Source organism: Equus quagga, chromosome 6 (genome assembly GCF_021613505.1).
Source record: "Equus quagga isolate Etosha38 chromosome 6, UCLA_HA_Equagga_1.0, whole genome shotgun sequence".
Taxonomy (NCBI): domain Eukaryota; kingdom Metazoa; phylum Chordata; class Mammalia; order Perissodactyla; family Equidae; genus Equus; species Equus quagga.
Window position 1 is genome coordinate 99868975 of NC_060272.1, and position 72089 is coordinate 99941063.

Genomic DNA, 72089 nt, shown 5'->3' on the forward strand with positions numbered 1-72089 from the left:
ACAACATGACTAATAATGATGTACAACTGTAATTTCACAAGGATGTTAACTTTCATAACCTTAATTAAAAAAAAAATCAAGACCAAACACCTTATATAATGAACAAATAGTATATCCATATGGCCAAGTATATGTGAACTAATTAATCCGTAGCATGGTGAACACAGCAATCTTTAGCTAAATTTACAGTGAATCAGTTTAACTGTTGACTTAGTCTTATTATGTTAATTTCCTGAGAAAGGCGACTAAGGTCCATGTAGATCAGAGGGTTCAGGTGAAAAGTTCCCCTGTTTACTTGGGCAAGTTTTACTGTTTAAACCGTTTGGAATCTAGTGGATCAGAGACTGGCCTTGTTTGTTTCAGTTATAACGGACTTCCTTACATCAGAAACTTTACCTGTTGTTACCCCTTAAAGAAGCTCAGATCTAGAAAACTCCCACAATACCTTCAGGAAGAAGGCAGGTAGGCCATCAATAACTGAAATGTTATATTTTAGCCAATTGGACAATTTCTTTCTCTTTATTTAATAAGTATTAACTATTGTTAACGATCATATAATGCTTTTCTTTAAAACTATGATTTATAAATATAAATATGATCATCACAAATATGATCATTTGCAATGAAGGCATTTGTTTATGAAGAGGCATAAGTAAATATTTTCCTTTCAGCTAATAGTTAAAACTATTTTTAACAGAATTATTATTCTAGAAACATCATCTGTCTCACTTCACATTTTTGCATTAAACAATTACAGTTAGGGAAAAGGAAGGCAGGAGTTGGCATTTGGTAATAGGAAGACACCTAAACTGAAAATATTCTGGAATTTGGAGAAGTTTTATGGTAAATTTTTGGTAAAGACAAGTACTTTATTTTTCCTCCTTCATAAAATAAACATTTATATTTTCTTAATGAGATAAATGAAATATAACCAGTCATTTCCCTTCTTATAGCAACTAACATAAGTGTGTAACTTTATTACTTTCCCAGGCAAGATTTAACGGTGGGACGTGTCTTTCCTTCCATCTTCTTTCTTGGCTAGAAATCTGAGAATGAGAGGTATTGCCTTCGGTGGTGTTTTTATCTTATTCTGGCTCTTACGTGGTAAGTTTAAGAAAGGATAAATCAAAAAGAGGAAAATTACTTAAGAAAATGAAGAATTACAATATAAGTAGAGGGTGGTTGTAAATAAGGTTATGTAATTAAAGTGCTCCTAACTAGGCCTGAGTAAGCATTTAAATAATAACAGCTAACATTTATGGAGCACTTACTGTATACCAAGTAGTGGTGTAAACATTTCATTTGTATTAATTCATTGCATCCTCTTGACAACCCTATGAGTCAAGTGCTGTTATTTCCCATTTAACAGATGAGAAAACTGAGCTGGTAGATGGTGGCCCACATGTTGCCATGAGTGTTGCTAATTTGCAACTAACCAAATTAGGCTGGAAGCCCTTATAAATATGGCAAAGAAAGTGAATTAATTGGAACAAAAGAAGCATAGATACGGGGCTCCTAGCACTTTTCCTGTTATATGTGCTCTTTTCCACCAACTCCAACCTTCTTTCATTTATAAAAGAACTACATAAAGGAGAAAACAGGAAGTTCCCAAGTCCTTTTACAAGATTCTTAAAGCCCCTCGGACTAGGTAGATGTTCGTGAAGGTATGATCTCCGACAGGCGTGTTCAAGCACCATGAAGGGAACCCTCCCTCTCAATGAAATGGTAAGAAGGTGATGCAGACAGCTGCTCTACACTGAACGCAGGCGCAAAGAGCGCAGGGTCGCTTAGAGTCAGAAGATTTAATGAACATATGAGTCACCTGGGGATCTTGTTCAGCTGCAGCGTCTGATTCAGCAGGTGTGGGGTGGGGCCTCAGAGTCTGCATTTCCAATAAGCTTCCTAGTCATGCTGATGCTGTTGTTCTGGAGACCACGCTTCGGTACGAAGAATCTAGGAGGCATCCAAGAAATAAATAAAATTCTATTATTGAGACTTTGACAAAGACTGGGGTCACCAACCTAAATGCCTAAAGCGTTTGAGCAGATAATATAAATGGGGGAAGCCAGCCAGCAGTAAATCAAGGGGGGCAGCTGATCCCCAGCTACAGATGTTTGCTGCCACGGAGACGGGAGAGCCCAACATTGCCAAATCTTCTGCTTCTGCAAGAGAAGCCAGAAATTCAGGTTTGTAGGAAAATTTTCCCAATTTTTAAATGTTGACAACTAACAGAAACTTTGAAGGCTCTCTGCAAGTTAAACATACCAGGACTGGCCCCAGGGCCACCAGTTTGTGGCCTCTGCTGCCCACACTACCCTCATCACTAAATACAGTGCACATAGAGTTCTGATTACCCCTTGCAGAGAGGGCAGCGAGAAAGGCAAACTGCATAGCTTGGGTCTTTGCTGCATTTTAAATCCTTATACTTCTCTGATGCTCCCTGGCGGTCTAGTGCTGAGGATTAAATCCTTATACTTCTCTCCTGTAAAGAATGTGGAGGGGAGCATATGAGTAGGTAAAAAAATCACAGGTGCATATCTACAGTGTCTAGGATATCATGAAAAAATCATTCAGGGAGGGCACAGCATTCATTTTGTTGTATGCGCAGGAAAGACGTGAAGGTAAAAGAAGAAAGTTCAGCATATAGAGAAATTTGGAAGTAAGATGTGCCCGTGAAATAAGGGGTGTCTATTTAAAAAAGATCACCATCATCATGATTTCGTATTTGTTTAAATAACTGTATATAGGATGTATAATAAACAGTTAAGTAATTATATATATATATAATCTGTTGAAGGTTCCCCACTAATAAATAAATTCATAAAATAGAAGAGCATCCTTCAGAATGAATCATGTAAGGAAACTATTCATTTTACATATAACCTGGAGCTCTAAATTTAGTTGTCAAATCGGAATATATCATGTTTTAGTTATGTTAATAAAACCAACAACAAATTTTCAGACAAAAAGAGACTGGAAGAAAGGAAATGGGATCCATGAACATATTTATAAGTGTTCTGGCAGTTGAACGACTACAGTCAGCAAAAAGGCCTAAAAGTTAAGGCATCATCTTCCCTCATAGTAAAGAATGTCAGAGGCAAGATTTTAGGAAGAAGGCTATGGATATCGGGTGTGGAATGAGAAGGAGGAGGGACCATCTGAGAGGGAGAAAAAGAAGCTAGAGCAGATCCTACTCAGGAAAAGAGTCCAGGGGCCTTAGGCAAGGCACAGAAAGATCTGGCATCATGTAAGCTCTCCACCTAGGCAGGGTGACTGGCACCAAAGGTCTGAGCCCAAGTGGATCTCAAAGGGCAAGTTGAAAAATTGAGAAATAAGTCCAGGAGGAAAACTCACTCAGGTGTGACTTGAAGAAACAAGCAGCCCTAGAATTCTGGGCAGGCAACTGACCCTGAACCTCCAAAAAGTCAAAATCTCCAGCAAGAAGAGGGCAACATCAGAAGGTTTGGGATACGCAAAAGGTAGGCGGCTTGAGTGACACGGTATGCGTGCTAAGAACAGGGGCTTAGGATAGCCACAGACCTTCCTAAGCTCCTGTCTTTGGCACTTGAGCAAGCTACTTAAAATCTTGAGGCCTCAGTTTTCTTTATGTGAAATGTGGGCAACTATAATAACTGCCTGAAAGGTTTTATTGTAGGAAATGATTGGGCTAATGCACGTAAATTGCCTAGTAGAGTCCTCGGCATAAGCTTAATTCTTAAAAAAATATTTGTTGATTGATCATTGCTTATGGATTGAAAGTCTGTCATGCTCAGTAAGAGAACCAAGGTGAAATTTCCAAAGTGTCTTTAGTTGAGGTGGAATCTGGGGAGAACAGTCAATAGTCAATAGCCTCATCAGCCTGACTATTTTCTATTAAAAGAGATCTAATCCCTAATACGGCAGAGGGAGATTTAAAATACATTGCACAAAATGTCTAGTAAACTCTTTCTTGGTAGAATCTCTGGGCTATTTTTACATAACCAAAATGAATAACATTTCGAGCCACTGAATTTGAGTATTGACGATAACCAGCATGTAAGTATTGATCAAGCAAAAATTATTCACCGAGAACCCACTATATATAATGTGCTGCTTTAGACATTGAAATGAAGGCGTAACAGAGAATATATGGCTGAAATTAAATTTTCTGGCTAAATAACTTTGTTTTGATTTAATTAAGAGCAGAGGAACTGAATAAATTTTACCCAACTAAGTTGTTTAAACCACCTGGTCTCATTTCTAATTAGTATCAGTTCTGGGTGCTTCCAATTCATGAATGTAGCATATGCTTTAAATTTCAACCATTCTCAAAATAAAAATAATTTTAATTTATGTGAGCTTTTAGAATTAATTTAAAAAATACTACATACTTTTTAAAGTTGAAAATCACTGCTTTATTTTTGGATGTCTCTTCCCCGTTTTTTCTTGCTCTGGCCTCCATCTCTATTTTCCCCTTATTTTTTCTCTCCTATATTTGGAGATGCTGGATGTTTGATTTGTAGATACTGCAACCTCTCCGTCCCATTCCATGGATGTCTTTTAGACTTTGGAACCTGCATAGCAAAACCTGGTCAGCATTGTATAAAAGAGGTTCACATTAAAGGTAAGTCTTGACACTTTAAAAAAAAAACCTATTTAGGATGAGCACAGGAAAAATCCTTATACAACAGCAACATTCATGGAACATTTACTACATGCCAGATGCTATCCTAAGGACTTTACCTGGATTGCATTACACCAACAAAACAATAATGGGCGCTGGATCTTGTCACTGTCTCTATTTTAAGGATGAGGATTCTGAGGCATAGAAAGTTTAAGAAATTTGCACAATATTACACAGCTAATGAGTGTTGGAGCCAAGATTCAAATGCAAGTACTTTGACTCCAGAGCGCATATTCCTAATGAATCTATATACTGCTTCATTCATACCCCTCACATCCTCACAAAAAATTAATACCAAATTTGCTGGGCCCTTCTAAGCGCAGAGCGCTGTGTTACTGCACAGGTTGCGTGCCCAGGCAGCCGGCCTTGTCTGCATGGATTAAAGAGCTAAACATAAAAATCCAAATCATGAAAATATTGGAGAACATATTTTAAGCTTGGGAAAGAGGAGGCCTCTTTAATACCCAAAAGGCAAAAGTCGTAAAAAAATGGATAGATAAATTTGAATATAGTGATATTTTGAAAATTGTAAAATGAATGATAACCCCCAAACTTAAGAAATACAGAACAACCTGGGTGAAAATAGTTGGAATATAAATAACAGAAAAAACTATTAATATCTAACCAGAATAAGTAAAGAGATTTAATCCTTTGTTGCTCAGTCCTATCTCAAGTATTGTAGGATGTTTAGCACATCCCTGGCCTCTCCTGACTACATGCCAGCAACATCTTCTAGGTTGTAGCAACAACGTCTCCAGGCATCATCTAATGTCCTGGAAGCAAAATTGCCCCCAATTGAGAGACTACTGTTTTCTCAGGTTTCCTAAATTGTGCTGCCTTTGGGGAGTTCTGTAATCAGGCAGAAAATCAAGAGAGGTGGAGGACATCCGTTGCTGAGAATCACTTACACATCTAAAGGATCCTTCTGTGGATTCGGCCCTTTGAATAACTCATAACCTGTGTAAAACTGGGGAATGATATCAGGAAGTTTCCAAACAGCTAACGCTTCAGAAAGTTCTACATAGTCGATGGCAATTGCATGGCTTTTCTCATCTGAATTGGACAGCTATTTTGTTTTACAATTCCCCAGTTTTTGTATTGCAATGTACCCAACTAGAATACCTTTAGGAGGGAGTTCTTAAACATAAGATGACTGTGTCTCCATAACTCCAGAGTTTTTATTTTGTCTCTGTTTTGTTCACCTGTTGGTTATCTAAAGCGTCTGAGGCCAGGTAGGTGCACCTCCCAAGGGACTCCTCAACCTCTGTCTCTTCTGTTGCCTTCAGGTGGAATTCAGTGGTATTCAGTTAAAGGCTGCACAGAGAACACAACTGTGTGCTTCAAGAGAGTTATGAAATCTTCTGAAATTCACACTACTCACTGCTGCCATCGTCCTCTGTGCAATTTCTGAGCCAATGGCCCATCTCTGAACTGCTTGACTGATCAGTCAGTTTCAAAGCCTGACCTGGTCATCCCAAGACAGCAGCTACCGTCCATCGGCCCAGTGCGAAAACCTCAGACCTGTGCAGGTGGTAGGAGTTACTGATTTGGGCTTTCAAGGTGCCCAACTCTCCCCATCACCTCTGACATTTCAGAAACATTCCTTTCAACACCATCTCTCTCCTCTCTTTCTGCTGAATTCCGCTTCTGTTGATTTCAAGGCTACAAAGAAGTGAAAATGTGAGTGATTCCCTGAGTCAAATTACGCACATCATCTCTAGTTGACTAATTTTCCTAAATATTTCCGTACTCCAAAATACAGTTACAAATGAATGTATCACAAGATACCAAGAGACCTGAAAGCGTTCATTGGTTTCCAAAGCAAACTGCCTTGCTCTTTTGGGGTAATTTATGATAAGTGAGAAAGTGATTTAGCAAATACTAGGAAAAATAAGCCAGGAGTCTGTGTGTGAGAATTATAAACCCAAATGGCAAAGGGCTCACGCAGGTGCGAAGGTTGGCACTCATTTCTCCCATCTGCATTAGGATTTGCCCAAATTCTAGATATCCATTCTTAACCACGCCTGAGTGCTTTGGCTCATCTGATTTTGGCAGATTAAGCAATTCCACTCGAGCAGAGGAATAGGTTCCCATCCACAAGGAATTTAAAAGGGTTATGAATATGCTTTGAACTGCATGTCATTTTTTCATGTGCTACATATTCAATTATTCTCATTTGATGCCCTACTTCCACAATTTGAGATTGCTGTGTTTTAAAATTTAAAGTTGTTTTTCTCTGTAATTCCAGGAGTTTGGGAAATCCAAATGATAAATGATAAACCCCAATAAAACCTTCTTTTATTGTCTTTTTCTCAGAACCTAAGACAACATCTCACACACAGTGGGCCCTCAACAAATGCTTTTCTATAAACTTTGAAAAAAACCAAACATTAAAAAGCCCAAGGAAACTAGGCATTTCCCTCTACAATTATTTCAGCCATATTTCTTAGACTGTATTTCTTAGGAAAAAACTTTCTTCATCCTAAGATTTAAATCTATTTGCCATTATTCTCGCACTTTATGCATCAGCCACATTGGTAAACGGTGGTTACCCCAGATCAGTGAACTTCGTGTTTTTATTTTACTTTACTTTTTCTTACTTCTTTCTTGGGTTTTGAATATAACGTTATCTACCCAATATCATGGGGAAAAAATGATGAGATGAGATAATCAGCAACTAACTCAACAGGGCTTCCTAAAATTACTTCGCAGCCCCAGTGATGTAATGAGACGAGAACTAGGCAGTGGGTGCTAGGTTTTTTGTGTCACTAATTAGCTGTTGACCTTGGCAAGTCACTTTGGTCTCTCTGTACCTCATTCTCTGCGCATATAAGATGAAGAAGATCAGATCACATGATCTCTCAGATCCTTTCAAGTCCTAACGTTTTATGACTCAACATTGACTAACACCTCTTTGCTGTTGTTAGATTACAATAAGACTTGGCGCTGAAAACAGCCCACGAGATAGGCCCTGGTTATATGATCAATGCTCCCCTAGCTCTGTATGATCCAGGAAAATGAGAGGAGAGATGCAAGCCACAACAGCGGTGACCCATCCCTGAAGCAGTTTACCTGCCTGCCAATTTGACCCAAAAGTCACTAAGGCAACAAAAGTAACCTTGGCTTCCTTGGTACGGTAGGCTGAACAATGGCCCCCAAAGATGTGCACATTCTAGTCCCTGGAAACTATGAATATGCTACTTTACAGGGCAAAAAGGATTTAGCAGATATGCTTTAATTAAGGATTTTGAGATTAGGAGATTATCCCGGATATCCCGGGTGGGCCCGAGGTAATGACAAGGGCCTTTATAAGAGAGAAGCAGGAGGGTCAGAGAGCGACGTGAAGATGCTGCTGGCTTTGAAAGTAGAGAAAAGGGGTCACAAGCCAAGGAGTGTAGGCAACCTCCAGAAGCTAGAAAAGTCAAGGAAACAGATTCTCTCCTAGAACCCAGAAAAAAAAGCAGCCCTGTGGACACATTAGACTTGTGAACTCCAGATAATAAATTTGCTTTCTTTTAAAATGATTTGTTATAGCAGCCGTGGGAAACAAACATACTTGATCATGCAAGGGGCAGTGTGGCAATTTCACTCTCCCTAAGGCTGACCCATCCAGTCCTTGGTTTATGTGGGATCTGATTTCAAAAGAGGCATCTCAGTATCATACTGTCTTCCTTTCGTGCTAATGATTTCTCAATCACAATTTCCCTCGAAACACACAGATGGCCCACAGACATGCAATCGCATCTTTTCAGCTTACACCTCCCACTCCAGTCCCCATCCATTCAAGATTTCTTTGGCTGACAAGTTTATTTTTTCCCTGTCCCTCACACCTAAAGACAAAGTGACACCAGATTAACCTGATTTTCATCTATTTTTAAGACATCAAACCGAGTGCTGAGGATCTGAGGACCTCCCTGGACCCTCTGAATTCCAGGTGGGCTTCCGTGTTGATTATGTTTTGTCTGCAACTGAAATAGAAACCTCAGTGGTAATGCCCCTTAATTCATTTAAAAGAAAAGGCTTTGCAATCGATAAATTGAGAGCATCCAGAGGACGTGGCAGGGAAGAGAGTGAAATGATTCTATTAGCAAAGGAGGGATGTAACATTTTGCCTGCTGGTACTTGGTTACAAGGTTTTCAGAAGGTCCAGAGAGCATATATTTTATAACTGAGATGGCCATTGCTGTTTTCCCCACTGGACTGTTGAGTCTGAGTCTCAGTAGCCTATAGTGGCACAGTGGGAACTTCTGGTGACGTGCCATGTCACTGGGTGACTCTTCCACAGATGCCAGCTTTTGGGGGAACACATGGGTGGACAAGAAGCTGCACCTGTGGGATGGTGCAACTCTGACTCCTTAGCATTTGCTTCAAGTCTGTGAGAAATGAGACTCTGGGCTCTTTTCAGGAAGCACAGGAACAAAGAAATAGAAGGAAATGGGATGGTTGATGACTGACCCCTGAGCTTCATAAGCAATTCTGAGTCTGACCAAGGACATTGGACAGAAAGAAATATTCAGATAACGATGGAGAAAAGTCTGGAGCCTTGAGTGTTCCAAGCTACATAAATGGGAAGCCATATTTTAGTTTTTGATTTTCTGCAGTGAAGATCGTCAGGTGCTAGTACCTTTGTGGCTAAAACTGCAGGCTGATGTGCGATGCTGGAGACATGGTAAAACACCCACATCTTTGGGGAGATCTGGGACCATCTCAGCACTCTCCGTCCAGAGTAGTTCACACTCTCTTGCCCAGTGGCTGGGCCACATGGCTGTGAATCCTACAGTGAAGGCACAAGAGGTGGCCATACCTGCTGAGGGACACATTTCTCCCATCGAGCATATTTCTCTGATCTTTGCGGATCACCAGCAGTAAGTAACACTGTAACCCTTTTGGCCAAACCTCAAATCCTAATGCTCCAACTAGCAAGACAAATACAGAAAGGCAGATCAATAATCTACCCTTCCCATAACTTCCTGGTGTGAGTACATTTTCTGGCTTCTCATCCCCACACATACTGAATAAAGTTATAGATCTGCCATCAGAAATTCTTATGTAGAACGGAACTTCAAGGCAGAGCTGTAACTAGGAATTTTCATGCCAGGGCAAGCATAAAACATGCCCTCAAATTAACGTTGTGATTCTTCTCTTGGCTCACGTATGGGTGAAAAACGCCAGTGTGCAAGGAGAGAGAATAAAGTAGATAAGAGAGAAACATCAATGAGAGACGGGAGGAGGGAGAGAGAGAGAACTCTTGCACCTTTGAATCTCTTACTCCCTTTGTTCCTGAAGTCCAGCTGCATCCCAGCTCATCCCACATTTTAGTTAGTCAACCCTTCCTCAGATTCTTGTGCCCCCAAATTTCGTGTTTGCCTGAGCAAGCTGGGTTTCTGTTGCTTGAGATCCAGGGTGCAGACTAACACAGAACCTCCCCAAAAGGTCTAAGAAGGGCAGTGGATGAACACCTTTGCATTTTAAGAGGATCACAGTGGCTTCAATTTGGAAAATAATTGCATCTGGAGGCAAGGAGAGCACAGCAAGCCACGGGAGAGAGAATGGTGGCATATATTAGGAAAGTGGCAGTGGGCATCTAAGACTAAGAAATATTTCTTGCACTTACTTTGTGCAAGAACCCTTCTAAGTATCAGGAAGACAGCAGTGAACAAGTTCTTGTTCTTAGAGATCTTGGTTATACTGGAACAAACAATAAATAACCTCATTTCTGCTAAGCAAATACCATGGGAATACACTCAGGCGGGTTAAGGTGATGGTGCGTGCTCTATTTTAGAAAAGATGGGTAGAGCAAGCCATCCCCAAGCAGAGATCTGAAAGACGGAGGAATAAGTCATCCACCATGTGGAAGGTGAGCATTGCGGGCTGCAGGGACCTCAGAGTTCTCTTCTGGATATAGTAAGTTCGGACATTGATTAGACACCCATATGGAGTCTGAAGTTCAAGGAAGAGGTCTGGTGGAGAGAGAAATGTGGGATTCATCAGCAGATATATGCTATTAAATGCCTTTGAACTGAATGAGACCGCCTGAGGAATGAGAATAAGACTGAGCCCTGGGGCCTGTAAAATTCAGAGGCAGACTAGGAGCGTTCTGGCTTCTGCACTGGGGAGGTCCACCAAATAGAGGCTGGAAGAGATGTTAAAAGAGCCCTTCGGCAGGATCTGCCCAATGACTGCAGCAATTTGCAGGAAAAGATGATTGGAAGGAAAATCAAGGAACAGAGCTTCTTGAATTTTAGGACCTATGGAAATGGTCCTAGGCATTGGAGCTTATGGTTTGGAAACCCATATCTGGACTGGAAATAGATCCTGGCATCCATCATCCAGTTGCAAAAAATGAGGTCAGGATGAAGAGTGAGAAGAGAGGAGAGACCAGGGCAAAACTTTTAGAAAGACATGTATTGAATGGGGGTGGGCAGAAAGTGAGAAAGAAATCTGTGGAGACTCCAGAGAAAGTTCATGTTATTGTAAAAAACGAACAGATATTAGGACTTAGCACATGGGAAGTGGCTATGCTTCAGTCCCAAGGCTGAGTTGCACAAGGTCTGTGTCAGAAGAACAGAGGCTTTGGAGCGAAAAAAGACCAAGGCTGTAGGTCTGGTTCCACCGCTTAATAACTGCATAACCCTGAAACCGTTACCCAACTTTTTGAAATTTAACTTCCTTATTTGTAAAACAAGGCCGATAGCATCTACTTCACTGGCTCTTGCAGAGTGTCTGGTACACAAGTGCTCACCACCAAATTCTCTTCTTTCTTCCTCTCTGCCCTCAAGTTTTAATCAAAAAGGCAGGCAGGATAAGATAAGTAGCAATACAACAAAGGTGAATGTCCGGAGGGAAGCGAGGCTGCGGTGGTGAGAAGAGGCTGTATTGAGAGGGGGCGACTTGCATGGAGTTTTGGGGAGGGTGGGGCTCAGATCTGGGGTTCTCAAATTTCCAGGGCCATCAAATGGCCCAGGGCAGCTTGCTAAAATGCAAGTTCTCGGGACCTGCTCCCAGGTAGTCATTAGGTTGGGGGTGGGGCCGGGCCATTCTGCTTTAAGTAGTGCTCAGACCGCACGTTGAGGAGACACTGATTCAGATAAACCGAAGAGGGTGCAGAGCATTCTGGGTGTGAGGCGTAGGGATAGAGAATCATGGATTTGTGATCTGTGTAAGTTAAGTAGAGGGTTCATGTGAAAAATCACAGCATGTAAAGGAGAATATCAAGTGGCCAAGAAATGGATTCTGGAATTGTGAGTGAGAACGAGAAAGGAGTGAGTGGACACACAGCTTTGGTTTTAAAGACCTCCATTCAATTTCATGACAAGGAAGGGTCACAGAAGAAGAAAAAGCCATGGAAAAAGACAGAAGCGTTCAGACCCATGAAAGGGAGAGTGCAAGACAAACAACTCTAGAGAGAGGAGCAGAGGAGTGTCTTGGGAAAATACTCTGTCACCAAAGAGCCATGTGATCGTGGGCAAGGACTCAATGTCCCGTCCCTCCCTTCTACCAACCGCAAAAAACAGGCTCAGTTTAGAATTTCTGAGATTCTTGCAAACACCAACTTCCTGTGGCTCTCAGTTGGGTGGAGGGTGGAGGGAAAGAGGCATGAACTTGGATGGGAAAAAACTACATTTTATTCCTTTATTTTCACTCATCTGTAACTGAAATTTAGCTTTTCCCTCCATAATGAATAAAAGCAGCATGTCACAATAGTATTAGAAGTCCCTGTGACTTTATCAAAAAAGTAGCAAATATTTTTATATCATATTTTTGTTATATAGACAAAAATTTTTGTTGTGCAGACATCTCCAGGTATCATTTATGCTCATTGACAGTTTGAAACTCCAGTGGTCATTATACCCAACACTAGATCTTATGGGATACATTGATCAAGCAGCACATGCACTATCAAATATTTGGGTTTTAATATTTCAATATTCCTTGGTAATCCTATATATTCCATTTTTGCATTTGGAAACGTTATTCTGAAAGGGGGGCTGTTTATGTTATCTATTGCCGTGTAACAAATCACCACAAAAACCTGTGGCCTAAAACAACCATTTTCTTATCTCTTGTGGTTCTGGAGCTGACTGGGCTCCACTAAGCGATTCTTGCTTGGGGTTTCTCATGGAATTACAGTCAGACGGTGGCTGCGGCTGCAAGCATCCATTTACAAGGCCAGCACCTGGGCTGGGATCAGCTGAACAGCTGGGGTTAGAACAGGTGGGGTCATCCAGGATCTCTATCTCTTCAGGTGATCTCTCCATGCAGTCTGTCTAACATGGCAGCTTCAAGGCAGCCTGACTTCTTACATGGCAGCTCGGGTCCAAGACAGAGGAGGCCAGAAAGAAACTGTAGTCTTTTATTACTTATCTTCAAAAGTCACACATGTCATTTTTACTGTACTCTTTCGTTTGAGGCACTCATGAAGGCCCACCCAGGTTCCCAGGGAGAGTACAGAGACTCTACCGCCTGATGGGGAAGAACCAAGCTTCTGGAAAAAGATGAGGTCTGAAATGTGGTGGAGGCACATTTGTGTAAAATATAATCTATTATGGGACAGGAATTTCACCTGCCTCTCAAATGGGTCCATGGCATTAAAAAAAACTATTAAGAATCCCCTTTGAGAACTTCATCAGGATGGAAGTTCACATTACATAACTCACCCTAAACATCAACCACTTCCTTTGGATCCTGCCTGGTGATCATATCCAGCCTGTTCTCTAGTTCATTTGTTCACCTTGGTTTTTTGGTTTTTTTTAAATCTTGTTTCTTTGAAATTATCTCTTCCAAAGACCCCCCACCTCCAAAACACACACACACACACACACAAGCACACACTCTTCTAGATTTCATTTTCCTGGCATAAATCCTCCGTCAGAACCAAAGTGAGCCTGTTTGAAACTCACCGGCAAATCCAGTTTTCTACATTTCTGAATTATATTTGCCTAAACAACTGGGCCCCCTCGCTGAAAACGCTGTTAGCAAACCTTCAGCCTGTGGGGAGCTTCACCTGCAGCCAGCGGCCTTTAGCTTCCTGGCGGCTCTGCCCTGAGTGACTCTGCCATCTGGTGGCCAACAGCGGTACTTGCACTCTGTGGTCCATCCTAATGCCTCCCTGCACTGCTCTCTCCTGGATCCAATACGCCAGCATACTCTGCTTACTCTCTAGGTCCCAGTATCCTGCACCAAGTTATGCAGAGGCAACAGCCATGAAAGTAAGCCAGGTAGTCTTTGTGGCAAGTATATGAATCACAATCTGTTAACAGTACCTGTGGAGGTGGTTTGAAGTCTGACAGGGGGAAAAAATTAAAAATATAGGAAAAGAAAAGAGGGAAGGTAATTTTGGGGCAGAGTGAATTCAGCTGACCTAGTGGATTATGTAGCTCTGAAGTTCAAAAAATAAGTGAGAATCATGTATGTACTAATGAGGACCACAGCTGGATTCTACCCCAGCTGCACAACTGACCAGCTCTGGGCAAGTTCCTTCACTTCTCTGATCCTTGGCATCCTCATCCACACTGTCATAATTATGATATTTATCCTGAAGAGTTGTTCTGAAAAGTAAACAGAATACCTAATGGACACCTGGCTCAGCGACTAGCAGGCAGGAAGCACCCAGTCACAGGCTGCTTTAATTAAAGTTACTATAAAGAAGGTTCAAAATGTCAGAATCTTTTTTGTAAAACTAAACAAACTCTTATTACACTCATGTGCTTATGGTAAAAGAGAGATGCTAGAAATTTAGAGGGGGCTTAGATCTGCAGGAGAGCCTGTGGGAGAAGTTGGGACTGGGATTTTTATCTATGGAGAAATCATTTAAAAACTTTGTTTTTAAAGCTCTCCCATGGAAAATGATAAGGGGTCACTGTCCCACCTCATGTCCACTAAAGGAAGAACCAGAGGAGATGAGGCCAAAGGGTTTGTCAGTAATTATGCTTAAACGAGCAATACCTCAAAGAAGTTTATGGATCCTTTTCATGTTTTTAATCTCAAAAAAATTGCATCTTCCCTTAAACAGAATAAAGTCCCAGATATGGATTGGCATAATATGGTCTGAATGGCCACCTCCAAGGAGAAAGAGATCTAATGTAATCAACCTGTCACCAGGCAGCTGGCTGATGCCCTCCAGGTATTGCACGCCACTGGGGGTTCAATGTCATTTCCTCATGCTAACATGTCAGAAATTCAGCATTGGGACTAGCCAGTAGCCAGTAGGTCAGCCTTGGTGAGAGGCAGCTCATTCTGCTGGGAAAGTGCAGAGCCTCCACTTTACAGTATAGCCACTCCATTCATAGGCCCATTGCTCAAGCACTGGGTGACCAGGGAGAGAGACTGGCTAATATTCACTGGTAAGTCATTCTGTCCACCTGGTTACTGAGCATCTCCCCTGGATCAGATGCCCTTGTGCCCACTCCTACAGATCCACCTGCATATCTCCAATCTTCCAATCTTGCCAGTTGCATGACCCGGACAACTAACCAAGCCATTTTCCCCTGCCCAGAAGCCCTTGTATATCCGTATCTCTGGCCACTTCTCCTCCCATACGCAGCGAACAACCAAGTATACCAGTTGCAGCTCTGTCCACTGGGACGATTCCCCTCACTCTGTCCTTGAAGGTCAATAGTGGATGACTATAGCGTGACAACTGTCCATTTTCTCCTTCCCCCCATATACTGATCCAACCCACCCATGAATCAGAAACAAGAATTTTCCTCTTCCACCATTGGATCATGTAGAAGCTGCTGTGAGACCACATGCACGAATTGAGAAAGAGGCACTGGTGCCACAAAGGTGACACACCCTCTCGACCTTGGGACTGATCCTTATAACCACGTTTCATCATACAATGGATTGTAGCAGCTCCTTATGATTCAGTGGTTATGATGATGCCTAGCCCACGGTAAGCAACTACGTTCTCATGGTCACTTGGTATCCTATGGTCAGGTGCTCAGTCTCTACAATGTCACAGTAGCCCGCGTGGAGCTTCTTTTCCTATGGTGAGTGGTTCTCTGCTACAGAAGGCATGACGAAGTCCAGAACCCCATGAGTCTGTGCCGTGATTCTCCTATTGGAGCTTGTCAGAGACCAACAGTATCCTTTCTACCATGGATAGATCTAGCACCATTGGGTCTGCTGGATCATTTATCACAAGCTTCAGGGAAGACTGCAATGCAACCCTAACCTGCAGTAAAGTCCTTTTTGGCTCTAGTCTCTACTCCAAACTGGCTGTGTCCAAACTCCAAAGAGGCCCAACAAGCACTGAGCCTCTTAGGGGTTCAAAGTGCTATAATATATATAAGTTGTCTCCTTAAATGGAATGTCCCAGCATATCCCAGATAATGGGATCCCTAATAACTGCATCAATATGGCAGCCTGCTGAATCTTTTTCATTTTGTCTTTCATCCTTTGGACCACATTTCTAGCTAAAGCGCCCATAGTATTTACTACTTTCTGTTTACTGGGTCCAACTAACACTATATCAGTGATATAACGGACCAGTATGTTATGCTGTAAAATATCAAGATGATCAAGGTCCATGGAGATTATTTTGTGTCAGAGATCAGAACTAACATAAACTTGGTCCAAGTCAGTGAATGTGCATTGCTGTCTTTTCTACATTGTAAGCTCTTTTAATCATCGTTACTGACAGAATTGGAAAAAAAAATGCATTCCCAAGACCAACAGCCATATACCAAGTGGCAGATCTGTAACAATAGAGATGCCACATGTGGCACAGCAGCTCTAATTGGGGCCACCTTTGTTTAAGTTTATATAGTCCACCTTTACGGCAACAATCTATCTGGTTTTTGCAAGGGTCATGCAATTGAATTGAACAGTAATATAATGGGGAGGCTTTAAGATCTTGAGCTCAGACCCTGTGTCTGTATGGACAAGGCTCATACAGAAACGTCCCCACGGTATAGTTCTATTTGCAGAAGACTTGAAGGAATATGTATTGCGTATATTTGCTAGAGGATTGCAGAAGCCTATCTCCAGAGACCCATCCTCCCATCTCAAGTGACGGGCTTTGGGTCTGAGAACTACTCAAATACAAAAATTCAAAAATAGCTTATTTATAGTAGAAACTGACATCAGTCTTTTGCTCACCAATTCTTAATGTTTTCTGGTTATACAAGTCAAGCATCTCCCCAGTTGGTGACTTATTTCTCTTACCCTTAATAACACCACAGTCTATTAAGCATCCCTACAGATCCCCAGGTCAAGGTGCTCTGTCTGACACTCCACCCTTACTGTTTAACTATGATAATTATGTCTACCCCGCATTTGATGCTTACATGCTGCCACTGGCCTCTGTTATTCTGAAATCTGACTACTCTCATTGACAATAGGAAGGTTAATTTTGCAATAGCACCTACTATTGTTAGTTTCAGCCTACAAAGACAGCCCTTCCATGATTCTGGTGCCCCTCACTAGTACATTCCTTATCACTTTTATAAAAGGAGTACCTTCTGGGCCCTCTTTGAGAATCTTGACAGCAGGTGGCTTCTCTGGTCTTGTTAAAAAATCCATTCTAGCATGCCCACCGCTCTGAGAACACTGACCCATTCCTCCATATGCTTCCACATCAGTTCTGGCATCTCCACTTCATTTGCTGAAGGTCATCATCATGTTCAAGCTTCAAGGAGCTGTTCCAGCAGCATGTTGGGATGGGCTGCATGTTTCTTCGCTGGGACATTTCATCCTGAGTCATGGGAGAGTGCCCCAATGTCATTTCACTCTCCTCTCTCCAGCTTTATGTTCTGCTTCTCTGCTTCCTCATCCATCCTGATACTCTCAAAATCCATTCCTATGCATGCTTCCCTGGTTCTGCACAGTACATACTAGCCGTGCCCTGCAATTATGTTGGTGAATACCTGTTTCTACCATAGCAGGTATTAAACCTCTCCCCTTGGGTTATGCTGAGACCTGACCCTAGTTATTGGTCTGGAGGCAATGAGCTGGAGGGTAGGGGTGGGAGTGTCAGATCTTGAAAATAAACATCACTGTGCAACATAGTCCCCTCAACTGAGGTCTCTGTATGGTCTTCCAGGTAAGGGGAGGCTGTTCTCTCTCCTCTAGCAAGGAGAACTATTGCTTCTGCCAGCTAGGTGAGTTCAGAGGAATATAAGAAGGGGTTCAAGGTTCTCAAACATGTCCTTGTAAATTTCTTCATCCTAGCGCTCTGACTTTAGCATAGGAGACTGGTAGAGGCTGTGCATTCAAGTGTTCCTTGCAGCCCTGCCACCTTATTATTTAATCATAGGCCTGATTTTTAGCATAGGCTGCCCTAGAGCTGCAAGAGACAAGGCTCTCTTCAGATGCTGCCAAGGAAGCCTTCTGGCTTTTACAGTTTCCCTTGAATTAATAGTTGGCTGACCTGCATCTGTTCTTTCCTTCCTTCAAAGTTTCCAAGGCAGACATCCACCCAACTTCATCATCTTTATAATTACCTTGCCCCATATCACTCAAGTGCTGAGCTTTCAGTGTTTCCCCTTTCACTTATACCTCATCCCAAACCACCACACCAATAGCCTTAGCAACTGTGATGCTACAGCATGCAAAGGGTTACCACCACCCCACTCACCACCAGCCGTCTCATCAGTGAGTAAGACATTTCTAGCAGCCCATTCTAATAGTCTGCTTTCTAGGAGTTCTGGTTTAGATTCTTTCTGAAGCAGAACTTGAGACTAGGGCTTGAGCGCAGGTTGTTTATTTGTGAGGTAATTCCAGGAAACAGGAGTGAAGGAGAGGGGAAAGTGAATCAGGGGAAAAAGAAAAGCCAGTACACATGTGTGCATTGTCAAGATCGCTCCTATCTTGATTCCTCTGGTACCTTCTGGAAAGCAGAATTATCCACCTGAAGGATGGAAAGCCAGAGCATTTACTCACTGGCTCCCATCCCCCATCGGTTGAGGACTGCTCCTGGGGCCATTAACTCCCCTCACTTCTAGGCTGTACTTTGCAGGGTCACCCTTGAATATTAATTAAAGTAATAATCTACAGAAATAGTATAACCTCATGAATTCTGAGCCACGTGGACATAAATGCTTTCTTTAACCCCAAAAACCCTCATAATCACAGGCTTATAGATAATATACATGAAGTTTTGGGGTTTTGTTATAATTTACTCATGGCAACACTATCTGTTGATTACAAAGATTCAGTAAAATAGACCACTTTAAAGCTCCCTTTCAGTTCTTTTTATAAGACTAGAAAGCCCTAGAAAAATAGGCAATAGAAACTTTAAGTGAATTCTTAGCAAGATTAAATATAGATACCAATTTAACTAAGATTTTAATAGGTCTATTACATCTTAACCTTATTGCCTAAAATGTTAATTATCTTATCACTGAACTTTAGATTTCAAGAAGTTTTTCCTATACAAATTTCATGGTTATTAAATGCTACAGTAAAAATCCAACAAGAGCACACAATAGTCATTACAAATAGTCCCTTCAACATCAAACACACATGCTCACACACAATTACATTTAATAATACATTTGGAAGGATTTAACTGTTAGAAAACAATCCTAAGAAGTATTTAAGAGTGACATCAACATCACAGCGGAGTGAGTTGCTCCCTTTCTCTCTCTCCTCTAAGTTACAACTGGTAGGACATCCATTGACCAACAAAGGGTCCTCTGCACAGCACAGTAGAATGCCTGAGAGCTCTGTACATCTGTACATCAGAAGGTGGGGGGACTGGACCTTGTGGAGGCAGTGGAACCAGGGGAGCAGCAGCAGCTCCCAAGACTAGAGGCTCCAGGAACTGCCACAGCACCTGCAACTGGAGGCTCCAGGAACTGAGGTGGTGCCCGGTGCCTGCAACTGAGACCCCTCCCCATACCCTGGCAGCAGTACCTATAACCCCAGCCCTTCCAGCAGTGGAGCCTGCATCCAAGACCCCAGTCCCCCTGGCAGCAGTGGCAGTGCTCGTGACCTGAGGCTCCGGGAACAACCGCAGCACCCAAGACCAGAAGCTCCAGAACCACTACAGCACTCATGACAGAGTCTCCAGAAAACATAGCCACACTCGTGACTCAGCCCCTCCCAGTCCTCCAGCAGTGCTGGTGGTGCCCGCAACTTGAGGCTCCAGCATCTGCAGTGGTACCTGCATCCAAAGTCTCCAGGAACTGTGGGGCTCATTTCCCAGCCCCTCCTTCTCCCCCAGCAGCAGCAGCACCTGCAACCTGAGGCTCCAGGAACTCAGATGGCCCCTGCAACCAAAGCTCCAGGAACCACAGCAGCACATGACCCAGGTACCCCTCCCCCCTTGGTAGTGGTGGTAATGCTTACAACACTGGCCCACCTGGCAGCAGCAGTGACACCTGTGAACTCAGCTCCCCAAGCAGCACTCACAGAAAACCCAGGAACAGCAGCAGAGGTGGTGCACACAGCAGGGGCCCCCCAGCCACAGCAGCACCTGAGGTCACGGAAAGCCCAGTTCCAGCAACAGCAGAACCCACAACCCCCATCCCCACAAGCTGCAGCAGCACCTGCAATCCTGGGCTCCCCCACAGGCAGCAGTGGTGCCTGCAGACCCAACAACCCCATATGTGGCAGAGGGACCCAAGATCCCAGCTCCTGTCCCACCCTCCCCCTCCTCATGCTGTGGTGAGGGAGACTGTGACCCAGGTGACCCCAGAAGCAATAGAGGTGCTTGCCAGCACAGGGACCCCTGCAGCAATACCTGTGACTGCAGCAACACCAGAAGCATCAAGGCACCAGAAATTTCAGAGGCACAAGCAGCACACTGAGGGCACTGACAGTTACAGTGGAGAGTAGAAATCTCTGGCTCTGAAATACAACCAGAAGGAGCTCAGAATCAAAGTAAACAAAGCCCTACCTAAATAAGAAAGGTGTTTGCTACTACAAATGTGCCAGCAGAAGGACAACTCATCAAGCACCATAAAAAATTATGGTAACATGGTATCACAAAAAGAAAATGAAAATTCTCCAGAAACCAAACTTATAGTCATGAATTACTGCCATCTAATTGATAGAATTCAAAATAGCTGTCATGAAGAAACTCAATGAGCCTCAAGAAAACTCAGACAGACAGTTCAGTGAGCTCAGAAATAAAATTAATAAACAGAAGGAATACCTCATCAAAGAGATTAAAACTCCAAAGAAGAACCAAACAGAAATTCTGGAGCTAAAGAACACAATAAATGAGATGAAGAGTAAAGTCTAAAGTGTCAGAAATAGAGCAGAGCATATGCAAGAGAGAATTAGCAAGCTCAAAGATAGAAATCTAGAAATCTTTCAGGTGGAAGAAGAGAGAGAACTAAGACTTAAAAAGAATGAAGAAATCCTATGAGAAATATCTGACTCAATTAGGAGAAACAACATAAGGATAATGGGTATCCCAGAGGAGAAGAGAGAGAGAAGGGACTAGTGAGCATGTTTAAAGAAATAATAGGCGAGAGGGACGTCAGCAACATGGTGGAGTGAGCTGTTCCTTTTGTCTCTCCCCCTTCCGAACCACAACTAAATGGACATTCAGTGACCAAGGGAGGAAACCCACACAGCATAACAGGACGGCTGAGAGACACATGCAGCTATAAAGCTGAGGGTGGAGGGACTGGCTCCCTGGGAAGTGGCAGAGATAGGTAAGCATGCCTGGCTTTCCCCCACAGCCCTGTGCACCCACACAAATGCTTTCCAGCCTGGCATGCAAGCACCCTGAAAGTGGGGACACATACCCAGACAACCGGAAGAGCAGACAGTGGTAACCTTTACTGGCGCTCATGATTGCTCTTGCTCTCCTAGTGGGGAGGGGGAGTCCTCCATACCCCTGTGGTGCCTAGAAGCAGCCCTACCCTGGGTCCAGTGAGGAAGCCCTGCCCAACAGGGCACAGTGGCACCACAGACCATAAGCAGATCTACATGCTGGGGCAGGCATTCTCCAGGCCCTGAGTGACCACTCATAGGGCTGCTGAGCCCCGAAAGAGGGAATGTGTCCTCAGCCTCAGTGGCTATGGGGAGAGTCACAGCAGCCTTGAGTCTGGTAGAGAGGGGGAGCTCATTGTGCCCTTGTGGTGCCTGGGAGCAGCCCTAACCCGGGTCCCAGTGAGGAAGCCACCCCTGCCAAGCACAGCAGCACCACAGATCTACGTGCTGGGACAGGCACTCCCTTGGCCCTAAGCAAGCACTCATAGGGCTGCTGAGCCCCAAAAGAGGGAACATGTCTGGAAGAGAGGGCTGTGGATAAAGGCGTGGCAGCTTGGAGCTTGTGCGGGTTCAGCTTCTTGGGGGGGCGGGGGTGTCCATAGGGACCCTGCAGTGCCAATTAGCAGCCCTAGCCCTGGTCTTAGCAAGGGAGCCCCACCCACCAAGCAGAGTCCATGCAAGCACCTGAACATGCCCAAGGCTGGGGCAAGTACCCATAAGGCCCCCACAGCCTCCAGCAGACAGGGTGGGGCCAGAAACTCTGCTCCTGCTTCCCCCTAGAGGTAACAAGTGGAATCTGTGTTGGAAGAATACCACAAATGCCCAGACAAAAGGTTAGCTTGTCAAGCACCATGAGAAACAGCAGCAACAATTCAGACCAGAAGGAAAATGACAATCCTCCAGAAACCAACCCCGAAGACACAGAAACTTACAACCTAAATAACAGAGGATTCAAAATAGCCATCATAAGGAAACTCAAAGACTTACAAGAAAACACGGAAAGACAATTCAAGGAGCTCAGCAATAAAATGATTCCCTTCACCAAAGAGATTGAAACTATAAAAAAAAAAAATCAAGCAGAAATTATGGATATGAAAAACACAGTTAATCAAATTAAAAACAATCTAGAATCATTAAGAAATAGAAATGATCTTATGGAGGAAAACATTAGTCTTCTTGAGGATAAAAATGTAGAAATTCTACAGGTGGAAGAGGAGACAGGACTAAGAATTTTTAAAAAATGAAGGAATTTTTCAAGAAATATTCCACTCAATTAGGAAAAGCAACATAAGGATTATAGGTATTCCAGAGGTAGAAGACAGGGAGGAAGTAGCAGAGAGCTTGTTCAAAGAAATAATTGCTGAGAACTTCCCAAACCTGGGGATGGTTTCAGATTTACAGATAAATGAAGCTAATTGAACACTCAATTACATCAATGCTAGAAGACCTTCTCCAAGGCATATAATAGTAAAAATGGCAAAAGTCTGTGATAAAGAAAAAACATAGGGAGCAGCAAGGCAGAAGAAGATAACCTACAAAGGAAACCCTATCAGGCTTTCAGTGGACTTCTTGGAAGAAACCCTACAGGCTAGGAGAGAAAGGAATGATATATTTAAAATACTGAAAGACAAAAACTTCCAGCCAAGAATAATCTGTCTAGTGAAACTTTCCTTCAGATATGATGGAGAAATAAAAGCTTTCCCAGATAAACAAAAGCTGAGGGAGTTCATCACTACTAGACCTCTCCTAGAAGAAATAATTAAAGGTGCACTCACACTGGCAACAAAAAGGCAAAGGTCTACAAAGCTCTGAGCAAGGAGACTAATAGACAGACTTGATCAGAAACCTGCAGCTCTCCACCAGAATAGGGAGGCAAAGGCTTATTACAACTTAAAAGAGAAAGAGAAAGAAAGCATCAAAAGTAATGATAAACACTTCGACTTAGCCACAAACTCACAAAATTAAAAACAGAACAATTTGTAACATCAGTTACTCAGAAGGGGAGAGAAAAGGGAAAGAACCTGCTAGGGTTAATTGAGATCAGAGGCTATGAGGAAATGGTCTATCTCATCTCCAAAATCTTTCATACAATCCTCATGGTAACTACTAAACAAAAAATAAGAGCAGAGCCACAAATCACAAAAAGAGAGAAAACTGAGAAATGCCCCTCAGAAAACCACCAAACTGAAATGGCAGTCAGAAATACAAAGGAAGAGAAACAATGGAAACGTAGAACAACCAGAAAACAGGAGATAAAATGGCAGCATTAAGCCCTCACCTATCAATAATCACTCTAAATGTAAATGGTCTGAATTCTCCAATCAAAAGACACAGAGTAGCTGGATGTATTAAAAAACAAGAGCCAACAACATGCTGCCTCCAGGAAAGGCATCTCAACTCCAAAGACAAACATAGGCTTAGAGTGAAGGGATGGAATATGATACTCCAAGCTAATGGCCAACAAAAGAAAGCAGGTGTTGCCATACTTTACCAGACAAAGCAGACTTCAAGTTAAAAAAAAACAATAAGAGGCAAAAGGGGCAGTATATAATGATAAAAGGGACATTCCACCAAGAAGACAGAACACTTATTAATATATATGCACCTAATACAGGGGCACCAAAGTACATAATGCAATTATTAACAGACCTAAAGGGAGAGATTAACAGCAACACAATAATAGTAGGGGACCTCAACACTCCACTCACCTCAATGGACAGATCATCCAGACAAAAAGTCAACAAGGAAATAGTATATTTAAATGAAACACTTGATCAGATGGACTTAATAGATACATATAGATCATTCCATCTGAAAATAGCAGAGTATACATTCTTCTCAAGCGCATATGGATCATTCTCAAAGATAGAACATATGTTGGGAAACAAGGCAAACTTCAATAAATTTAACAAGATTGAAATTATCCCAACCATCTTTTCTGACCACAGTGCTATGAAGCTAGAAATCAACCACAAGAAAAAACTGGGAAAGTCAGAAATATGTGGAAACTAAACAACATGTTATTGAACAACCATTGGATCACTGAAGAAATCAAAGGGGAAATTAAAAAATACCTGGAGACAAATTAAAATTAAAATACAACATACCAACCCTTATGGGATACAGCAAAAGCAGTCATAAGAGGGAAATTCATAGCAATACAGGCCCACCTCACCAAGCAAGAAAAACCTCAAATAACTAATCTTAAATTGCACCTAACAGAACTATAAAAAGAAGAACAAACAAAGCCCAAAGTAAACAGAAGGAGGGAAATAATAAAAATAAGAGCAGAAATAAATGAAATAGAGAATAAAAAACAGTAAAAAGGATTAACGAAACTAAGAGCTGGTTCTCTGAGAAGATAAAACTGACAAGCTCTTAGCCAGACTCACCAAGAAAAAAAGACTGGAGGCTCAAATAAATAAAATTAGAAATGAAAGAGGAGAAATCACAACAGATACTGCAGAGATACAAAGGATTATAAGAGAATGCTATGAAAAACTATATGCCCACAAATTCGATAACCTAGAAGAAATGAATGAATTCCTAGACTCATACAACGTCCCAAAGCAGAATCAAGAAGAAATAGACAATCTGAACAGACCAATCACAAGTATAGAGATTGAAACAGTAATCAAAAACCTCTCCCCTGCCCGCCCCGCAAAAAATGTCCAGGACCAGATGGCTTCTCTGGAGAATTCTACCAAACACTCAAAGAAGATTTAGTACCTATCCTTCTCAAACTATTCTGAAAAAGTGAAGAAAATGGAATGTTTCCTAACACATTCTATGAGGCCAACATTACTCTGATACCAAAACCAGACAAGGACATCACAAAAAAGGAAAACTACAGACCAATATCACTGATGAACTTAGATGCAAAAATCCTCAACAAAATATTGGCAAACCGAATGCAGCAATACATTGAAAGGATTATATACCTTGATCAAGTGGGATTTATTCCAGGGATGTAGGGATGGTTCAACATCTGCAAATCAATCAATGTGATACACTACATTAACAAATTGAGGAATACGAATCACATGATCACCTGAATAGATGTAGAGGAAGCATTTGACAAGATCCAACATCCATTTATGACAAAAAAACTCAATAAAATAGGTATAGAAGGAAAGTATCTCAATATAATAAAGGCCGTATATGATAAACCCTCAGCCAACATCATACTTAATGGTGAAAAACTGAAAGCCATCCCCCTGAGAACAGGAATAAGACAAGGATGCCCACTCTCACCACTCCTACTCAACATAGTACTGGAGGTGTTAGCCAGAGCAATTAGGCAAGAAAAGAAATAAAAGGAATCCAAGTTGGAAAAGAAGAAGTGAAATTTTCACTATTTGCAGATGACATGATTCTATATATAGAACACCCTAAAGAATCCACCAGAAAACTATTAGAAATAATCAACAAATACAGAAAAGTTGCTGGGTACAAAATCAATTTTAAAAAATTAGTTGCATTTCTATACACTAACAATGAACTAGCAGGAAGACAAATCAAGTATACAATCCCATTTACAAGTGAAACATAAAGAATAAAATACCTAGCAATAAATTTAACCAAAGAGGTGAAAGACCCGTACACTGAAAACTATAAGACATTATTGAAAGAAATCAAAGACATAAAGAAATGGAAAGACATTCCATGTTCATGAGTCAGAAGAATAAACATAGTTAAAATGTCCATACTACCCAAAGCAATCTACAGATTCAATGTAGTCCCAATTAGAATCCCAATGACATTCTTCACAGAAATAGAACAAAGAATCCAAAAATTCGTATGGAACAACAACCTGATCAAAAAATGGGCAGAGGATCTGAACAGATATTTTTCCAAAGAGGATATATAGATGGCCAACAGGCACATGAACAACATCACTGATTATTAGAGAAATGCAAATCAAAACCACAATGAGATATCACCTCATGTCTGTAAGAATGGCTATTACTAAAAGACAAAGAATAACAAATTTTGGAGAGGATGTGAAGAAAAAGGGAACCCTTGTATACTGCTGGTGGGAATGCAAATTGGTACAGCTACTATGGAAAACAGCATGAGATTCCTCAAAAAATTCAAAATAAAATTACAGTATGATCCAGCTATTCTACCTCTGGGTATTTATCCAAACAACGTGAAAAACACTAACTTGAAAAGATATATGCACCCCTATATTTATTGTAGCATTATTCACAATAGCCAAGACTTGGAAACAACCCAAGTGCCCATCACAGATGAATAGATAAAGAAGATGTGGTATAAATACACAATGGCATATGACTCGGCCATAAAAAAAAGATGAAATCTTGCCATTTGTGACATGGATGGACCTTGAGGGTATTATGCTAAGTGAAATAAGACAGATGGAGAAAGACAAATACTGTATGATTTCCACTCATATGTAGAAGATAAAAAACAAACAACCATAGCTACAAAGAACAGACTGGTAGTTACCAGAGGGGAAGGGAGGTAGAGGAAGGGGGAAGGTGTAAAAGGGTAAAGGGGCACATTTGTAGAGTGACAGATGGCAAATAGACTTTTGGTGGTGAACACAATGTACTATATACAGAAGATGCAATATAATTATGCACACCTGAAAATTATACAATATTATAAACCAATGTTACCTCAATAAAAAAAAAATAAGTAAATTTAAAAAATCTAACCACAAATGGCAGAAAAAAATGGAAGATGAAAATAGGAACAAAGAACAGGTGCAATGAATAGAAAACAGTATCAAATATGGTAGATATCAATGCAACTATATCAATAATCACTTTAAACGTCAACAGTCTAAATACATCAACTAAAAGAGAGTGTCAGAGTGATTAAAAAACAAGATCCAACTATATGTTGTCTACAAGAAACCCACTTTAAATATGAGGACACATACAGATTAAAAGTAAAAGGATGGAAAAACATACCACGCTAATACTAATCAAAAGAGAGTGAGAGTAGTTATATTAATTTCAGACAGAGCAGACTCCACAGCAGGGAAAGTTATCAGGGCTAAAGACAGGTATTACATAATGATAAAGAGGTCATTTATCCAAAAAGACATAACAATCCTTAATGCATATGCACCTAACAATACGTCATCAAAATACATGAGTCAAAAAATGACAACTGCAGGGCCCGCCTGGTGGCTCAGCGGTTAAGTGCACATGTTCTGCTTTGGCAGCCCAGGGTTCGCTGGTTCAGATCCCAGGTGCGGACATGGCACCGCTTGGCAAGCCATGCTGTAGTAGGCGTCCCACATAAAAAGCAGAGGAAGATGGGCACAGATGTTAGCTCAGGACCAGTCTTCCTCAGCAAAAAGAGGAGGATTGGCAGCAGATGTTAGCTCAGTGATAACCTTCCTCAAAAAAAAAAAAAAAGAGAACTGCAAGGAGAAGCAGATGAATTCACCATTATAGTTGAAGACTTCAGCACTCATCTATCAGAAATGGACAGATCCAGGAGGCAGAAAATCAGTAAGGACATAGCTGAACTCAACAGCACCATCAGTCAACTAGATCTAACTGACATCTGCAGACTACTTCATCCAACAACAGCAAAACATACATTCTTCTCAAGCTCACATGGAACATAAACCAACAGGGGCCACATTCTGGCCATAAAACACATCTTAACAAATTTAAAAGAGTAGAAATCATACAATATCTGCTCTCAGACCAGAAGAGAATTAAACCAGAAGTCAATAACAGAAAGATAGCTGGAAAATCACAAAATACTTGGAGATTAAACAACACACTTCAAAATACAACGTGGATGAAAAAAAGAAACTCAAGAGAAATTTTGAAGTATTTTAAACTAAATGAAAATGAAAATACAACTTACCAAAATGTATGGGATGTAGCAAAAGTGGTGGTCAGAGTGATATTTATAGCATTTGATATGTATATTAGAAAAGAAAGATCTAAGATCAATCATCTAAGCTTCTATCTTATGAAACTAGAAAAAGAAGAGCAAATTAAAACCAAAGTAAGGTGAAGGAAATAAATAATAAAAAACAGAGCAGAAATCAATGAAATTGAAAACAGAAAATCAATAGAGAAAAACCAATGAAACCAAAAGCTGATTCTTTGAAAAGATCAATAAAATTGATAAGCCTTCAGCCAGACTAAGAAAAAAAAGAGAGAGCACACAAATTGCTGATAACAGAAATGAAAGAGGTGAGATCACCACAGATCCCATGGACATTAAAAGGATAACAGAGGAACACTGTGAACAATCCTAGGCCCACAAATTTGATAACTTAGATGACATGGACCAATTCCTTGAAAGACACAAACACAATCTGTCAAACTCACACAAGAAGAAACAATCTGAATAGGGATATTCCTATTACAGAAATTGAATCAGTAATTAATAACCTTCCAAAACAGAAAACACGAGGCCCAGATGGGCTCATTGGTGAATTCTACCGAACATTTAAGGAAGAAATTATACCAATTTCCTAAAATCTCTTTCATTAGATAGAAACAGAGGGAATACTTCCTAACTCATTCTATGAGGTCAGGATTCCCCTAATACCAAACCAGACAAAGACATTACAAGAAAAGAAAACTACAGACCAATACCTTTCATGAACACAGATTTTAAAAATCCTCAAAAAACATTAGCATATTGAATCCAACAATATATAAAAATAATTATACACCATGACCAATGGGATTTATCCCAGGTATGCAAAGCTAGTTCAACGTTAGAAAATCAATTTAGGGAATCCATCACATCAAAAGCCTAAGAAAAATCAAATGATTCTATCAAAAGACGCAGAAAAAGCATCTGACAGAATTCCATACTCATGCACGATAAAACCTCTCAGCAAAGCAGGAACAGAGGGGAACTTCCTCAAATGGATAAAGAACATCTACAAAAACCCTACAGTTAACATCATACTTAATGGTGAGAAACGACATTTTCCCACTAAGATGAGGAACAAGGCAAGGATGTCCCCTCCCATCCTTCCTCTTCAACGATGTACTGGAAGTACCAGCAGATGGAGGTGAGACAAGGAAACAAACAGGCGCGAACCCGCCGCACTCCGCCCGCACCCGCGCTGCCCCCGCGGCGCCGCCGCTCTGGGACAGGCACGCAGCCCGCGCCCCGCCCGGCGGCTGCTGTCGGCTCAGCGCGGGAGGGCCTCCCCGCGGCGTGTGGTCGGCGCCGCCGGCCCGTCGTGCACCCGCCCGGCTGGCCGAGCTCCCGCTTGCGTCCCCCGGCTGGTCCGGAGTCCCGACACCGCCTAGACCGCCGCCCCACCGGACACGCGGACCGCGCCCCCCGCGCCCCGGGCGGACGGCGTCCAGGGCTCCGGCCGCGGCCGGGGCGGGCGGGGCTTCGGGCGCGGCTCCAAGCAGCTGGGCATCCCCCCCGAGTGAGCGCAGGGGGAGCGGAGGTCCCCCACCCCCGGCCGGGTCACGTGGGAGCAGGGACGTCAGCAGGGGCTCGGGGCCGGGTCGTGGGGCTGCGGGCAGGGTGACCCCTCCGCCCGGTTCCCGATGTTTAGGCCGAGGACCTTCGGTCTGGCTGAGGGAGCTCGTGCGTGCCGGTGGCTCGGAGACCACCGGGGACGGGGCTTGAGGGGTGGTGAGGACGGAAGCCGGAGCTAAGCTTCGGGGTCCCCCTTCCCTGCCTCTCTCGCCAGCCCTGATCGAGCTGCCAAGCCTGGCACGCGCCTTGCCCAGTAGAAAACCGTAATGTGGGCCAGGTTGGCTAAATTCTCAAGCCAACCTTTTAAGGTTTTCTTTTCTTTAAATCCGTTATTAGCAGTTGAATGAGAACCACATATCTTTTTTGGTCCGTCTACGTTAGTTTTAGTGGTCAGGACCTGACGGTATGTATAATTCAGCGTTAAAAATACGCACCAGGGCTGCCCCTAGTCTTTGTAGCTTGGGGCCTACATATTGTGTATTTCGAAAATAAGAATCCTTTCTAGAGATTCCGAACCTCCTTAAGAAAGCCCAGGTCTAAAAAATCCAGCTGTTCATGCACCTGATTTCTTCTCTTACCTAGAGTGTGTTTTTTTGGAGAGCTTTATGCACTGAGCTGTAATCTGGTACCTATCTGTTCCTAAGCTATCCACATGAAGAGGAGAAAGAAATCTGAGCCAGAATATGGAACGATGGGATTGATAATCATAGGAAAGATCCTAGGAATCCTGTGAGCATAATGGTTTAGACTAGCCTTGCCTGTGATTTTCAGAAATATTTAATATGAAACTCTTAATACTCAGAATACTTACTTCTGTTGTTTGGCTAACTTTCCTAAAAACCAGTAGATAATCTTCCAGCTGATCTGTCCACTGGCATTTATTATGGTTGGGCCAGTGTGGGAAGTGGAGATGTCCATAGGATGATGGTGAGCATAGGATGGAACCCATACTACAAGAATATGAAGAAGTCCATGGTAAGACTTGTATTTAGCGCTGTAACTGAAAATAGGATGATGATTTAGGGTACTATGCAGTATTAGATGCACATAGAACTCATCTGCAGTAATCACAATATCTCTAAATACTAGAATTTTTGGTGGCAGCCTTGAAGGATTTAAAAGTGAAGTATTTAGTTGCTGTTTGCATGGAACAATTTTTTCCGTCCTTTCACTTTCAATCTATTTGTGTCTTTGGATCTAAAGTGAGTCTCTTGTGAAGGGGATGTAGGTGGATCCTGTTTCCATGCTGCTAATGTCTGCCTTTTGATTGAAGAGTTTAATCCATTTACATTTAAACTAATTACTGATAAGGAAGGACTTCCGCAATTTTGCTGTTTGTTTTCTATATGCCTTATAGCTTTTTCATCCAGCATTTCCTCCATCACCGCCTTTTGTATTTAGTTAATTTTTTTTTGTAACGACACATTTTTGATTCCCTTCTCATTTCCTTTTGTGTATTTTCTATAGATATTTTCTTTGTGGTTACTATGGGGATTGCACTTAACATCCTAAATTCATAAAAGTCTAATTTGAATTTACACCAACTTAACTTTAATAGTTTACAAAAACTTACAAATTACCTCCTTATACATTGTGTGCCCAATAACATAGATTAATATTTTATGCATTTATCTTTTAAGTGATACAGAAAATAAAAAGTGGACTTATAAGCCAAAATTACAATAATATTAATTTTTATAACTGCCCATGTATTTACTTACACTGGAGATAAAAGTGAGGTATTTAAGATCATGTTTCATAAAATGAGCTTGTCACAGTTATTATAATTCATTCACCCTTTAATTATTTGGTCACCCTGTTAAGATAGAACTGCTTACTACGTGGATGGTGTTTTCTGATAAAATTGCAAGGTGATGCTTTTTTTCTCTTTTAAACCACTTTGAAGGTACGCTCTTCTGCTCTTTTCACAGGATCCACACAGCTTGAGGGCTTAATCTGCTAGCTATGGCTGAATCTTTTGATCAGCTCCAGTGTGTGGTAAAAACAGAGTTATGGTTGATCTAATTTTAATCCTCTTTGAAGAGTTTATAGAAGAGAAGTGTGTCACAGTTGCAAAACCACAGGGCTAAGTGTTGGTATAAGCAAGAGAAATGACCCGAAATGACTTAACATTGTGCTCAATATTTCTCTTATTTTTTAATATTAGACATATGAAAATTATTTGTTGGAGTAAATAAGGAAAAGAATTGATGAAAGAACACAAAATATTTTTCTGTAGAACGAGGGAGGAAACGAAGGGGAGGGGAAGCTATCTCATGATTTATTTTTCCTTATTAGCTACTCAGATAACAGAACTATTACCAGAGAGCCAGTTAAGGAATGCCTTGGAAGGCCTTACATAGTTAGGAGAAAATCAATTTTCCATTGATAGGAATTTCATACTTTTCCAACTTTTTCTTTTTCCTTTTCTTTGCCAATAATAGACATCTATGACGTACTTGTTCAAGTCTTTTTCCCTTTTTTAAAAATTGGATTGGCTGTCTTATTGACATAAAAAAGTTCTTAATATATTCTGTCTAGATCCAGGTCCTTTCTTGGAACTATGTATTGCAAATATCTACTCCAACTGTGTTGCTTTTTTGTTTGTTTACTTACTTAATGGAATGGTGTCTTTTGAAGAACAGAGGTTCTTAATTTTAATATAATCCAATTCATCATTTTTCTTTTATGGTTAGTTAGTGCTTTTTATATTCTATTTAACAAATCTTTTCCTACTCCAAAGTCATCAAGATATTCATCTATGGTTTCTTCTAAAAGCTTACTTGTTTTACTTTTCACCTCAAGATGATTTTTGAGTATGGTGTGAGGTAGGGATCAAAATTAATTTTTTTTTTCCCTATTGATATTGACCCAGACCATTTATTGAAAATACTATCCTTTCCTGACAGCACTGTCATGTCACCCTGGTCAGAAATCAAATGACTATATGTGTGAGAGTCCAAAGTGCACTCATACATACTTGGTCTCCTCATCTATCCTTGGGTCATTACCACACTGTCTTAATTTCCATCACTTTATAATGGCTCTTGATATCTGATTGTATAAGCCTCCCATTTTGTTTCCAAGATTTTCTTGGATAATTTTGGCCTTTCGCATTTCCACTTAATTTTAGAATGGCTTGTCAGTTTCCATCATTAAAAAAAAAACCTGCTAGGATTTTGATTGGGATAGCATTGAATCTGTAGATCAATTTAGGGAGGGTAGACATCTTTACCTTTTTTCTCAATAATGTTTTGTAATGATCAGTGTCAAGGTCTTACATATCTTAGTTTCCATTTTTTATTATTCAGAATTTTACTGAAAAGAAAGAACGCAAGTTAAATTTATTGGTTCGTAGTACAAAGCCATGGGACACCTTGTGTCTTCTGACTCAAACCCATCAATTACAGATGAGAAAACTGAGCCCCAGCGAGGGCGGGTGTGCCGTTAGCCAAGTGTGGACCCAGACTTGATTCTTAGCTCAGCTCTTACTGCAGCGCTGTCCTGCTTCTCTTAGACGCTTTCAGTTTAGCCTAGTATATAACTTCCACTCTTCTATAAGCAATTTTAGATTTAGTAATCTAACAAAATTGAAGCTCTAATAAGAGCCATATTATAAAGAAAAGTCCCGTTTCTGACATCTATATTTTCTCTTTTTTAAGTTGTTTAAATCAGGGTTCTTTTTTTTCAATGGGCTTCATTAAATCCATAAATCCCACTAAGTTATGTGCAAAGTTCTACATAGGGACACTTGAGAGAGCCCATTTTAATGACCTCAGAGGATCATGATCCTCCCCCCAGCAAACCAAAAATGTTATGAGAGACTAGGTTATTTTATTTTTTTTGAAGGAGAAAATAAAACCCATCTTAATTTAAAAGTCTCATGTGATATTTCCTTCCTCTTTTTGGTCTGAATCATTTTAAGTGTACATGGAGAAGTTGCTATGTTAAGAAAGAAACAATTACTGAGTGCAGATTTTCATATTTGATTTCTCATTACGTATAAGTTTCTCTTATTATCTCTGTATTGGTTTTATTACTCTGAACGACCTAGCTGTACTCTTAGCTGATTTGTAATAGACACTTCAGTTTCAAGGATCACTTCCTAGATTAGATTTTATAAGTCATACACTTCAGAACATACCTCTGGTCTCAAAATATGTTTCTAAATTGTCTAACCATCCACTTCCAGGGCCACATCCTAGTCCAGCCTCAACATCTTCTGTATTTTGTTTGCTCTCTTCATTGATTTTCTGCCTTTTGGACTCAGGTTTGTCCTTTATAGGAGTCTACAAAAATTCAGAGTCCAGAGCACTCCTCCCTCCTGCATCGTTTTGCTTCAATGTGTCCTCTGCCCGTTTGTCACGTCATTCCCGTGTCAGGAACCTGCGTTGACTCTTCTGCCCCCACGTCAGCCTCCAGCTCTGCCTGGCCCGCAGGGTTCTGTAACATGGTTTGTGTCAGAGATGTGGATCCTGATTCACCTCAGAACTAGTTATTTCAGTAGTAACTTCTCTTAATACTTTGCTCATTCCCTCCGTGATGTCTTTGCTCAGTTTTTTTGCCTTGATAAGACTCTTAATTACTTTGGTGCATGTTAGTTTTTTCTATAAACAGCAAATCATACCAGATTTGTGGTGTAACATCTGCCTTACTCAGTTATAATGTTTACATGTAAATTCAGGGGCAGAAACAGGAGCAATGGAAGAATGCAGGAAAAACTGCCCTTAGATTTTAACCTGTCTTTAAAAATTTAATGAGGGTTGATTGTTTCATTTAAATTTCTATGAACGTGAAGATACATTTCAAATTTCAGGTACTCTGTAGTCTGATGGTAATCTTTTTAACATTTCTTGCCTGTAGGAAGCTCATTCGTACACACCTTCAAAGAGGACTCCTATGGGGAAATCCTCAATGTGGCCATCGGTCGCTACCTCAGACCAGAAAGGAACTTCGATTCTTTAGGTAAAGTCTTATTTAGATCTTCTTAAATGTTACTGCGGCTACCTCTGCTGCTTCTACTAGTAATAACCATAGCAGGACAGGTAATATTTGGGCATTTGATATGTGCCAGGCACAGTTTTAAGTGCCTTACATGAATTAACTCATTTCATCCCCACAACAACCATATAAGGAATTATTCTGCCCATTTCACAGGTGAGGGAATTGGCACAGAGAGGTTAAGTAGTTTGCACAGGGTCACATAGTAAGTGATGGAGCCTAAATTCAAACCCAGCAGGCTGGCTGCCTCTCTCCAACAGTATGGAGTTAGTGACATCTTTATTTCCTTTTCATGTTTTAAGGAACAAGTAAGAAACAATACTGTGATGAGTTCTTTGCATTGCTTGAAGTATAAAAAACAGTAAATCAGAACATTTGAAATGAATGGTATCGAGTATCTTAGTGTAGTGTGATAGTGTTAATTCTGTTGTGGAATTTCTTTCACAGGTGTAAATACTTAAGAGAATTGATAGTGAATGTTTCTTCCGTTTGGTATTTGCAATGTACATTTTTGCTGATGCCTTTCTCTAAGAAATTGCAAGAAGATTAGGGCCATCTTTTCTGTACTGTTCACTTCTACTTGAGTCTGGAAGAAGGGGTGGGACATTTACAGGGCATCTACCCCGTGCTAGAGATGCTGCCAGCCTTGGAGTCTGCAGGAGGCTGCGCACGGGAGTGGTGGAAAGTCCAGCGGCAGTTTCTGATCATCTTCTCCTGGTGTGTTCTCTCTGCAGAGTCACTTATTTCAGCCATTCAAGGTGATATTGAGGAAGCTAAGAAACGACTTAATTTACCAGCACATTTGAAACTCTAGGAAGACAATTTCTTCCAGGTTCCTAAAAGCAAAATAATGAATGGCCACTGATGAAAAGTCATCTTATTCATTCACTGTGTTCTGGCATTTTACTGCTCATCACTGTGCAGTCTTATCTTGGTTCTATTTGAAAAATCAAACATTTTCCTACAGCTGTGAATTACTTTAAACACCACAGTGTAGTTGTGCTTAAATTGTTCAGTTAAACCCATCATGCTACAGTACTAAAAAGATTCATTATAAAAATCAAGATTCTTTTTTATGTATGTAATATGTTGGTTAAAGTGTAGAAAAGTCTTAATTGTCTTATAATGGAAATGAAATATATAGAGTATGGGTAAAAAGGCAAGTCCCTAGTTGGAGGGGAGAAGGACAGCTGTCATGGTAAAATACTAGCATGTCTGTACTTGTGTAGCGTGTGCTGCTCAACACAAGTGATAAAAGTCAGCGGGTTAAACAGAGATTTGATAGTTTATTATAATCCTCAGGGGGAAAATCCAGACTTTATGATACTTTGTGCATTACTATATTATTACAGACATGAAGACTTGTGAAATTTCATTGTAATCAGTCATTTTCTTCATGGGGTCAGATCATTGTACTGTGCTCCATTTTTCTTCCAGCTGCCTCAGTTCTAATTGGTCTAGACTCCTTCAGCCTATCATTTTTTGCTTGTCTTTCAAAGCAGTAACATGAGTGGTTTTTGAACCTCTAACTCTCTTCTTTTTTTTTTATTTTTTAAAATTTTTTTAAAGATTTTATTTTTTTCCTTTTTCTCCCCAAAGCCCCCCAGTACATAGTTGTATAGTCTTCGTTGTGGGTCCTTCTAGTTGTGGCATGTGGGACGCTGCCTCAGCGTGGTTTGATGAGCAGTGCCATGTCCGCACCCAGGATTCGAACCAACGAAACACTGGGCTGCCTGCAGCGGAGCGGGCAAACTTAACCACTCGGCCATGGGGCCAGCCCCTAACTCTCTTCTTTTTAAGAGTAGATATTCTTTTTCAACATTTTTCTCTATTTCAGTCTTTTTTCCTTTAACCAATTGTCTGTGTCAGGTTTTTTCCCATTTAAAATATCCTACAACTGTTCACTTACAAAAGATTGCATCTGTCTCTACCATTCCATCCCTTCGCTATATGAACAGTGATTAAGTGCATATCTGTATTACATTTTAGAAAAAACCCAAAAACTTCATCTTTAGGGCTCTTCAAAGTTTAAATGAACACACAGCAGTTCATTTAGATATACTAGCTTCTTAAAGAACACAAAATACTTGTTTTCCCCCAGGGAAACTATTTAAGAGCCAATGAAACTATGAAGCCGAAAGTTATTTATTTTTTAATGTAATCATATGTCTCTGAGCAGCTGTACACAGTTGTAGTTGTGTATGTACAATGTAATTGAACGCTAAAGAGTGCTTGTAGTTGGGGAAAAGACATAAATAATAAAATTTTAGTTAAATAATCTTCATACTATTATAAATCATCTTCATACTATTGTAAACTTTATACTTCATTTTTTCCTCCTAACTACTAAGAAGTGATTTGTGGCCACTTGAGACTTTTGTTTATATTGGCAGAATGTTGAAATCTTTGTATATTTAGGGAGTTAACATTGCAGACTGTTTGGGCCCCTGAAACAGGACATTGCATTATTGTTCACTTGAGCACCAGATTTGGTGGGGGGATGCGGACAGAAATATATAGAAGGAAATTTTCAAGATGAACTCGTTATAAATCGTTTTCCCTAATCTGCATAAATGAATGAGAGAACTGATTTTAACAAAAATACTTGAAAGTATTTAGAAAAACATCTACAGCTCATGTTGGAGAGGGGGGAGCATGGAGACATTCTGGTGGATTGTGTTTTACTTTTTGGTGTATGAATTTATGGCAAACAATGTAGTGTGAGTCTGTTCCGTTTCTTCCTTATAAAAATTCTTAGAAAATGTAATTTAATGTTAGAAATCCTATACGTGAAAGAAGCTGCAATTGTCAGTGGCTCGATGAAGCAAAGTTAAAAACAAGCATGGGAAGTGCAGAAACAGACGTGTGTGTTTGAATAGCCTGCTGCTAATTGTGTCCTCGTTAAGCGTGTGAAAGTTCTGTGACACTGTCGCCGTACATTTTGTTAAATAGCCATCACTGAGAATCATATAGTATGGAGTTTAGGAGTTAACAGTGTCTACATTTTTTAAAGTTTTATATTAAGTGTTTATGTATTAGAAGAAACTGCAGTAGTACCAGTTTTTATCAGTCTGACTGTTTTCAGGCCTGGAGATCAGTCTTGACTACGTGGTTTCCTCTCTTCCTGGGTCAGCGGCATCTTTGCCTTGTCACATAAGATCCTAATTTGTTGGCTGATGCTTCCTTTCAGATGTGTTAGAGGCTTGATTAACAGGTCACAGGTGGCAGCTGTAGGGAGAACCTGGCGTGCAGTGGTGGGCCTGCAGCCAAAGGCCTTGCCTAAGAACCTCTGTTTTTTATGCCTGTGGCACAGTGACAGGTCTACTTGGAGAGAATTCATAGGTGACAGGACTCTCAAAAGTCCACTCTCTGAGAGTGAGGGTCCCCACGCCATTTTGGAGTTAGAAGAGCCAGAGGAGTGTAAGTGGATCTGAGTCCCGTTCCAAGACTCCTGCTCCTAACAGGGCTCTGTAACCTTCATGACTTGCGCCACCAACCCCATGGCAGTGACTTGGCACTCTTGCCTGGCTCTGCTGTAAGCAGGAACGCACAGTTGCTCTTTCAACCCTCATCTCCAGTGCTGTCAGCCATGGAGGCATAAAAGCCTGCAGTCAGGCCTGGCGTGTGACACGGTTCTGACCAGGGAGATGGAAGCAAAGTCCACTTGGGATTTATGAGGACAGCTTCGCTTTCCTGGCGAAAATGCCAGTCTGTTCCTGTTCCCTCTTACCTGGAAAATGGATGTGAGGCTGATAGAGGAGAACCAATCTGACCTTCAGAGATGGAGCTGGGAAATAAATCCACCCTGTAAAAAGAGATGCGATCGTAAGCAAGGGTTAGAGAAATGAATTATAGAATAAGCCCTAGGAAGATGACAGATGTAGGGATTATCAGATACAGAATCTGAAATGACTGTTGCATATGTGTAAAGAAATAAAAGAGTGTCAAAATGGTAAAATAACAAGGTTCTATAAAAATTGGGCTGATTTAAGAATTGTCAAAATAGTATTTATAATGATAAAAAATAATTGAAATTAAAATCTCAGTGGATGAGTTAAGAACAGTTCAGACACAGAATTGGTGAACTGTGAGATCTGACGAAGGCTATGACTGTGCTGTCATGTGCCTAGTGTCTGTCACTCCAGATTCACCTTCTGTACTCTGTGATGTGGCTGTGACGCGACGTTTCTTTGACAGTTGACTTCCTTTTGGGTCAGGTCACATACATGGAGTCTGAGCCCCAGCTTGTGTCCAGGCAGCTCAGTTTGTCCATGGACCTCCCCTGTACTTATTTCCCCTGATCCTGAGTGTAGAGTACGCATACTTGACAACTGACCAAATCCCCACTTTGGTTCCCTGACCATAACAAGAGCCAAGTAGAAGCCAGAACAGTAAATCAAATCAATGCGACATCTCAGGAAATTTCAGGGAGCCATCATCAAAAATCCTGAAAGATTCAGGGTAAAGGCTCCCCTCCTATGTGTTCAGACCAGACAGAAATTTGACAGATCTTGGAGAGTGACTGCATTATCATAAACTAATCAGGTGGTGACCTCCATTGCAGCTATTGTCCAGGATACAGAAAACAGATTTCCAAGGCTTGGTATAAAGAACATGTTGATCACAACACCATGGGGAAAAATCAGTACTTTAAAAATACAAAAATATCCCAGTGGAAAGCTCTGTCAAAATGAATGATAATATGCAACATGCAAAGATTTATGGGATGCTGCTAATGCTTCCTTCAAAAGATTTATAACTTTAAATACATTTATTAGATAAGAAAGATCAATAATCTGGGGCTGGCCCCGTGGCCGAGTGGTTAAGTTCGTGCGCTCCGCTGCAGGCGGCCCAGTGTTTCGACGGTTCGAATCCTGGGCGCGGACATGGCACTGCTCGTCAGACCACGCTGAGGCAGCGTCCCACATGCCACAACTAGAGGAAACCACAACGAAGAATACACAACTATGTACCGGGGGGCTTTGGGGAGAAAAAGGAAAAAATAAAATCTTAAAAAAAAAAAAAAAAGATCAATAATCTAAGCTTTGATCTCAAGCTAGAAAAAGAACAGCCAAAGAAACCAGACAAGAAAGAGTATATATTAGATAATTCTATATAAATTTTAAGAACAGGCAAAACTGTAGGAAAAAAGGTCCAAGTGGTTCCTGAGGAGGGAGATGACTTGGGAGGATCATGAAGGCTGTTGGGTGCTTCCGTCTTACTGTCCTGTTTCTAGAGCTGGGGGATGGTTGCATCGTGTGCTCGCTTTGTGAAAATTCATCAAGCTCTATACTAACGTGTGTGCAGACAAAGATGCAAAGATGCAGCGGCAGTGTGAGCGTCTCCCTTAGAGACAGGGAGACACATATGACACCATGGAAAGGGAGGAGAGTGCTTCTCACACGTGGGAGATGGGGTGATGGGGGCAAACAAGTCAATGTTTATTTTTCTTACTATGTCTTGTTGAATAATTTGATTCCTTAAAACTACATGCAGGTATTTCTTGATGAAAATAAAAATCAACCTTTAAAAAGTTAATGACACATTTATAGGATGTTCAAAAAGTTGGAAAACTGAGGATAAACTTATTTTTTAAACGGGGTATTGTATTTTCAAATAATATGCTCAGTATGTTTTTGTTCAATTTCCAAACACCTTTTTAGGTAAAGTACCTCTAAATTTAATGAGTCCAACAAGTGGAAAAAAAAATGCACACATTATAAAGCAGCTCTGTCCAATAGAACTGTCTGCTATGAGGATAATGTTCCATTTCTTCACTCTCCAATAATTACTTTAACTAACCACATGTGCCTAGTGATGACTATATTAGACAATTCAGCTATAGAGGACCTAAAAAGTCTGAAAACATAGGGGGAAATGGTATATTTACTGTACTTTTTTCAGATTAACAATTGGACCCATTGCTTTAATTTTGAGGTATTTTATCTGAAAATGCATTGAGCATATTTCTTGAAAATAGAACTAACATACTATAAAATTGATTGTTTCTCATCTTTTTTGGATAATTATATATATCACACTTTCCTTCTACTTAGTTTGCTATTCTTTTAATAACTGCTCATTGATTTTCAGCCTTTATTTCCCACATGAGCATTTAGGTCTAAGAATCTCCCCTCAACTGACTACAGGTTGACCTGCTGGCGTGTGGACTCAGCCACTTGTAAAGGGAGTGAGCTGCCTGGCGTTTGTGTCTCAGCCTGGCTTTCCTGATGGCATTCCTGCACACAGTCACCTTCCCTTAAAGGTCTCAGCACATTGCATTAGTCAGTTAGGTCAAAAGGCCTTTAACAGAAGGGAGATGCATGTATTTGAGTGGCACTCATGAATACATGAGTTCCCGTACCAGCCCCACAGCAGTCTCTTCACAGCAGATTCCCACAGACTCCATGTCTCGCATTTTTATAATCGCCTTAGCTCTTCAACCCAGAGTGAACGCTCCTAGCAGCCCTGGACCGTATTTTCATTCCCCCAGCACCTATGTAAAGAAAGTGCTCTGTATGTAATTATACATTAATTAGAAGTAAGTGTATCTCTGGTATTAGGGCTTTAATACAGCAACAGAATTAGATTTTTAAACCTGGCTCTGCCTCCCCCAGTTCCATTTTGTTCTCCAAGGCGAAATCTATGCTATGGATGAAACCTCTAGGGCTGAATTTTGTTATCTTGTGAGGCCTAGTTAAAGTGATTATGATGGTTATTAAATTACCTTGTATTTTTCTTATGGAAAGTTTGTGACTCCTAGAATTTTGTTATTTCTAATCCTTCATGAACTAATACTTTTAAAAATACAATAAAAATTAATTACGAGAAAAATAGTCGCACACTTCGATTTCTTGGCAATGTCAACATGCTATAGAAGATTCTAAGCACTCACAGTTTCAGTAACAGGCATTCACAGGCCAGGAGCGGTCACAGACCACACTTTGGGTGGCCCTGGTCTAGGGGCCTTCGGCTTTCCCTGTGAGCTAAAGCAGGGCAAACAAATCTTTTTGTAAAGGGCCAGACAGTGAATTCTTTAGGTTTTGCCAAAGTGAAAATCGACCATAGATGACATGCAAATGAATGGGCGTGGCTACGTCAAACCTCCCTTGACTGAGGCAGCAGAAGGGCTGGGCTCACAGGCCCACTGTTTGCCACCTCCTGAGTGAGAGGGCTTTTTTCCAACCTTTATTAGGGCACAGTGAGAAAATAAGCCTCTTTTTCCGAATTACTATGCAGGTTTTATGTAATTCATGTGCACATTTAATTTTGAGGTGAAACCGGGGGAGATAGGTATGGCTGTAAAGTGGTGCTGGCATCTTCAAATCCGAGTGTCCAAGTGAGTTGAAAATGTTTACTGTTCCAGCTGGAGGTGTAGATGAGCACAGGACGCCAGATGCAGTAAATAAGGGAGCGTCATGTCCCTTCACTCCTTCCAGTACCTTCCAGATGTGGAGGAAAGGACAGCAGCACGGGGGACTTTTCTGCAAATGCCAAAGGTCTCCCAAAGCCTACATTTGAGGAAAGATGAATTTGCTCTTGTAGACATCCTCTGGTGTCTGTCATATAGTGTTTATTGAAAAAAGTTTTCGAGAAAGAAATGAGAAAGGAAACAGATGGCGCCAAAAGACGGAGAAGAACCTTACAGATTTCTTCTCTCTTTGCTGCTTCGAGCAGCTGACAAGCTATCAGGAAAAACAGAGCAAGGGATGAGGTGCAGCCTCCTGGACCATCCGCGTGGTCCCCACCTCCGTTCCAGCACTCCCAGCCCTTCAGCTATGTCAACAGAGCTCTGGCTGGGTGAGGGTGGCCTCCCCCGACCCTCCTCCATCCTTCAAAGCACGGCGGAGACTTCCAAGTAGGTTACATATGACAGTAACAAACTGACGGGGTGGTTTGTCTTTTTGTTTTTAGTCCAGAGGGAATGGAAACTGGAAAAAAAAGACTGATTTGGGACAATGTAAAGCCCTCCCCACCGATTGCCTTGGAAGGAGTGTAGAGCTGCACGGAGGTGAGGCCCAGGGTCAGAATGTGTGCACGTGCGTCTTTTCTAAAAGGGCCAATTTAAAAACGGCAACGGGAAAAGTTTACACTTCAACTGTTGTACAGCTTACCAGTGTATAACACACAAGGCACAGCCACATCTGTCATCGCAAATGCCTTGGCCAGTGTCCCACAGAGCTAAGATGGACAGGAAGATATCCTGGACTGGAAGACCAGCTCTCTTTCAATTAAGCTTTTTTTGTTTGTTTGATTTTTTGAGGAAGATCAGCCCTGAGCTAACATCTGCTGCCAATCCTCCTCTTTTTGCTGAGGAAGACTGGCCCTGAGGTAACATCCGTGCCCATCTTCCTCTACTTTCTATGTGGGACGCCTACCACAGCATGGCTTGATAAGCAGTGCTGTGTCTGCACCGAGGATCCGAACCAGCGAACCCCGGGCTGCCCAAGCGAACATGCACACTTAACCGCTGCAGCAGCGGGCTGGCCCCTCAACTGAGCTTTTCATTCTGAAAAGAAGTTCTTCCTCTTCCACATCAAGCCGTCTTCCTTAGTGTTTTCCTTGTATCTATGTGTTTTGTAGATTTTAGAGAGCTCTTCATCTCTTTTCCAACAAAACTACCACAAAGCCTCACGTTGCTCTGAATGTGTTGATGTCACAGTTAGCTTCATGGGCATGCCACATGTCACGCAGGGCTTGATGCTTAGAAAGGCCCCGTGCTCAGTTTCAAAGCTCTGCTGTTGCATCTTGAGATTCTTAATAATTTTACACTGAGCCCCACGAATTATGCGGCTGCCTCTGACTGACCGAATTCGTTTTCTGAGAAACCACATCCAGATGGTTGGCTTGAGAACATAGTCTGATTTCTCTCAGTTTCCACAGTACAGTGGCCTGCCTGCCTAGGATGGGCAGCAGGGAAGTAATAACACTGAGGTAGTACCTTACAGCTTAGAACAGATTTTCACATGCATGATCTCCTTTAATCCTCACAAGCAAATGTCAGGAGGCGAGCTGACTTAAGGCCATCAGAAATCCACCCACAGGGGGCAAAATTGATTCCACAGGCAAACAGCAAACAGCTCTTTAAAAGTGAAAATCAACAGCAAAGCAGGACAGAGAAATTATCCACATGTTATACAGCTGTGCTGCAAAGGAAGTTACAAAGGCAATAAAGGACTCAGCATGGAGTTTGGCCAAAGGGATCACGGGCAATAAAAATTCCAATCCTGGCAGAGAAAGAGAGAAAAGAGACGGAGGAAGAGAGAGAGAGAGAGAGAGAGGGAGATTGCTCCTGGAGCACCCTGGGGCATCAGCCACAAAGACCCTTCATGATCCCCCACAGCCCAGGGGTGCGTCTCACAAAATCCAGCTGAAAACTCCTTTGTGAAAGATTCTATCTTTGCCCCGTCACTTCTTGATTAGCAATTTGATTTGGTTTCTGTGTCCCTTTGTTCCAGGAATAGGTCAATACTGAAAACACTGCTCATGTCACCTTTATAAGCTTGCTGGCCTGAGACCTGGAATCTGGAACCCAGACCAAGTATAGCCTTTTGACAGTCCCGCAGCCCCCGGACTGTGGGTTTTCACTTGCCTCCACCCAGTTATCTGACTTTCTGACCTCCTTCCACTGCCGGCCTCGTTTGCACAGCTCCAGTTCCACCCTGACGTCTGAAGTCGAGGCCACTACTGCTTGCTGCCTGCTGTTGACTGGCTGGATCCGAGCGGAGGAGCACGATGAACAGCACTGTGGTCCTCAACACTCAGCCATTTGGGGGCTGAAGGAGGCCGAGGAGGATGCCTTCCTGAGTTTTCACCTCCACACTTCAGACGGGCCCATTTCCCCAACTCTGTTCTCAGGGCTCTTTCAAATCCTCTATCCCAAGGGTTTTTCTACAGGATTCAAAGTAGAAGTGACCTAGAGAAAGACAGGATTGCTGTCCTCCTTCCTTCTCCAATGTTCTCAGCACACCACATGGAAGTTTATCTGTGGCTTTGTAGCCAAACTCCAACATTTGAGTTTCTCAAGGCTTAGGGAGAAAGGAGGGATTTATTGTAGAGCATGGATTGTCTTAGACAATCAGGTATAAATAGGATTTCTATTCAGAAGCTACTCTACTGGGGTAGAACTATGGCTGCTCTTTAGAGAGTGAAAAGCTGTGGGGAGATAAACAGATTTTGTTAGAGCTCAAACAGTTGTCCAGTGTGTTTATTGAATTTATGGCCCTTTAACCAAAACTTTTTTCACTTCAACGAAGAATGAATTTTATTTTCTCCTGGTTTTAGAACAAATCACTGTGGGGATTTCTGACAGAACCATCGCCTGTTTCTCTATCTGTTGAGAAATCAAGCAAGAAAATCCAGTTAATGATCTGGTTATGTAAACCTGCTCATTGGAGTGCATTTGCTCGGCTGAGAAGAAGGCTCTGTTAATAAGTGCTCAGTGGGTGTGTCTTTGCTTCCAGATTAAGTGTCAAGAACAAGTAAAGTCTACACTTCTCTCCCTCACGTGATCTTACTTCACAAATCCTTTCAAAATAGCAGGTTCATGGGAGAGAGACTATCAATGAGCTTTCACTGCTACTAAAATGATATGGGAGTGAACAGGGGGCGGCCACATTAGTACTTATAGAACCCCTTCTGTATATCAGGCCCATTGCGTATATAATCTCATTTGCTCCTCACGGCAACCTTGGGAGGTCTGGAGTTCGTTTTCCATACATAGCAGAGAACCAGAGAAATTCAGTAACTTGCCCAAGATTCCACACAAGGAAGAGTCAGAACTGGAATTCCATCCCAGGAATCTTTAACCCCCAAACTCATGATAATTCTGCTATGCCAAACCACCTTTATAAAAATGAATACTGGAATGGCGAATCTAATCAGGGCATCTTCCACCCACATTTTTTTAAAACAGAGCTTCATACTGAGGAATAGTCTGTGAATGGACAGAATGAGAGTTAATTATTGAAACTGCAGTGAGCGCGCAGTTCTCAAGCTGGCGCTGAGCCAATGTCTTTTGACGTTTGTGGAACTTTCCCATCTCTCAGGGTCTCTGGTGCCTTGAGAAACAGGAGCACAGAAGGGGAAGTGACGTAGGCAGAGAAGCTAGGGCCCACCAAACACAGTTTGCCTGCTACGTTTGTCTTGCTTCTAGGAGCTTCAAGGGCCCAGGCTGGCCCGAGGACTAATGTCTTTTATCACATTTAGTGGAAATTGACCTGTGACTTCAAGTTCATATGAAAGGGGCTCGTCATTTTACAGACCACGGGAGAGTCAGGATAGAGACTCGCCGTCCATGCTCACTGAGCTCTGCGGATCCTTTTTCCTCCTAAACTCGGCCCTCAACTCTTCTCTCAAAAGAGTGTGTAGATGCATCGATTTGCTTTTTCTAACAGTCTCTGTGTTCCAACGGCTTTATTGTTTTTTTCTCTGAATGCTGGCTCTGCTTGCATTCTGCCTCATTTTGTGGTTACTTGTACACATATCTGGTTTTCCACCTCAATATTAAGCTCTTTGGGGGCAGATCATCTTGTTGATCTTTGCTTTCTACACTTCAGCTTGCATGATCCACGTAGGTTTTTAATTTTAGAAATACACTTGAAGTGGTAGTGTACATAAACATTTATATCTTGCTTATTATATTTAACTTTTATAGCATATTTTGTGTAGTCCTTATAAACTTACTGTTAAAGTAATTTTAAATTATAAACAAGAAAGAACTTTTTTGTGAACACTTTGGTTCTGTTTATAATATTTCCCAGCAAGGAATCGGTGAATTCAACTAGAACAAACATTGAAAAGACTCGAGACATTTTGCCAACTTGATTTCTAAAACAGTGTCACTGGCTCTGGCAGGCAGAACCCTAAAATAGCCCCCCAGATCTCCACTCTGATCCCCAGGACTGCGAATGTGGTGAGACTTCACGCCTGTGATTCCGTCACAGTGCAGCCAGAGGGAGATTCTCCGCGTGGGCCTAATCGAATCACAGGAGCCTCTTAAAGTGGAGTTTTCTCCAGCTGGTAGCAAGAGGGAGAGTCAGAAGTGTCAGAGCATGAGAAGGATGCAACGCATGGATGTTGACTTTGAAGACAGGGGGCGAGGGGGCATCCACAAGACCGGAGAGTGGTCTCTAGGAGCTGAGAGTGACCCCTGGCCGACAGCCACAGAGAAAGCAGGGACCTCAATCCTAGAGACACAGGAAGCCGAATTCTGCCAGCAGATGAATATCCTGGGAAACGATTCTTCTCCAGAGCTTGCAGGTCCAAGCCGGCCTGGCTGACACCATGTGAGAGCCTAAGGAGAAACCCTGGTCAAGCCCACCAGGACTTCTGACCTATAAAACTGTGAGATCGTAACTGGATATTATTTTAAGCTGCTAAACGTGTGGTAGTTTGTTATGCAGTAGTAGAAAATGAATACACTGGCTTACTCTATGGCAAGTAATACAAGAAATTGTCCATGTCACTACAGGTAGCAGGAGACAGAACTCCAGAATTGTGTGCTATAATTAAAACAGTCTTTGCTAAGACACTATTATTGGTTAAATTTGTTTTTCTTTGATTGCTGGTGGAAACAAGCAAAAAAAATTTTGTTGCCTTCTGATAGCATTGGAGTAGGGAAACTAATTTAAAAAACCCAAGAAATTCTAGATCAGACATTTGATATTGAGAGAAAGAAAACAACCACAGAAGAAAAGATTCTGCCTAAAAAATAGTGGTGTGTTGGATCTGGCTCTTCCCAGCTTATGAAAGCCAATTGTTATTTTTTCAGGAATCTTGTGAGTCTATTGTTAGACACAGCTATTAGTAAAAATTAAGTCACAAAACTTTCAATTAAAGTTACAGGGCTGGCCCTGTTGCCTAGTGGTTAAGTTTGGTGCACTCCACTTCAGCAGCCCAGGTTCACAGGGTCAGATCCCGGGCACAGACCTACATCACTCATTGACCATGCTGTGGCAGCAATCCACATATAAAAAAACAGAGGAAGATTGGCACAGATGTTAGGTCAGGGCTAATCTTCCTCAGCAAAAAAAAAAAAAAAAAAAAGTTATATTAAAAACATAGGTAGAGGGGCCAGCCCAGTAGCATAATGGTTAAGTTCACGTGCTTCACTTCAGTGGCCCAGAGTTTGCGGGTTCGGATCCTGGGCACAGACCTAGCACCGCTCATCAGGCCATGCAGTGGTTGCATCCCATATAAAATAGAGGCAGATTGGCACAGATGTTAGCCCAGCAACAATCTTCCTCAAGCAAAAAGAAGAAGATTGGCAACAGATGTTAGCTCAGGGCCAATCTTCTTCACAAAACAACAAAAACAACAAGAACAACAACAACATAGGTAGCAAATACCCCAAACGCAATACTTCCTAATTATTTTACTTTTTTTATGTGTGTGAGAAAGATTCGCTCTGAGCTAACATCTGTGTCAATCTTCCTCTGTTTTGTACATGGGATGCCCCCACAGTGTGGCCTGATGAGCGGTGCTAGGTCCACATCCAGGATCCAAACCCATGAACCCTGGGCCACTGAAGCAGAGCACATGAACTTAACCACTATACCGCTGGGCTGGCCCCTTACATTTTACTATTAGGTATGCTCTTGAGGTTATTTACATCTAATGTATCTGTATGGCAGAAATACTGTATAAAGACTCATGTCTTTCACCTGATACTACTACAAATGCCCTGGCAAAGGATCAGTTCATCAAACACCATGAAAAACTACAGTAACACTTCAGAGCAGAAGGAAAATGACAAGTCTCCAGAAACCAATCCTGAAGCCACAGAAATTTACAATCTAAATGACAGAGAATTTAAAATAGTTGTCACAAAGAAACTCAACGAGTTACAAGAAAACTCAGAGATACAGCTCAATGACGTCAGAGATAAAATTAATGAGCAGAAGGAATACTTCAACAAAGAGGTTGAAACTCTAAAGAATAAAAAAGAAACAGATATTCTGGAAATGATGAACACAATTAATGAGATAAAAAAATAATCTAGAATGCTTAAATAACAGAGCTGACCTTATGGAGGACAGAAATAGTGATTTAAAGGATAGAAATATAGAAATACTTCAGGTGAAGGAGGAGAGAGAACTAAGATTTTTGAGAAATGAAGAAATCCTTTGAGAAATATCTGACTCAATTAGGAAATGCAAAATAAGGATTATAGGTATTCTAGAGGGAGAAAGGAGTAGAGAGCTTGTTAAAAAGAAATATTAGCTGAGAACTTCCAAAACCTGGAGAAAGAACTGGACTTACAGGTATATGAAGCCAACAGAACTCCTATTTACATCAATGAAAACAGACCTTCTCCAAGGCATATAATAGTAAAACTGGTAAAAATGAATGACAAAGAAAAAATATTAAGGGCAGCAAGGCAGAAGAAAATAATGTACAAAGGAACCTCTATTAGGCTTTCAGAGGATTTCTCAGCAGAAACCTTACAGGCTAGGAGAGAGAGGAATGATATATTCAAAATTCTGAGAGACAAAAACTTTCAGCCAAGAATACTCTATCCAGTGAAACTATCCTTCAGATAAAATGGGAAATAAAAGCTTTCTCAGATAAACAAAAGCTGAGGTAGTTCATTGTCACTAGACCTCCCCTATAAGAAATGATGAAGGAAGCCCTCATAGCTGAAACAAAAGGTAAAACTTAGAACAAGGAGATAAATAGTCAGACAAAATCATAAAATTGCTTCTCTCTGTCAGAACAGGTTAGCAAATACTAATTATAAGATAAAAGATAAAGGGAAGGAAAGCATCAAAAATAACTATAAACACTTCAATTTAGTCACAAACTCACAGCATGAAACAGAATAATTTTTAACAATAATAACTCAGAAGGGGAAGAGGAAAGGAATGGAATTTGCTTAGGCTAATGGAAATAAGAGGCTATCAGAAAATGGACTATCTCATCCATGAGATCTTTTATACAAACATCATGGTAACCACTAAACAAAAAATCAGAGCAGAGCCACAAATCATAAATAAACAGAAAACTGAGAAAACCATCATAGAAAATCACCAAACTGAAATGGCAGTCAGAAATACAAGGAAAGAGAAATAATGCAAATATAGAATAATCAGAACAAAAGAGAGAGACTGGCAGTATTAAGCCCTCATATATTAATTATCACTCTAAATGTAAATGGATTGAATTCTCCAATCTAAAGACACAGACTGGCAGGATGGATTAAAAAACAAGACCCAACAATATGCTGCCTCCAGGAAACACATCTCAGTTCTAAAGAAAAACACAGGCTCAGAGTGAAGGGATGGAAGACCATACTCCAAGCAAATGGCAAAAAAAACAAGAAAGCAGACGTTGCCATACTTATATCAGACAAAGTTGACTTCAAGATAAAAAAGACAGTGAGAGACAAAGATCTACAGTATATAATGATAAAAGGGACATCCCACCAAGAGGACATAACACTTACAGATATATGTGCACCTAACACTGCAGCACCAAAGTATATAAAGCAAATATTAACAAACCTAAAGAGAGAAATGAACAGCAACACAATAATTGTAGGGGAGCTCAACACCCCACTTAAATCAATGGACAGATCATCCAGACAGAAATTCAATGGGAAATAGTGGATTTAAATGAAACTCTAGATCAGATAAACTTAATAGATACATATTGAACATTCCATCCAAAAACAGCAGAATACACATTCTTATCAAGTGCACATGGAACATTCTCAAAGATTGACCGTAAGTTGTGAAACAAGGCAAACCTCAATAAACTTAAGAATATTGAAATCATATCAAGTATATTTTCTGACCTTAATGTTATGAAACTAGAAATCAACTGCAGGAAAAAAGCTGGGAAAATCATGAATATGTGGAGACTAGACAACATGCTACTGAACAACTGAATCAATGAAGAAATCAAAGGAGAAATCAAAAAATACCTGGAGACAAATGAAAATGAAAATAAAACATACCAACTCTTATGGGATGCAGCAAAAGCAATCTTAACAGGGAAATTCACAGCAATACAGGCCCACTTCAACAAAGAAAAACCTCAAGTAAGTAATCTTAAACTACACCTAACAGAACTAGAAAAAGAAGAACAAACAAAGTTGAAAGTCAGCAGAAGTAGGGAAATAATAAAAATTAGAGCAGGAATAAATGAAATAGAGACTAGAAAAATGGTAGAAAGGATCAATGAAACTAAGACCTGGTTCTTCGAGAAGATAAAGAAAATTGACAAACCCTTAGCCGGATTCACTAAGAAAAACAGAGAGAAGGTTCAAATAAATAAAATTATAAATGAAAGGGGAGAAATTTAAATGGATGCTGCACAAACAAAGGATTATAAGAGAATATTATGAAAAACTACATGCCAACAAATTGGACAACCTAGCAGAAATGGATAAATTCTTAGACTCATACAACTCCCAAAACTGAATCAATAAGAAATAGAGAATCTGAATAGACCAATTACAAGTAGAGAGATTGAAACAGTAATCAAAAACCTCCCAAAAAACAAAAGTCCAGGACCAGATGGCTTCTCTGGAGAATTCTATCAAAGATTCAAAATTTAATACCTATCCTTCTCAAACTATTCCAAAAAAATTGAAGAAGACAGAACACTTCCTAACTCACTCTATGAGGTCAACATTACCCTGATCCCCAAACCAGAAATGGACAACACACAGAAGGAAAAGTACAGGCCAATATTGCTGATGAGCATAGATGTAAAAATCCTCAACAAAATATTGGCAAATCAAATAGAGTAATACATTGAAAGGATCATATACCATGATGAACCAGATTTACACTAGGGATATACAGATATACACCAGGGATATACTCAAATGATCATCTCAATAGATGCAGAAAAAGCGTTTTAGAAGATTCAACACCAATTTATGATAAAAATGCCCAATACAAAGGGTATAGAGGGAAAGTACCTCAACATAATAAAACCCATATATGACAAACCCACAGCCAACATCATACTCAATGGTGAAAAACTGAAAGCCATCCCCCTGAGAACAGGAGCAAGACAAGGTTGTCCACTCTCACCACTCCTATTCAACTTAGTACTGGAGGTGTTGGCCAGAGAAATTAAGCAAGAAAAAGAAATAAAAGATATCCAAATTGGAAAGGAGGACCGAAACTCTTGCTGTTTGCAGATAACATTATTCTATATATAGAAAACCCAAAAGAATCCACCAGAAAACTATTAGAAATAATCAACTAATACAGTAAAGTTGCCGGGTACAAAATCAACTTATAAAAACCAGTTGCATTTCTATACACTAACAATGAACTAGCAGAAAGAGAAGTCAAGAATACAATCCCATTTACTATCACAAGAAAAAGAATAAAATATTTAGGAATAAATTTAACCAAAGAAGTGAAAGACCTATACACTGGAAACTATAAGACATTACTGAAAGAAATCAAGGATATAAAGAAATGGAAAAATATTCCACACTCATGGAATGGAAGAATGAACATAGTTAAAATGTCCATACTGCCTAAAGTAATCTACAGATTCACTGCAATCCCAATGACATTCTTCATGGAAATAGAACAAAGAATTCTAAAATTTATATGGAACAACAAAAGACCCCAAATAGCCAAAGCAATCCTGAGAAAAAAGAGCAAAGCTGGAGGAATCACAATCGCTGACTTCAAAATATACTACAAAGCTATAATAATCAAAATAGCATGGTACTGGCACAAAAATAGACACATAGATCAATGGAACAGAATTGAAAGCCCAGAAATAAAACCACACCTCTATGGACAGCTAGTCTTCAACAAAGGAGCCAAGAACATACAATGGAGAAAGAAAATTCTCTTCAATAAATGGTGTTGGGAAAACTGGGCAGCCACGTGCAAAAGAATGAAAGTAGACCATTTTCTTACACCATACACAAAAGTTAACTCAAAATGGACTAAAGACTTGAATGTAAGACCTGAAACCATAAAACTCCTTGAAAAAAGTATAGGAAGTACACTGTTTGACATCAGTCTTAGCAGCATCTTTTCAAATGCCATGTCTGTTCAGGCAAGGGAAACAAAAGAAAAAATAAACAAATGGGACTACATCAGGCTAAAAAGCTTCTGCAAGGCAAAGGAAACCATGATCAAAACAAAAAGAGAACCCACCAACTGGGAGAAAATATTTGCAAATCATATATCCAACAATGGTTTAGTGTCCAAAATATGTAAAGAACTTATCTAACTCAACAACAAAAAGACAAACAACCTGATCAAAAAATGGGCAGAGGATATGAAGAGACATTTTTCCAAAGCAGATATACAGATGGCTAACAGGCCCATGAAAAGATTTGCAACATCACTAGTTATTAGGGAAATGCAAATCAAAACTAGAATGAGATACCACCGTACACATGTCAGAATGGTTATAATTAACAAGAGAAGAAATAACAAATCTTGGAGAGGATGTGGAGAAAAGGGAACCCTCATATACTGCTAGTGGGAATGCAAACTGGTGCAGCCACTGTGGAAAACTGTATGGAGATTTCTCCTAAAATTAAAAATAGAAGTACCATATGATCTAGCTATCCCACAACTGGGTATTTATCCAAAGAACTTGAAATCAACAATTTAAAGAGATTGACACACCCCTATGTTCATTGCAGCATTATTCACTATAGCTAAGAGGTGGAAGCACCTAGGTGCCCATCAACTGATGAATAGATGAAGAAGATATGGTATATATATATAAAATAATACTACTCAGCAGTAAAAAAAGACTAAATTGTCCCATTTATAACAACATGAATGGACCTTGAGGGTATGATGTTAAACAAAATAAGCCAGACAGAGAAAGACAAACACCACATGATTTCACTCATATGTGAAAGATAAACAAACACATGGATAAAGGGAACAGATTAGTAGTTACCAAAGGGGAAGAGGGTTGGGGGTGGGCAAAAGGGGTAAAGGGGCACATATATATACCCACAGATAAAAATTAGACTGTTGGTGGTGAGCACAATGCAGTCTATACAGAAACTGACAAATAATAATGTACACCTGCAATTACACAATGTTATAAGCCATTGTGACCACGATAAAATAATTTTTAAAAAGTAAAATTAACCAAGTTATTACTGAGAAAGTTGTTAGAATAGTGCTTGGTACCTTATAAATAATTAATGTATATTAGTGATAATTACAAAGTGTATAATCAATCCTTATAACAAGTCTTGTAATTTAGATATTATTATCACTATCCTAGAATGTAAAAACTGAGGCTTAGAGAATTCAGACAACTTGCTTAAGGTCAAACAGCTAGTGAAGTGGGGTGATAGGATTTGAACTTCTGTCTTAAATACTGATATGACAAAGCAGTGCATTATCTGGAGGTAGACAAAAATGTTTCAAGTGAGACAGAAGAGAGAAAAGGAATCACTGTCAAAGATGAACTTCCAGCGGTCATCTGACCCACCTCAGCATCTCTGGACATCGCACACTGAAGCTGTCCTAGAAACCCGAAGGCTCACCCTTGGGTTCTCTGGGGCAAAACTATCAGCCGCATTAGGTTTTTAAAAATTTATTTTAGCTCCACTAACCTGTTGAAAACTAAATCCAGGGCTACATAATGCTGAGCCTGCTCCACCTGGCCACCTGTCAGTGGTCTGAGTGAGGACACTTGTGCCCCAGTGGCCCAGCTTGCAGCAAGTCAAGCCTCGTCTCGCCTTCGGCAGTCAGGTGAGGAACAATGTCTACTCCAGGTCAGTCAGGAAGACTCGGAGGTATGTGAGAGATGGGCTGAAAGGAGAACAAAAACGTCAACGTGAACTGATTGTTGATAAAGATCACGTAAGACTCCAAAAGGAAGGCAAGAGGGAAAGGTGAAAACCGCACTTTCCACAGAGGGAACACACCGGACAGAAGTCAGAAGATCTGCTTTTTAGTCTTGGCTCCACCGTGTATTAGTAGCCACACATGGCAGCTTTGGGCAAGTCGCTTAACCTCTCTGAGCCTCAGTTTCCTCATCTGTAAAATGGAGAGAACGATACCACTCTCACAGGATCGTGGTAGAGTCAAATCCTAATGTAACGATACACTGAGAGGGGAAACACTCTGTGAACTCTAAAGCAGCATAAACACTCTTTACTGAGGTTGTTATCACAGACTGTTATTAAGATGAAAGGCGTCAATAGGAACCATCGGGAAGGAAGCTGATCAATATCGAATAGGCTCTAAAAGTTCTCAAAGCTAATACGCAAAGAAAGACAGTGGCGAGTTTAGCGGATCAGATCACAAGAAGAGTCCAATGCCACTGCTTACTCTGACGACTCTTGTGCATGACACGACTGTGAAATCTCTGAGCCTCATGGCCTTGAAGAGGACCTCGTGTATAAGGACAAACGGTACCTGGGGCCTTAAAGAACCCGCTCTGAAGTTACCCCAAAATAATTATGAGCATTGGGACAGGGTGCAGAGGATCACATCCCTGCCTTTCCAAGGCAAAGAGACTTAACGTAGGAAGCTTATGCTATGCGTGTGGAACGCTGATTCTGCAAAAGGAACTAGTTCAGTTAAATATCTCCACTTATACCTCGTTTATACCCCATTTATTCTCCATCAGAGATTTATGGTAACCACGCCTCTCTCCAGTGAAGAGGTACAGGATTGTACCCTTTTTTGTGCATAAGAGTATTTAATGACTTGATCTGAGGAAGACGGAGATTCTTTATATGGGATCCAGGTCTTTTCAGGCACTTATTGGGATGAAGATGAAGGGCTAAGCCAGGTGGCCCCATCTCCTCTCTTGTCTGGCAGGGCCTTTTCTTCATTCACCTGTGTGGCTGGTGTTTTTGTAAGGGCTGCTAATGTGTGAGGCTCTGTGCTGAGTGTTGTAGTGGCATGTGTGAAAAATAAGAGGTGTGTTTCTTCTAGGAGCTGACAATTTTCTTGGGAAGAGGTATATAAGAAGAGGAAGCTCTTGAAGGTCAAAGTCTTTGTATTACCCATCTTATATAAACAAGGTGCTCTTCATTAAACATGTGTGGAGTGAATGAATGAGGTAAATCAAAACACAAGGCAGTGTGTAGCACTATAATGACTGATACAAGCAGTAATGGCTGTAGGACGGAAAAGAAGAGATGTGCAGATGGGGGCAAAAGCACTGGGGGAAAGTACAAGGTCACAGTCCTTCAATCTGGGTCTGGGAACTCTCAGTGCCTTAGGTTACTGACTGAGAAGAAGGAATTAGCAACAGGCCTATCATCAATCTTCCTCTCTACTGCGGCTGCCTGGGCAAACAAGGGATGACCCAGTGCAATCCTCTTCCAAATATGCTGGTAATCAGAGCTTCTGATAAACACACTAACAGTCTTTCCTAGCAGAAAAATAATAGAGAGTTCTTATCCGTGAAATGCTGTTCAAAGGATACACCTGTGTGTCTAGTTGCTTGTGGTAACTAAACCTGTAGTTTGTGGATTTATGGGGGCATGGCAGGTTGGAAGGTTAGCGGGGTATAAATGGAGATATTTAACTGAAACCGTTCCCTTTGTAAAACCACTGCTCCACATCCCGTGCTTAGCCCTCACATGGTAAGTCTGATCAGAACAAATCCTAATGCAGAAGAGAAAGAACCTACATTCACAGTCTTGGTCTTCTCTAAGGGAAGAATGCTCCGCCTCTGCCTTGTGATTGCTTGTCAGGACACCCCCATTCCCCAAGTTCTTTATCATGTGCTTAGCATGTGCACAAATAAAATGTGATATCCACACTCTCTTCCTTGCCATTAATCTTACTTCACACTCGGCTGGCGCACAGAGGACAACACTGGACCTGCGAGTTTGAAGATCCAGGTCTCAGTCTCTGCTCAGCCTTTGTGGGTGAGCTTTGGATCCATCACCTAATTTTTCAGAGTCTTCCATTGTCTTCAAATACTAAGTACCTCACTATCCATTGAGAGGATTAAATGAGGTAAGTACTATATTTGTACGTATATAAACAACATTGGGTCACTAAACTGCTCAATGACTCTCCTTCATCCTTAGAACAAAATCTAAACTCCTTAGCGTGGCCTTTGCCTGTCAGACCTTGGCCCAAAAGCTGTCTTCCCTTCCATCTGCTCCAAGTATACCCACTTCTTTCTATTCATCAAACACACCACATTTACTCACAGCTCATCACGTTTGCCATTGTGTTTTCCCCTGCCCATAAAATTCTTCCTCCAGATCTTTTCAAAACTATTTGGTCTGTCTGTCTGTCGGTTTGGGGCATTCAGCTTTCTAGTCAAATATCCCTCTGGGAGGCTTCCTCACTCTCCCTGCCCTGACCTGCCTAGTCTAAGTGGTGTCGCTCTCAGCTGCTCGCTAGCACATCATCCTCTTTTATTTTCCTCATTGTACTTATCCCTCCTCTGGAATTATTTTGTTCACTTGTTTGTTTAACAGTTTTCTCAGAGGGCAGGGGCCGTGTCTGTTTGGTTGACCACTCTCCCCGCAGTGTCTCAACAGCACCTGGCCTCTGGGAGAAGCTTCTTAAATATTTGTGCGTCAATGGATGTGAACGTGCTCCACAAACATGTAAGGATGCAGGTGTCCTGGAGGATGCATTACAGTGACTAGCTGTGGTCACTCACTGCTAGAGCAGTGACCAAGAGAGCAGAACTGCTCTGCAAGTCCCAGAGGTCTTCCTTCTCAGAGATGCTCTGAAGGGAGTATCACTTGATTTTTTATTATTATTTTTGTGTGTGTAAGGAAGATTGGCCCTGAGCTAACATCTGTTGCCTATCTTCCTCTTTTTGCTTGAGGAAGATTGTCGCTGAGCTAACATCAGTGCCAGTCTTCCTCTATTTTGTATATGGGACACTGCCATAGCATGGCTTGATGAGCCATGTGTAGGTCTTGTCCGTGTCGCAATCCAATGTACACACCAGGATAGATGCAGAGAGGGCTGATGGTCACTCTGAGTTTATTATAACCAGCATTTCAATATATACATAGCTTACATCTGTTAAACATACACAGGTGTTCTGGATGAAGTAATTAGCGAATACCAAGAATTCTTAGTGATTTCTCAAGGAGCCCTCCCTCGGCCTCTGTTTTGATATTATCATGTTTTTGCTGTGCTCGTATATTTTTATCTCGGAGCAGGCAAGGCCTCCTAGGCAATGACCCCTCCTGCTCCCAATATCCATATTGTGTCTCCATCTGCGCCCCTGGGCGACCCATGCCTGGCTTGGGTTGCCTCCCCCTGGAGGTCTTACCCGTCATTGGCTAACCGGCCTTCTCACCTCCGGATCACAGTTTGTTGGCAAGCCTTTTCCAGTGATTATTAACCCTTCCTGCATCAGGGGCAGCTACAGGATCCAGACCCATGAACACTGGGCTGTGGAAGCAGTGTGCAAACTTAACCACTATGCCACTGGGCTGGGCCAGGAAGTGTCACTTTAGGGAAAAGCAGGTGAGCAGCAGGGGGTGGGGAAGTCCTGCTGTGAAGAGAAGTGCTGTGAGCCCCCACACAAGGGAGGGAGCTCCTCACAGCATCCATAAAAAGGCAGCGATCACTTGAGAGGGAAGCCAGCCCCGGGAGAGACCACATGGAAGACATCAAGTATGGGGCCAAAGAAGAAGGAACAAAATGGCCCAGTAAAGTGGATTTGGATTTGGAACAGCAGCATGTCAGGGGGGCTGCTGTGGGAATTGGCCACCCCAGCAGGAAGGTGTGGTTTATCACTGACCTTGTATATAGCTGCTAGGGCATTAGGGCATCGTGATAATAAAAAGCAGATCGACCTTTAGTCTGCTTTATCATTGTTTTTAAATTGTGTGTCCTTACCAAAATCCTCACTCTCACTTGGGCCTCACTCCTGATTCTTGACGCATCCCTACAGACCATGGGACTTGGAGCCTGCCACTGTGAATGGAGCATCAGTAAGAATGTGGTTTGGTTCTTATAAAATTACTCTGAAAAGGCAACACAGCAGGGAGACGGCTGGCACGCAGAATCCAGTCAGGATGCTACCTTTGAAAAGCAGGCCCTTCCTGGACTATGTTACACACTTCACTGATTTTTTTTGAAATTAGTATTGATGATGTTATTTAGTGATGATGCTTGTGTTTGCCCCAAAGTCATCTACAAATCTGATTCCTTTTCCAGCTGCTGGAAGAAGTGTGAGTAGCACCGATGAAAAGAGTCCAAGTGAGAACAGGATCTGCTTCAGTCTTCCTTCCTGGATAGGGTAGTTGACTCTCCGCACCTGATGTCAAGTTCTGGGCCACTCACACCGGGGGTTGGTTCCTGCTCTTACAGTACCTTTGCCCAGGAAGCTCCATCCAGGTCAATTCCACTCGGTGGCTCATGTCTGCTGGTTCCTCCGCCAGTTTTCCTAGCTTCAGGGCCTTGGCACTTCCCTTTTCTTAGCTGGGACCAACTTTTCACAAATCTTTCTATGGCTACCTCTTCTAGTCATCCAGGGTCTGGCCAAAATGTTATCACGTCAGAGAAGTTTTCCCCCCCGACTGAAAAGCAAATTCCCTGAGAACAGGGATCTTGCATGTCTTATTCACTCCCTATATCCTCCCACTCCTGGAACAATGCCTGTCCCATAGTAGGTGCCTGATAAATACCCATTTATTCGTTCAATGGTAAATGAGTTCAGGTTTTTTGCTGGTCTGTTTAGATTCACAATTCTGCATCACCAAGGTCCCTAATATCTATATACTTTGTCAGTGACCTATTTAGGGTTAAGTTCAAAGCATTGACTGGAGTTGACTAGACCTGGGTTTTAATCTTGGCTTTGACCTTTCTAGCTATGTGACCTTGGGCAAATTATTTAACCCCTCTGTGCCTTCTATTTCCTCATTTATTACTTTACAGATAACACTTTCCTCATAGGTTAATTTAAGAATTAAATAAGATAATGTATGTAAAAGGCTTAGTGCTAAGCTTAGCATGATAAGAACTCAATCAATACAACCCCTTAATATTATATATTAATGTTATTTTTATTGTTTGTGCTATTTTTATCATGGATGCGCTTGGCCCTTGGAACAACGTGACTTAGTAAACCTTCCAGCTGATGACCCTGCTTGATCAAGTGCACATTCCAGATTCGACAGTTCACTCCCACATGGTCACTGAGCGGCTATTGAGAGTGAATCTGAAAGGAAAGGTGGGATTTTGAGAGGCTAGAGATGCACATGGGAGGGCATTCACACTGAAAGGGACCGCCAGAAGGGAGAGAGAGTTAGGAAGTTCCAGGGACAGTAACTAGCTCTGCATCACCAGGCCAGGAGTTATATTCAGCCATTTATTCATTTTGGAACCATTTTCCAATAGTCTATTGTTAACCAGACACTGTGCTAAATGCTGGGGATAAAAAGGAATAGAATGTGGTTCCTGCCCTCGAGGAGCCAGGTCTAGAGAGGTGACACAGTTATAAACCCACACCTTGTGAGAGCTGCTGCTTTAGCAAGAGTTACTGAGCACAGAAGAAAGGAGACAACATTGTTCCCAGTGGGGACGAAGTGAGGGAGAACCTGAGAACAGCAATGGGACCTCCTCGGAAAAGGCACTGAAGACCAGGCTGGGAAGACGTTTCATGGAGAAGCACTCAAGGTTTTTGAATAGGGGAGTGATTTGACGACCAGAACTGGAAAAAGTAAATAGAACAGTAAATACTCATTTTAAAATTCACCCGTTTCATCCATCCCCAGAGCCTGGACTATTATAAAGGAAACAGCAACATTCCTTAATTAAATCAATCCAAAGCCTCCAAAGTTGACCCTGGTAGAAGTCCCTATGTGAGAAGGGACAGCTGGGCTTGGAAACGCGACTCTCCCCTCCTTCCCCCGGATTTAATTCGTTTCCCATGGTCGCTGTGGCCATATGGCCTCCAGAGGGTGCTGTTCCCCTTCAGTTCTCAAGACCGAGGCGTAGTTCTCAACAGCGAGCCAGCCTCAGAATCCCCTGGAAGGCTTAACACACATCGCTGGGCCCCACCTGAAAGTTCCTGATCCGGATGGCCTGGGTGGGACCTAAGAATTTGCATTACTAATGAATTCCCAGTCAGATGCTGATGATGCTGGTCCAGAGACCACACTTCCCAGACCCACTGCTCACAGGATCTAAGCCTTTCTTAGAGTCTTCTGAAGCACAGGTGAAAAAAGCCCAGACCTTTGAAAGGAGACCTTACTAAAGGCTCAGAAGGAAAACAACTAAGCAACAAACTGAAAAAAAAGAACAGAGCTAGACCCAAGCAGATAACGCGGCTTATATTTTGTGGCTTTGAGTTCGGAGAGCCCACTGAGTTCCGGATTCCTCACTGAGATCTGGCCTCTCTTCCCGGCCCCTTTCTTCAGGGCAGATGCACATGCCTTACAGAGAGAGCAAGAAGTTTTACCCCACAGCCTTAGTAGGAACAAAACCAATGGGAACGTAACACAGAATACAACATAACAACCGCATCACCTGAACGAGGGAAATACATATAAAACAGCAGGAAGTCTCTCTTTCCTTAACAGCATCTTATTTATTTTGTAGCTCCCTGCAATTCCCAGAGCAGGTGTGTGCATGATAAATGTCTGAAGTGAATTGAGCTGCGAGGCAAAACATCTCTTCACGCAGAGGGACACAATCTGCTTTACTGATGTTACTCATTTGTTCTTGTCCAGCTATATTTATCCAAAGAACTTTGAATCACTTATTATTTGTAACATTGCTATAGCTTTCCAGATAGCATATAGGCTGAATAAATACAGATTTCTTCTTCTTTGCCTCTGTACTGTGTCCTCCGTGGATCATTATCTTCGAAACTTGTACTAAATTACCAATCTTGGCTTGTCATGACTATGAGTTGTTTTTGGAGTAAACTATGCAGAAAATTTCTCCCTTTAAGCTAATCAATGACAAGTTACCCCTCAATGCCATCTATGATCCTCTTGGGAACTAAAATTAAACTTGCCCACTTATGTTTTCCTTCTTACCTATTTGTAGTGGTTGTGTGCCCCTTTGAGACAGAGGATCAGTAAAGCTCCCTCATGGTTTCTTCCACAGAAATATTTCCAAGGGTCTAGTGGTCTTCAAAACATAGACTAAAGCAGGAGTAGGAGGAAATGAGGACTGACGAGAGATGACCATAGCAACGAGATCCCCAGTAAAGCTTCTCTGTGTACATCATTGGGTTCCAAACACAGACAGGACAGAGAATGGAATGGGTAGAAAAGTAACAGAGGGGACGCAGACCCAGCTCCACTGGTGGTAGTCATGTGTGCACCACACCACTTCCCTCCTCCGCCCTGTCATGTCTCAGGCAAAAGCCTTGCACGAGACCTTACAATGACATGGCAGGAAGAAATAGGAGTCAAGGCAGGTCTGAGAGAAAGAGCAAAAGAGAGTTCTAGAGAGTGTGACAGCTAGAGAAAATGAGTGAGAGGAAGATGGAGAAGGCATGAGAGAGAGAGACAGAGATACAGAGAGACTCTTCTAGAAGGATGAATCACTCTTCTCACAAAGCTACACACAGACTCTCGAAAAACACCTCACAAGTCCCTCAACACGGAAGTCCAAGCCTCTTCAGGCTGAGTCGCCACCCAAGCCCTAAATAACCTGCTTGACCTGATTCTGAAGAGGATTACTTTTAGCCTTAGCCACTCGTGGATTATTCCTTCGTACTTGCAGTGGCCGCCTGTCTTATCCACCCAAGGTGATTAATGGAGCAAAGTCAGTTTTCTGCTATCAGGTTTGGGGCATCAACTTCATGTGGGCATGTTTGTGTTTAAAAGACCATTCAGAGGCTGAATAAAGTAGAATGTGGCCTCAGGATTCTCATTCAGATTCACAAAATTGAAACTGGAGCAGGTCAGAGAAAGGAAAACAAAGAAATCAGAAGAAATTAAAATATAGCAGCTGTTTGCCAACCCTCAGCCAAAAGTTAATCTTTTCTGAAAGAATAACAGCTGATGAGCAAGCGTCATTCTTGCAGATCTTTATGGAACAGAAGGATTTAAGAGCTTTCAGACTGATGATTTATTATAAAGACAATTGTTTTATCACAGTTGTTCCCCATAATGGCCCATCGAGGAAAATGGATTTCATTTTACACATGAGGAAACTGAGGTTCAGAGAAGGTAAGCGATACACCAATGATCACACAGTAAGAACCAAGAATTAGAACCCAGTCCTCCTAACTCATAGTCTAGTGCTCTTACAAGTATGTAGTGCAAAATATTGGCCCTCACAAAACTTAAAGAAATACACCTCCTTGTAATCAATACCATTAAAAATCTCCCTCAAGGTCATGCCTAAATTTACATTCACCCATAGGAAACATAGTCTTATTATTAAAAAGTCAAGGTTGCTTGGGGTTTTTTTCCTCCAATGACGGTAATATGCAAAGCTGAAAAAAAGACAACAATCAAGAATTTCAGATGCTTAGCTGAAAAACAGTAGCAGCCAAAGCAAATCTTCTTTATCCTTAACTTCCTCTCAGTCTCCCTTTGTAGAATGTGTTATTTGTTAGGAACCAAGCATAGCCAGACATTTGTAGAAACCTTCAAGTAGGAAAAATTGAGGCCCAAACCTAACATATGAAAAAGGAACCTAGTGGAAACAGGTACAATGTAGGAAGTAGACTAAAACATTTTTTAAAAACTGTCATTATTTTCAGAGAGACAAGAAAAAGATATTTCATCTATATCAACTAAACAGGGTGCCATGAAAAAGGAATCAAGAAGTTTTAAAAGTTCTTGAAAACTCAGAGTATGACCAACAAATTAAAATTCAAAAGAGAGGTTGGATGATAAAAATTAAGTAAATCTCCTACAGTGTAGAACTATAGAAGGCAAAGAAATGGAAACAAGAGAGAAAAGACAACAGACTTAGAGGAGAAAGCAAAGCTATCTATCAAGTGACTAACAGCAGGTCTAGAAAAAGTAAACAGATAAAATGGAAGGAATAAAATTATCAAAGAACTCACATCAAAAAAGAAAACCCAGGATAAAAGAACGTGTCTCCAGCTTGAAAGAGCTCACCAACTACCTGATCTAAATATATGAAAAGACCCACACCTCGACATATAAAATTTTGGAGGAACAAAGTAAATTAAAGATTCTAACCACTTTCAGAGAGGAAAAACAGGTCACAAGCAAAGGACGGGAAATCAAAAGGATATTTCATTCTCAACAGCAAAAATTATGTGAAAATTAATAAATGGAAACCTCATTTAAAATGGAGTCTGAGGGGCCAGCCCCATGGCCGAGTGGTTAAGTTCGAGTGCTCTGCTTTGGCGGCCCAGGGTTTCACTGGTTCGGATCCTGGGCACAGACATGGCAGCACTCATCAAGCCACACTGAGGTGGCGTCCCACATGCCACAACTAGAAGGACCCACCACTAAAAATACACAACTATGTACGGGGGTACTTTGGGAGAAAATGAAATCTTTAAAAACATGAATAAATAAATAAATTAAATAAATAAATTAATTAATTAAATAAAATAAAATAAAACAAAATGGAGTTGGAGGCCAGAAGAGAGAACTCTCATGCATGTGTCACTCAGGGCATGCTACAGACCTCAACAGGAAGAGAATACCTTGCATCTCCCACAGGAAGTGATACTACTTACAGCCTGCAGAGGAAGGAAAGAATCCTTCCTTGCCCAGCAACAGCTCAGCCAATGAAAAGCCTCTACACTTCAAACTCCCACTCTCCTCCAATGGACTCTTCCCTTACAACAGCTTCTCCCAACCTCATAACAGAAGGTTTCTCTCCTTTGTTTCTCAGACTAGGACTTGCTTGTCGTTCACCATAAACCACCTGTCCCAAATAGGAATTCTTTGCTGCTCTCCAAGAAGCCCATTCTGCTGGTAAAATAACTGGCTGTTTATTGGTTTTGGGTCAACAACTGAAAGGCGATAGGACAATTACTTCAAAATATTTAAGCAACCATATCTGCCAAATTCTATATCAAATTACAAATCGTGTGAAAATACACATTTACAGACATGCAAGCACTCCAAAAATTTACGCTATGTGTCCTTTGTTAAGAAGCCACTTTAGAGTGTCTTCAGCAAAATAAAAGAGTTACCAACATCAACAACAACAAAGGAGGCAGCATGGGATACAGAAAACAGGGACCCTACAAAAGGAAGTCACAAAATTGAGTGGCAGGCTGAAGACCAGCCTTCAGAATGGACCTGAAGGACCAAGGACAACAGTCAACCTAGAACCATATGCTCAGTAAAACAACTTTCCTTTTTAGAAAAACAGAGACTAAGGGGCAAGCCTGTTGGCGTAGCAGTTAAGTTCGCACTCCACTTAGGTGGCCCAGGGTTCACCAGTTCAGATCCTGGGCACGGACCTAAACACCACTCATCAAGCCATGCTGTGGTGGCATCCTGCATAGAACAACTAGAAGGATTTACAATGATCACAGGAGAGAGGAGGAAATAGGGGGAGGGGATAAAGAAATTGGCTAACATCCCGGTAAACATAAATAAATAGAGACTGACTGTATAAGTGAGTAATAATGAAGTCTAATTTGGAGGAAAAACAAAAGAAGACAGAATTAAAACTCTGACAAAAATAGTGTGTAAAACAAATTCCAAGGCCTTTGAATTTGGGGGAAACAGAGTAGAGATATTGGTTAACTTAGATTTTGTTAAGTATGTATGTTAAGATTTTAAGAGTTAAAAGGAAATAATTAAACCTTCATACTATCTTTAAAGTAAGAACTGCAGTAAAGAGTAACTCAACAGCCCGAGCCAAAAAGAAAGCTTTTCCTTATCAAAGAATTCCAGCTAATACATGTAAAAGGAATAAAGAATTAGGAAGTCACAATTTTGTAGCCCCTAACAACAACAACAACAACAAAATGAATCCAGCAAGGATTACCAATGAATACTAAAACCAATAGGTGAAAAATTGATGGGGAATGGAATATTTGCAAAGTAACAAGCTATCACCCCACAGGTTACCTGGGAGTCACAAAAGGAAAAACCAAACATTCTAATGAAGGCATCAGGCAAACCCCGTCTGAACCCTGTGATGAATGCTTGTGTCACTCTTATATAGAACGGGACATTATGTACATCCTGATGTGATACAGTGGGAAGTAAACAGCATTGTCTATGATGTATTCTTGCCAGAAATGTTTAACCTGAATCTAATCAGGCCTTTCGCTCTCACTTCTAGTTTACAGGAAATGCTGGGGCTACAAGAACAATTAAACACCACCACAAGAAAGCAATCAGACAAATCCAGAATTGGGGACATTCTGCAAGACAACTGATGTGGTTTCTTGAAATAGACAATGCCATAACAAGAAAAGGTGTGTATAGGAGAGGAGAGGGGAATAACCCAGATTCAAAGCAGCATGAGAGACATAAAACATAATGACCAAAAGCTGTGTGTAGACCAAGATTGGATCCTAGTGCACATTCAGCAACCGTAAAAGCCGTTTTGGAAACAGTTGGAGAAATTTGAATGCTAATTGGGTACTAAGTGATATTAGGGAATTATAGTTAATGTTGTTAAGTGTGATAACGGTTTTATGAATATGTAGAAATGTCCTTATTAGACTATTTAGAATATGAATGTCACACTTTCTGCAATTTACTTTTAAATATGTAAGGAAAAAATAAATATTTGAAGCAATTATGGCAAAATGTTAACGATTGTTAAATACAGGAGCTATGTACTCATTACACCAGTGCTCCTCATGCTTTAATGTGTACGTGACTCAACTGGGGATCTTGTGAAAATACAGATTCTGATTCAGCAGGTCTGGAGTGGGGCCTGAGACTCTGCATTTCCAGTAAGTTCTCGAGTGATGCTGATGCTACTGGTTCACGAACCACATTTTGAGTAGTAAGATATTATAATATTTTCTCTGCATATCTGATTATTTGAAAAAATAATTAAGGCTATTCATTAAAGAAAAAGAAATGAGTATATGAATTCCAAAACAGAAGAAAGTAAAAGTCAAATTAAAAATAAATAAATTCAGAAGAAAGCAACAAAAAAGAAGGAAAAGCAGGATGAGAAGGCAAAAGATACGTTAGAAATAAATTTGGATACGTCAGAAGTCACAAAAAATATAAATAAACACAATTTACCAGTTAAAAGAGTGAGAGTGTCAGACTGGAAAATTTTAAAAATTCAGTTATATCCTATAGAGAAGAGAAAAAAACCCTAAAACGTAAAGACTTAGAAAAACTGATAGTAAAAGAATTGAATAATAGATATATGTATATATGGGCAAACAAACCAAAATTAAACCTGTTGTAGCTATAGTAATATCTGCAAAATAGAATTTAAGGCAAAAATTATTCGCAGGTCAGGGGCCAGCCCTGTGACCGAATGGTTGAGTTCGAGCTCTCTGCTTTGGTGGCCCAAGCTTTCACCGGTTTGGATCCTGGGCGCGGACATGGCACTGCTCGTCAGGCCATGCTGAGGTGGTGTCCTACATAGCACAACCAGAGACACCCACAACTAGAATATACAACTACGTACTGGGGGAGCTTTGGGGAGAAGAAGAAGGAAAAAAACAAAAAGGACTGGCAACAGATGTTAGCTCAAGTGCCAATCTTTAAAAAAAAAATAAATAAATAAAAATATTCTTGGGTTAAAAAAGTTCACTAAGTTGATAAAAGTTTAAATACTAAATTGTGATCTCCTCATAGAACAGCGTACTCTCAGAGCAGTGAAAATGAATGCATCAGAGTAGAAATACTGTCACAGAAAGATGTGTGCAATATGATGCCATTTCTATAAAGCACAAACCTAGGCAAAACAACAACATATTTTAGAAATATATACAGTGTATATATACTATATGCACACACATGTGTGGGGATTTAGGGATACATATACCTAAGAGAAAACCAAAGAAGTGCATGAGAAGGATAGAACACGAATTCAGAATAGTGGCTCCTTCTGGGGGAGGGGTACACAGGAACACCAAGTGTATTAGAAACATTTTACATATTAAACCCTTCTTGTGTATGCTGCTGTTCATGATAGTCTTTACGTTTCATAATAATATTCTTTTCAATGATGATAGAATGAGAACATGTATCTACTCACCATCGCGTTCAGACTCCCGTTGCACTGGTAGAAAAAAATGGTTTAAAGATTGAATTCCTAATGGCTCCAGAAACAACAACAAAGGAGATACAAATCATCAGACCAAAACAATTAGGGGTTCCTAGATAGATTATCTGAGTAAGAAGAGTAGGGAAACTGGCCCAAACACTAGAGGCCAATGGAAAGCACAGTCCTCCACGAAGAAGCTGGAAGCTCATGGTCCTCACTTAAAGCACAGCTCAGTTACTAACACCCAGAAAACTCTCCAATAGCAAGTGCTCACCGGCTGATTTAATCAGTTAATTAAGGGATCCACTTGCGGCAACACCGCGGAATAACCAGGTCAGACTGACCCTTCTCCTCAACCACCCCCTCACCCCCACCCTCCTCCTCAACGCACTGGGCCGAATCAGGTTTGCAGATGTATTCGGTTTGGCCTGCAGTGCACTTCACTTATTGAAAACTTTTAAATAAGAATCTAAATTTTCAGCTTCTTGTAAAAAAAGAAAAAGCACTAAGGACCGGGCACCCTGGGCCCCTCGGTTCCAAATGACAACATCTGCTGCCCCTGAGTTATGCTCTTCCAGGGCTGAAGTCCCTACAATCGGCTTTAGCCGTCTGCCTGGCCCTGCTAGCATTTTCATGTTTTGCTTCTGCTCTAGATTGGTGTTTCCAGGAGTTTTTTGTGTTTTTTTGCTAACCATTTGGTTTCTCAGGGCTTTCCCTGGAGGTTCTGATTTGGTGGGTGTTACTGGTTGAATTGTGTCCCCTAAAATTCATACAGTGAAGTCCTAACCCCTAGTACCTCAGAATGTGACCTTATTTGGAGATGGGGTCTTTAGGGAGATAATCAGGTTAAAATGCAGTCATTAGGGTGGGTGCTAATCCAGTATGACTGATGTCCTTATAAAAAGGGAAATTTAGGACAGAGACAGATAAGCATAGAGAGAAGACAATGTGAAGAGAGAGAGAGAGAGGATGGCCATTGATAAGCCATGGAGCGAGACCTGGAATAGACCCTTCTGTTACTGAACCCAAACACAGGTTCGTTTACCCATCGCACAGGAGGGCTAGTAAAGAGGAATGAGGTTTACTATTGTCGAAAGGCAGCCAGACAAGGAGATGGGAGTTAGAACTCAGATCCACCTCCTTGAAGGGAAAAAGGTAGGGGTTTTTATCTGGGGTTTTAGGGAGGGGAGGAAGAGCATGTGGCCTTGCTGGTTGGCATCTTCCCACCAGCCTACATTTGGCCTCGAAGACTGAATCTTGCTGTCTGGACCTTGAATTTCTGGGAAAGACAGCTCACTCATATACTACGAACGGAAAAAAAGACCCGGTTCATTTTAAGGGTCGGTTATGCTGAATATGCATAGCTGCAGTTAGCAAAGCTTGTCTCTAAGTTTTTTTGCTCTAGGGAAGATTTTTCAACTTCTTAGTTCTTGGTTTCAATTCCTCACAAGCCCTCAGAAGGAACGAACCCTGCCAGAACCTTGATTTTGGACTTCCCAGCCTCCAGAACAGTGAGACAATAAATTTCTGTGGTTTAAGCCACTCAGTTGTGGTACTTTGTCACCCTAGCAAACTAATAAGTGAATTTTGTACCAAGTCTGGAAACTTGTACTTTTAAAAAACAAAACAAACATGGCAGCACACTGGAATGACCTGTGGAACTTAGGAAAATACTGATTCCTGGGGATGGCCCAATTGCATGGTGGTTCAGTTTGCATGCTATGCTTCGACGGCCTGGGGTTCGCAGTTTCCGATCATGGGCACGGACCTACTCACTGCTCATCAAACCATGCTGTGGTGGTGTCCCACATACAAAATAGAGGAAGATTGGTACAGATGTCAGCTCAGTGACAATTTTCCTCAAGCAAAAAGAGGAAGATTGGCAACAGACGGTAGCTCAAGGCCAACTTTCTTCGCCAAAAAAAATAAATACTGATTCCTAGGTCCCAACTCCAGAGATTCTGACCTAATTGATCTAGGGTGAGGCCTCAGCATCAAGATTTTCTAAATCTCCCAGGTGATTCTATGGGCAGCCACAGTTGAGAACTACCATTTGGGGAAGACTATTCTATGATACCAGATTTAATATTAAGATAATAGTTAAATTTTATTTCACTTTTTTTCATTTCTTAGTTTTCTCTTCTGTAAATATGTTGATAGCTACCATTTATTGGGGCCATCTGATGTGCTAGGCACTTTATAAGTTATCTCATTCAACCACTAAGAATCTATAAATTTGATCCCTGGTTACAGAGGAGGAAAGTGATCATTAGATTAAATGATCTAAAGTGATCCACTAGATTCAGTGAACACAGGTTCATAATTGTCAGTATATGCACCAACATCTCTTTTCACTTTACTATTTAGTCTTCCTATGAACTGGGGTTATAGCAAATGATCTCTGAGAATCCATCCATTCAAAAACTCTTTAATTCTGAGATTCTTGAAAATTTCACAAGTGTCTCTATCAACAGTGCCTGCAAGCTCCAGAACCTCCTACTTTTAACTATAAATAAGTGAATAATTTGGATTCTCTTTTTTCATTTTTAAGACAGAAAAGCATTAGCAATTCCCTTATATCTCTTTCAAAGATAATGAAGAGTAAGGCGACATGACAGCATATAAAACAGAGCCTGGTGAGATGAGACATTAATAGGTGGAAGCTCACAATGAGCAATTCTTTTCCACATGTTTAATGAGACTCAGTGGTTTAGGCCTGCATTTCCCCAAGTGGCCAGAGGTAAACTGTTTCCTGTCAACTACACTGGTATTACCACAGTAATTTGTTTAAAGATGTTTTATGCTAAAACATGAATCATATGCCATATCTTCCTCATAATTCCTGCCATTCAGTTTCCAAAAGGATAATGTTACATCTCTGAGAGTTCTTCCATTCATCTCCTTTCATATTTATTGAGGGTCCACCATGTGCCAGACACCATATCAAGGACTCCGGGTACAATGGGGAACCAGACAAACCGACTCCCTGCCCTCATGGAGCCTTGAGTCTAGTGGGAAACAATGGTCAATGAGAAGGCCAGTACACAAGAAAATGACAGATGTTGAAGAATGCTATAAAAAGAAAAAAACCAGGATGACAAAATGTAGAGTTTCTGGGGAAGGACACTTTAGATAAGGTTGTCGAGGAAGACTGTTCTTGGCAAGGGATATTTGAGCTGAAACCTGAAGATTAAGATGGGGCTGGGTAGGCCAAGAGCTAGGGAATAGTGTTCCAGCACAGGAGCAGTTAATACAAAGTCCCCAAAGTGGGAATGAGCTTAGTGTGTTTGATGGCCAGCGAAGGGTGGTGTGGCCGAAACACCATGAGTAAAGAGAAGGACCCTGTCAGATAAGGCTGGAGGATGGGCAGCCCATAGATCACACAGGCCTGAGTGCCTTTGTAAGGAGACTGGATTCTACCGCGAGGGTAATGAAAACCCAAGTACATGAGTGGATTAAGCAGACGAGTCTTCCTCTGTCCCCTGTCAAACATCAGTCCCATTTTCTCAAGGACCTTCCTGACAGGAGGGGAAGGCTAGTTCTAAGAGTGAGGGGCCGGGGCCTTTAACAAGCTGCATTGGTGATCCCGATGGACCCGAAGTTACAACCCACCGCTCTGGGAGATCTCAAGCCCAGGGAGACTGTATCTTCCAGGATTTGGCTCTCCTAGGGCATTGTTTCTTACCCCAAGATGGAACCATCCAATAAATCATTACATTATTTACAACATGGATTAGTAGTGAGTCTTATTGGCACATCAACTTCTAGAAAAGTCAAACAAAAAAATGGATACAACTTTCAGGGTTTGGTTCTAAAAACTGCTTCTAAGTTCTTCATGGTTAAGAGGGCAGCTATAGAACCCTTGGCTGAATCATGCCCTTGGCTTAATGAGATTTACCATAAATTTTTTTCAAAAAATGGAGATACTTTACAAAAAGAAAGTCCCAAAAGGACTTCAAAAGAAAAATATCCATCATCAGGTAGGCAGATCCTAATTTTCAGTAAATAGCATGCGATTGAGAAACCATCACTGGCTGGTTCAAATTATGACCTCTGAAACTAACTTTGTAGCCAAAAGCAAGAGAGTAGAACAAACTCCACTGAGGAAGGGGGATAGGAGGTGAGAGTAAAAATATTTAACGACAGGTAGCACATGGTCGCAGATCAGTCAGCACGGAGGCCAGCTGTCAGCCCCTGCTGCGTGTACGGGGGTGTGAGCAGGAAGGAGGTGAATGTCA